Source organism: Aquila chrysaetos, chromosome 3 (genome assembly GCF_900496995.4).
Source record: "Aquila chrysaetos chrysaetos chromosome 3, bAquChr1.4, whole genome shotgun sequence".
NCBI lineage: Eukaryota > Metazoa > Chordata > Aves > Accipitriformes > Accipitridae > Aquila > Aquila chrysaetos.
The window spans coordinates 61,893,726-61,954,673 of record NC_044006.1 but is presented as its reverse complement, the minus strand read 5'-3'; the positions used below and the strand labels follow the sequence as shown (position 1 = coordinate 61,954,673).

Below are 60,948 nucleotides of genomic sequence, written 5' to 3'. Positions count from 1 at the left end.
TGTTGCTTCCACACCTGCCCGAGTGTCTCTACATGGTGTTATGTGCTTCTCTGCAGAAGCACCAGCACAGCTAAAGCTAGCTCAGATATTTCCACCATGCTCCCCTGCAGCAGTGCAAATGTATTTTCTGCTGCTTTTCTGCGATGCCGATCTGGTACTGATGATCTTATTTTGCTGCAGATCCTTTTAGAAATTAATTTTTAAGCAGGATTTTAATGTCATGGGGACTTTGTAAGCTGGATAAGAGCAGTGGCCGTATCAAGGGTTTCAGCTAGGAACAATAAGGGAGGACAATTATAACCCACAGTTAAGTGAGGCAGCAGTGGACATGGATTGAGAGCAAAGGATACAGGGTGATGGGAACAAGAGGGACCTACAGAAAAATAAAAAAGGATGAACAGGTACCCACCCCAAATGTACAGATACAAATGTGTGGCAGTTTGGAGAACAAGCAGGAGGAACTAAAGCCCCTCATGCTGTTGGTACAGCACTGTTGGAATAACAGATATGGTGGAAATGCTCACATGTGGTGGAAGCACTGTGAAGGATGGATACAAGCTCCTAGGGGAAGACAGGGAAGAAAGAAGGGAAGTCTTGGGGGGGGCTCTTTACATGAAGGACCAGCCTGAACATTTGTGATGGATGGTAGTCTGATTGGATTGTGCATCAGGATCAGAAAAGAAGCCATTAAGACTGACAAGGATGTGGCAATGTATTACAGACCAGCCCATCAGGGTGATGAGGACAGTCAAGCATCGGAACAGGTTGTCCGGAGAGGTTGTGCAGTCTCCATCCTTTGAGTTTTTCAAGACCTGACTAGATAAAGCCCTGAGAAACCTGGTCTGATCTCACAGCTGATACTGCTTGAGGAGGCAGCTGGACTAGGTCCAGAGGTCTCTCCCAACCTAAATTATGCTGTGATTCAAAGCGTAAAGAACAGAATCCCAGGCAGGAACTGTAATTTTGAAATTGAGGCAGAGGAACAGAGCATCTGCTACCAGCCAAGAAGTCTCAGTTTTGTGACTGTGTCTTAGCCATGAGCATCACACACAGATGCTTACCCAGCAGCCAGCTGTAGACGAAGGCTGCAGGTTCCCAGGAAGCCACAGAGGAATGATGGTGCAGTGGCAGTTGCAGCAGAACCCATTCCTGCAACTAGTGAGCATCAAACATTTAGGGGAAAAATAAAAAAAAAAAAAAAAAATCCCTGGCAACAAATGTTAACTTGAAGTTATTGTCCCAAAGAACATTTTCTCAGGGCAAGGAACTTTTAAATGTTTCAGTTTCCCTAACCAGTTAAGAGCCACAGAATGTGAGACTGCACTAAAAAGTATTCCCAGCAAGGGGAAGGGGCAGAGGGGCAAAAACGTGTTTAATTCACTGATGTTCCTTACACATGGCCTCCTCAACAGTCCTACCCTACAATGTAGCATATCAGCGCCGAGTCCAAGAAGCAACTAAAACTTACTGCCTCACTCTTGCCGAGACATTGTTTACATGTTTTTGGACCATACGAACGAGCTCTCAAATCCACTGTCACCATAGTCCTTTCTTGACAAATATCCAACCCTTGTGTTTACTGACAGAACCATACTGCTGTTTCTAACCATCTTCAATGTGATAAGGCTGCTGCCCTCAGGAAATTATAATCACACCATTTCTCTTGATTTGCTAAATACACCCCCTCAAATCTTGGTCATCCTCTTCTCTGTCTGGTTCTCTTCACACAGGTGGCTTCAGTTTCACCAGTGTCACACAGCTCTTCTCCCAGACACAGCTCATGCTCTAGGGAAGCTTACGGTCAGCTCTCAACCCCCAGCTAGCAGCCTCCTCTATGAAAGCCGCCTATCGGGCTTATTTGTATCATCAATGATAGCTGCTCCTCAAAGTGTCTAGGCTTCACTCAGCAGCTAGCCTCCAGCTCCCTGGACTTGCAGACATCTGAAACAATCACTTGTGCATTTCCATTGCTGCAACACTGCTTTTGGCTTCTTTCTTTTCAGAAATTGGCCTGCAGCCATGACAAGGGTTCAGAACTACTCCCCAAAGGGACAGGCAGTCTAAACAGAAAAGTGATGCTGAAAGATGCTGCATGTGCAGTAACCATGTTCTGCCCTGCCTTTTAAGGAATACTAAGCACCTTCAACGCCTATACACATTTACAAATAAAGCATGTGCTTCACAGTGGCTCAACAGTAGAACCAAATTACAAAGTTTATTAGTATTTGACAAGTGTCCTGTGTCTATGTGTCAAAATTCTTATAAAATCTTTCCTATCTATGTCAGAGTGAACCACTGTGAATGTAATCCAAGTAGGTCAGTTCTGCTGTGTGCTCCTGTTCCTGATAAGCCATTTTCTTACTATTGCACTGCAGTATTACCCTTTTTGTTTAGCTGGAAAAAAGAAAACTCACAAGTACTCGAGTACTGCCCTAATCTTCAAAAAGCTTCAAAGTCTATCGCTGGAGAAACAGCAGAAAATGTACCTCTAGGTTCTGTAAAGATTAAGGTAGCAATGGACTCCTTACAGCATCAGTGCCAAGCTTGCTATCAAAGGCTTTGGGTTAGCACCAATAACAAGTACAATAAACTTCATACCAGCCTCCAAAAAGAAGTTCACACACCAGCACCAGGATTTAGGTACAAAACTAAGTCTGAAATTCAAGGCTCAGTCTTGAAGAAGTTCATACAAGAATTAATTCCTGTGACCAAGGTAATGACTATGTGAGTCATTGTTCAAGAAAACATTTATAAATCAGAAATGGACACATATGAATATTATTTTAAATTCCAAATAAACTAATACAGAATTGATCTGTAAGAAGGTCTTCCTGCCACTCAAGGTCTAACCCTTTAGTCAGCCAACTGCTGGAAAGTACTTTTCCTTGCCCAGTTTTTACAAGTACTTTGGAAGTATGCATTACTGCCCACAGTATTTCCAACAAATAATATCTCAGGGAAAAGAGAAAACACACTTTTTAACTGTTCAGACTACAACATTAGAAATAAAGTCTACACAAAATCATATACCACAGCAACATTAAAGAATCTAAAAATACTGAAAATGAAACTGTAATCATAAACATCAATGTTGCATCTGTACAATAATCTCTGAGTTACAGTAATTTCTTGTACAGAATTCCTGTTAAGAATATACACAACAATCTGTAGAGTTGTTATCACTGTTGCCATTTAGTTTTCATGCACGAGTGGCTCTCAAACTGGACAGGTGGAATAGTCACAAATGTACCTGGAAAATCTAACTGACATTTACTTGCTCTCCATTTCCCTTTCTGACTTCCTTCCTTCCCTTCTCTCTTCCCCTTCCTCTGAAAACACTCTTTTGTGGCAGATGGACAGAGAACTCAATGCTTGTAAGTCCATCAGAAGCATCGATCCTCGCTGGGCCAACTGATTTGGAAAGGAGCCTGTCACCGTTCTGCTGGATATCTTAAAAACAAGGCAAGACTAGGAACAGGACTCCAGCATGATACATGATTCCCTATGGATCTCTGCAAGAGACAGATCCCTCTACAAAGGACAGTGAGAGGAAGGCTTTGGTGTTGCCTAGTAGGCAGCAACTTTGAGGAGAGTGATGAGGCAAGAAGGGCCTGCAGAAGCCCCTGCCTTAACCAGAAATACAAGTTCAAAGCGAAGTTGAAGACAAAATAAGAAACATGAGTGTACACACAAATGTGGATGGCAACCAGTCCTATGGGTACAGAAAACAAAAGAGAGTTGACTGAAGAAATTTGACAAGAGCAAACCCACTTTTCCAACACAAAACAGTTGCACTACCCTTGGAGAGCAACGCTTTATGAAACTGCAAACGCTACTATCTAATTCCATTCTCTTTATTTTGTCTTGGCACTATCTACATGAATGAAAAACAATTGCAAAAATAGATACATGCACTTTGGTTTTACTGGCTTCCAGAACATGATTGGATTGGAAGCAATGGTTCTAACGCGTTCATATTCTTTCAAACTGTGGTTTCACTGAAGGGTGGTTGTTTTTTGAGCTTTTACTTAGCAGATCATTTTTACGTTAGTCAACAGAATTCCCAAAGGCTTTTTCCCATGCTGCTCCTGTCACACTTTTTTTTTTTTTTTTAAAGACTGCCCAACTGAAGGCTACTTCCAAAATGTATCTGTAAAACTTGCATTTGAATGCTCTTCATTCATAGAACAGATAGAAAAGTGAAGAGTAAGGAGGAGAAAAACGTACAGAAGGAAAGCAGACCTGTACAAAAAGCATCACAATGGAAAACAGAGGTCATTTGACTCTCCATTTCACCATAATAGAAATATTAAAAGTAATGTTCTTCAGACTGTGTGTCACATTGAATTCCTAGAACAGAATACCAGCTACTGTGTTTCTGTGCTGAAAGTCACTTTCCCACTGCTTTTTGTAGACTATTTGCATTAGTTAACCTTAAAGAGTCCAAGAGGCTTCTGATTGTTTCACTTCCTAGTCCCTTCATCCTATTCTTCATCTTGCTGGGATTACTTTTTCCAAATGGTACCAGTAAGGCTGCCAATCCCCAAGGCTCTTTATTGCTCATTTGCTGAGTTTTATCTTCCTTCTGTAAAATCCAGGCACTTTCTCTGGCCATAGCCACAAATTTCTCCAGCTGTGGCTGATTAACATTCTTGCTGATATTAAGGTCTTGTTCAAAGGGATTCCAGATATAAAGAGGAGTCGACTCAGGTTTATTTACTTCCTTTCCCTGCAGACAGCATAAAGAAAAAGCCAAAGTTGCATATGTGCATTACAGGCTGAGCAAATAACAATCACTTGAGTTGTTACATTAGCATTAAGAGTAAAAGTATTTTGATCTAGTAGAGAACTTCTTGAAAACAAACAAACAACAACAACAAAATCATTATTAATCAAGTTAATTTTCCTGTCAACCTGACTGTAAGACTCCTGTTCTCTGAATCCTCTTAGTGGTGCTTTTCCTTGCCACATTCAGCTTAGATTTCCTTCAAGGCAAAGAACACACAACTACAGCTTAGCCTGTCCATTTGGCCATTCTCCCATTTGCTTTTCCACAAACCTCAGACCTCATTCATTGCAACCTCCTACTCCTATCTCCATTCATGTATAGGCAGCATGAGTGTGTCATATTAACCTGCATAGCCCAGTTTGATAAACTACTACAAGCACTTAAACTGTTCAAACCATTCCTCTCACAATGCTCATTAAGAGCTACTATAATAAACCAAGATTACTGCCTTGGCTTAAATTCCTCCCAGTTCAGTCTGTCTTTTAAGTACAGAGCTATTCAGGTCACGGTCCACTTCTGGGCACTTGGTGTAGTACAAGACAAGTTGTTGACAACTATGTAGTTTGCTGTTTAAATGCACTTCCATCTCAGTACATATCAGTGCTACTTAGCTGACTTGCTCTGTATTATAGAACCTCTGCAAGCCTTCCACTGCAAGCTCTAGCAGGCACCCACCAGCTACTGCTAGTCCAGGAAGTGTCCACACACATGCTGCATACTCTTGCCCCAGGGCCAAGGGGACTGACTAGTTAAACAGAAAAACATCAGCAGCGCAGACATTTCCCCTGACTAGCTCAGGCTCCAACATGTGCATGTTTTTGCTTGCCTTTTTTAAGGCTTAATGGTAAACAGAAGTTCTCCAGCTTAAGGAATCAGTTTCTAGGATCAACCTGCAGTGGCAAAAAGACTCTTAGGCCAGCAATCTGTAGTGCCCAAGTAGGAAACAGAACACAAACAAGAGCGTCCACACAGCAACATAGCACTGAAACCCCTCATCCTGTAAGCAGCGCAGGAGGAACAGGTGTGAGTTAAGGTAGTTACATTTAGATATATATTTCTATTATACTTGCATACACTCACACACATATCAATAAATAGCATGACTTAAACATATGAAGTAAACCAAAGTGATAGCACAGAAGGATCATGTTATCCATCATGCTTACTGAGTTGTAAATACGCTTACTGTAAGCTGATACAAACTGCAGTAGGAAATTCAAGTGCCAAAAGCAAGTTTCAGAACTCGGTTGTAAGTTTTAATGCAGACACTGTTTGGGTCTGGACTCCCAACTTCAAATGCAAAGCCTGTTGGCGTACAGGGTTTGTCATAGACTTTTGCTATGACATACATCGTGACATTTTAAAAAGCTTTCCTCTCACAGAAGCAAATAGCTTCTACTTTTTAAAGCTGCCACTTTTATTACATGGTTTTCAAGAAAAATCATACAGGCTTAGCATCAGAGTTTGTGCTTTCCAACATATCCAAGTAATGACACTGTAAATTTTTTTAATGGTGCTGTAAGTGATTAGGCTCCGAGAGGAAAACTCTCTTCCTTCACAGAAAGGACTCAATTTCTGGATACAACCAATTTAAATGTACTTTCTATATACAATACGACAGAAATTGTTGCTTAGCATATGTAGTCTGTCAAATGGCAGACCGAGAAATTTAATTGATAATGATGAGAGATTAAAATTAATTTACCTTTCGGAGATTTATGGAATTCTTTCTGAAATCAAAGTTTCCAAAGTATTCAAAAAAGTCACCCAACAATACATCTAAAAGAAAAAAAACAATAGCCGTCAGTAACATTAAGCAAAAGTTTACTTTCGATATGCTCATAACAATTAAAAAAAAAAGTTAATGGAGATTTACCTACCAAGTGTTTCTGTATTTTTTGTAGGTTTAATCTTGCTTAAATCACTAACAAATGAGCAATCATATCCTCCAATTACATGCTTGTCTTTTTCATCTGAAACAAAAATCACAGGCATATTTTGAAGTGATAAACAAGAAAATACCATTGTATTTAATAAAATTCAGATGACTGAATTCAATGAATGCTACCATATTAAGTAAATCAAATTAGGAGTTCACAAGTGAACTTTCAGGTTAACATTCAACTTAAGTGGTTAAAGATTTACAAGAAAATCTTTATGGAAAGATTGGACACGCAATGGAAAAGAAGCATGAGTAAATGGCATATTTTCAAAAGCCTACAAGAATAAGGTATACAACATCTTTGTATCTCTGAAGTTACTTCTTTTACATAACAAACCTGATATCTCTGCATACAGAGCTTTATTATACACTGAACAGCACAAACCTCTGAGATTAATACCTGTATGAGGGTTTCAAAAAAATCAGACCCAAAGTGTCCACCATCTTTTTCTGAAAAACTTAAGAGAATTAGGAATATTCTTGTAAAATTTCAGGACAGGTGTTTTATGTATAAAAAGTCTATAGAATTCTGATGGAAAAGTTTAAACTGATTTTAAAGCAACTAACCACAGACCTTTTTCTCCAGTCAGAGCATTAAAGCTTCCAAGGAAGCATGTCAATAAGCAGAAGGCACAAGTGAGGAATCAAGAACTTAGGGTGTCATTCTCTACGCTTTCATAAGATTTACTGAAGATAATACAGACTGAAAGCTATGTACAAAACCGCCAGAACAGCTTGTTTGCGAAGATATAAGAATTATTTGCAGATGGCCCGAACAGTCTCAAGGATATTACAAATTGTGAGGAAAAAATATAGCCTTTCTTTTAAACATTTGGTATCTATAAAACAATATACATCATATCAATCTGCACAAAATCCTTAACAACTGCAGAAACATCTGAGACCCTACAAGTCTTCTAAAAAACAAAATAAACAAAAAACAGCCATCATGAGAGAACTGAGCAAATAAATGACTTTTAATTATGTGAGGCATAGAACAAGCCTAACCCCTCTAAATAGAATTTAGAATTGTATTGAAAATGGATTTAGTTTGCCTTTAAAAATGCATTATTTTCACCAAAAAAGATACAAGTAAAGCTTGTATATTCCCTCAAACTTAAGGCACACTTGATATGCATTAGTATTTGAGAGCATAAAGAAATTGCTTGGGTTTATTCACCACTTCAGAGAAAACAAATGTGAAAGTCACTTCAATAAACACAAAAACAGCTGTCCTTACCTGCCAGTTCTTTAAGTTGGTCTAGTGTTGGAATGATAGGTGGTGATCTCTTTTGCAGAAAAAACATGACCATCATGGTCAGAGAGAAGTTTGTAATCCATGTACCAGGAACACTATTTGTAAGTCCATGAACACGGGCCCAACATCGTACACTGAACACTAGTGCTCTTACACGGGAATCAAGACAGCCATAGATATATAAGAGTTCTGAACTTCTTATAGCAATACTGAAGAAGAAATGAAAAGTAAAAGACATGTACATAATGAGAGAATTGTGAAGTACTAGATGCAGTGTTCATTGTTCATCCCTAGAACATCAGTTATAAGGGAAGAGGGTATCCATTAAAAAAAAAAAAAAAACAAAAAAACCCCAACTTTCATGCATTTAAAAAAAATAGAAGAGAATGCCTGAAATTGTCCAGGATGAAATACCTTGTAGTAATCCATAGTAAGAAGGATATAGTTATGAGTAAATAATAATACTGCATTTGCACTGTTTCCTGTTTCCTTGTTCCACAACACAGTGGGGAAAAAAAAAACCCCAAAACCACCATCAAGTACTCAAGAGTTAAACTATGCAAAATCAAGGTGGGAAAACCTAATTTATCCACAATTGCCTTTGAGGTACATCAGACAATATCTCTATCCTAATATATAATAAAATACAACTAGAACTTCTTTTACAACTTTTAACCTGAAAAGTAATAGAATAATGCACTGAAAAATACATGAAGTGCAGAGACAAAATGAAATCTGCAAAACAAGTCAATTTGGTAATTTTCAAATGACTAATGTTTGGTCCTGGTGAAAAAACAACTATTCTGGAAGGATAAAAGTTTTCAGCTGGATCAGTTTTTGATATGCTTCATCATATGGTCATACAAACATTATGTAGTGTACAAATGGGAAGGCAAGAAAAAACAGAAAAAAAAATGGAAGCATGGTATGAGAGCAAAACTTACCTTGGGGTCAGTTTTAGTTTAAATTGCTTGTTGAACTACAGTTGCAGGAGTTTTTACTCCCAATCTTGCACTGAATTCTTCTAAAAATCCACCATGGCATTTTGGGGAAATCTACTATGTCTAGGTTTTGTAACACCTGGGCTTCTAAAATTTCAACTGTGAAGTGCTTCCTTCTGTCCACAGAGGTCTGTTATTACTCCAAACGATAACAAGACAACACACACAGTCCCAACCAGCCAAACTGTCAGCAGAGAATTACAAGGAAGTTTGCACAGAACTGCACGCTGACTTTCACTGCGGCTGCATATATGAAAGTAATTTTATTGTAAGACATTTGTTCAGTACTGCCTTAACAACTCCTGCATATTCTGAAACAGAACTTTGGGTAACTTAGAAAATTCAGTCTAGGATCTGACTGTATCTGTTGTAGACAAATCACAAAATCTGCACTAAAAGTCACACCGAAAGTATTCTGAAAGATAATCACTCATATTTTACTATTCCCTAACAACAATGAAAAGGGTTAGTAACTCATTTTTTATTATGTACCCTTATGCCAGGGCTACTGATGTATACTGGATTGAGGTGGGTATTTCTTAATAAAATAAGTGACAGCAAAACAAATTATATGCTTTACTATCAACCAAATGAGAGCAAGCCGGAAGAGGAAAAATAGATGCAGAGAGAGGTATTTCTAAGAAGCCTGCTCCCTCTATTGGGCACTGCTGTGAAAGGTCCTAAATGACAGTAACACTTTAGACTCCTGTTTTCTGATGCAGTGAGTTAATTTAGCATTCAAGATACCTTGCCAGCAAACAGGTGTATGCAGGCCCTTAAAGAAGAAAAAAAGGACACCAAAATAACTAGAAGCCCCATCACTAAAAATTAACACAATGGAGCTCCTTAATCTGAAAAGCAATCAAAAAAAGGCTGTGCATATACCCATATACATGAAGGGAAGTAACCACCATCGAATGCTGCCTTCTTTCAATTCCTTGTAAGCCAACCTTATTGTATAAAGTGGTTTTCAAGTCTTCAGTTTCAGCTAGCAAGTATTTCCTATGCTGGAGAAAGATATCTTAAGCACATTAAAACCAAAGCTCCAGAAGTCAAAAATATCCTTTTTACTTTCAGAGCCTACACTCACATTTGTCAAGAACACAGCAACAGTTTTCATTACAAGTTTTTAAGAACATAAGTACATTAGTATGCTTCCTAAACTTTTTAAAACCAGGTCTCACCTGTTGCTCACTGACAGATCACACTGGAATCCTGTCGGTTGATGGGAAAATTTCACCAGCGGGCAGCGAGCATTGAGTATCTTCTGTACGTTCACACATCCAGGACCAAAATTGTCAAGGCAATCACCAATCACAGAAAGAATTTTCTGAGTTGCTAATCTTTCAGACGGTAATCTTTTCATCTGATACTCCATTTCGAAGGGACCTTTTTTCTAACACAAAATTTTAAAAGTAAACTGTTAGGTCTGGAACCAAAGATACATTTAAGAATACTTCTGAAAGACTACACCAATTTGCAAAGGAGTCTGTACAATGAGAGACTGAAAGACAAGAATTATTCAAAGCAGCCCACAGAACTTAAAAAGGTAAAAACATATTGCTTTCTCTTTTATATTCTTTTCCAGTGATTCAATTTTTCCAGGTTAATAGTGATCAACTTACTGTAAAGTTACTTGTTCAGATGAGCATATAATAATACTACATCTCACTATTGCCTAAAACAAGTAATTCTGGAATTCCCGAGAGACGATATATGCTCTGACTGAAAAGAGGAGCATATAATTAAATTAAAAAGTAAGAGGGGCAAAACACAACCAAACCACCATTAATTTCAAAGCACCAGTAATTCCATTTCAAATCCTCAAAGAACAATGTGTTATTAGTGAATCAAGTAGCAGTGTAAAGGAAAATGTCTTTTTCATTTAAAAAAACTTAAAAATTTTAGCATACAAATTACTTAATCCTTCAAAATGAAGATAAGTTTCCATAAGACTTAAAATAATCACTTCACATCAGACATGGTTTTTCTGACAAATAAAAAAAACCGTGGAGATGTATTTTGACATCAGACATGCATTTTCCTGTAGGCCTTCATATTTTAAATTGTCATATTTGTAGTTTATACCTCAATAAAATAATTTACACCTATGAAATCTCTGTTCTTTTTATAGTCTCTCTATATTTTTAAGCCTCAGCTAATTTTGCTTGTTAATCCAATACCTGACGCTGACTTACCCTCCCCCTTGGAACATGTCATGGGTGAATGCTGTCGTGGTTTAACCCCAGCCAGCAACTAAGCACCACACAGCCACTCTCACTGCCCTCCTCAGCTGGACAGGGGAGAGAAAATATAACAAAAGGCTTGTGGGTCAAGATAAGGACAGGGAGAGATCACTCAACCAATTACCATCACGGGCAAAACAGACTTGCCATGGGGAAAATTAACTTAATTTATTGCCAATCAAACCAGAGTAGGGTAATGAGAAATAAAACCAAATCTTAAAACACCTTCCCACCACCTCTCCCTTCTTCCCAGGCACAGCTTCACTCCCGAATTCTCTACCCAGCCCCTCCCAGCGGCGCAGGGGGATGGGGAATGGGGGTTACGGTCAGTTCATCACACGTTGTCTCTGCCGCTCCTCTCTCCTCAGGGGCAGGACTCGTCACTCGTCCCCTGCTCCACCGTGGGGTCCCTCCCACGGGAAACAGTCCTCCATGAACTTCTCCAATGTGGGTCCTTCCCACAGGCTGCAGTTCTTCATGAACTGCTCCAGCATGGGTCCCCCGCAGGGTCACAAATCCTGCCAGAAAACCTGCTCCAGCGTGGACTCCTCTCTCCATGGGTCCACAGGTCCTGCCAGGAGCCTGCTCCAGCACGGGCTTCCCACAGGGTCACAGCCTCCTTCGGGCATCCACCTGCTCCGGCGTGGGGTCCTCCCCGGGCTGCAGGTGGATATCTGCTCCACCGTGGACCTCCATGGGCTGCAGGGGGACAGCCTGCCTCACCATGGTCTTCCCCACCACGGGCTGCAGGGGAATCTCTGCTCCGGCACCTGGAGCACCTCCTCCCCCTCCTTCTTCACTGACCTGGGGGTCTGCAGGGTTGTTTCTCTTACATATTCTCACTCCTCTCTCTGGCTGCAGTTTCTGTGCCCCAGCAACTTTTTTTCCCTTCTTAAATATGCGATCCCAGAGGTGCTACCACTGTCGCTGATGGGCTCAGCCTTGGCCAGCAGCGGGTCCGTCTTGGAGCCAGCTGGCATTGGCTCTGTCAGACGTAGGGGAAGCTTCGAGCAGCTTCTCACAGAAGCCACCCCTGTACCTTGCCACGCAAACCCAATACAACGCATACTACACAAACAGCATTACGAAGTGACCTAACTAGTCCTCTGAGACACAGAGCAAGTTACTTTTGTCGTCACCAGGTTAGTGCAAAGAAAATTTGCACTCACGGACAGGTGAAACAATCCAGAACTTATGGACCTTGCAACCTTTCCCACAAACTCACTTTAGGTGCTGAAATTCTGAGTTGCTCTGGCAATCACTGAGGTGACTGTTCCTGCTCTCCTCTTGCCAACAATTCTCCAGGCAGCATGTGTGCTTGAACATACCAGAACAGAGGTCCCTAATCCTATATGGCTGTGTAGCTGCATGCTACAGCAGGGCTGGCTCAAAGTGAAAGGAGCCTATAACTATCAACATTGAGGTAGGTAACAGGAAAGGAAAAGACAGGGACTCGGCCAACATGTAGGTGTGCTAGTGTTTGGACCTTTATGTTTGCGACAAAAATCACAATGTGCCTTACCAGACAGCAGGTCAAGATCTCTCAAAAGCTGGATGAAGACTTTTTTGTAATGATAAAACAGACACTCTTAATAGTTGATAGGACCTTCATATCTGGCACCTTTGGTGCCAGATGCGGGGGATGAAGTACTGATCACTTGCCCCAGCCCTGTGGTTCTCCCCCTATTCTTGCCACGTTGCTCAAAACAGCAAATGTAGATAAAGTAAATTATTACTTTGGGGTAAATTGTTACAGTACCCTAAGCAAGAAGTATAACTGTTTTAATGCAAAAACTGTTACTCTAAAAATATCACAGAACTCTGTTGTAAGTCATTCACTGATCTCCCAAACTGCCTGCATGTTAAAAAATTAGTAATCAGTTTGCCATAAGACTCAAAAAATGTTATTTAATGTAAATAGGTGCTGAAATGCCTGGACCTTCTCCACTGCTGGTAGAGCCCTGAAAGGCTGCAATAGTACAGAAACCAGAAGATACCCTTTCCACTGCTACTATATGATCTGATAACTAAAGCTACCTTCCCTTGTCTTCAACTTGTTCTAAGGCGGTCAACTTATGTATACTAGTAACACAATTTGCCGGGGAGAGTATCATTATCCCTATAAATCACACTGCTAACTATATGAAACTTTTGCCTTCGTCTGAAGTACTGTCTGTTGCCTATCACAGGATATACACCCAACACCTTATTTTCCTACTGTATTGGGTTTACATGGCAAGGTTTTGGTAGTGAGGGAGCTGCAGGGATGGATTCTTTGAGAAGACACCACAAGGTCTCCTCATGTTGGACAGAAACAGTTCCAGCCAGCTCCAAGACGGACCAGCCACTGGCCAAAAGCTGAGCCCATCAGTGACGCTGGTGGCACCTCTGTGATAACATAGTTAAGAAAGGGTAAAAAATGCTGTGCTGCAGCTGGGAGAGTGAGAAAAATGTGAGAGAAACAACCCTGCAGACACCAAGGTCAGTGAAGAAGGAAGAGGAGGAGGTGCTCCAGGCACCGGAGCAGGGATTCCCTAGAAGACCATGGTGTTGCATGTTGTCCTCCTGCAGCCCATGGAGGACCACAGTGGAGCAGATACCCACCCTGCAGCCCATGGAGGACTCCATGCCAGAGCAGGTGGATATACCCTGAAGAAAGCTGCAGACTGTGGAGAGCTCACACAGGAGCAGGCTCCTGGCAGGAGCTGCAGGCCATGGAGAGGAGCAGCTTTTCTGGCAGGACCTGTTGACCCTGTGGGGAACCCACACTGGAGCAGTCCATTCCTGAAGGACTGTACCCTGTGGGAAGGACCCATGCTGGAGCAGTTCTTGAAGAGCTGCAACCCATGGCAGAGACCCCATGCTGGAGCAGTGAAACAGCATGAGGAGGAAGGAACAGCAGAGACGAAGCATTATGAACTGACCACAACCCCCATTCCCCATCCCCCTCTGCTGCTTGGGGGAAGGAGGTGGAAGCATTGGGAGTGAAGTTAAGCCTGGGAAGAAGCGGGCATGATGGGAAGGTGGTTTTAATTTTGTTTTTTTTATTTCTCACTATCCTAATCCGTTATTAGCTGGCAATAAATTAAAATAATCTTCTCCAAGTTGAGTCTGTTTTGCCTGTGATGGTAATCGGTAAGTGATCTCCCTGTCTTTATCTCGACCCATGAGCTTTTTCATCTTATTTTCTCCTCTCTCCTGCTGAGGAGAGGGGGAGTGAGAGAGCAACTGGGAGGGCAGCTGGAGGCCAGCCAAGGTTAACCCACCACACCTACAAAGCACAAAGCTCTCTATGTGGTGGCACCTTAGTCTCCCATTTTGACTATGCTTGAATCAAGACACAAGAGTTGCAATAATGATTTTTACACTTCTTTACAGGACAATGATCTAAGGTACCTTATTTTGGTACACACTTTCACATTGATGCAGCAGATGCACCTGTGTTTTAACGCTCCAAAATTTCAACAAAACCAACAAGATCATCATCTTTAGTGTGTAAAGACTGTGCTTGCAAGCAAGACAAAAGCCTCACGACACCACACAGAGTATTAAATGTGCCACGCAGCCTATTAACCTATCATGTAACCTGAAGACACACATTCACCTAGCATCCCTCCTGGCTTTTGCTGCAGCATCCCCATAGTAGTAAGTCTGTCAACCATCCACAAGTAATTACAACTGCTAGTAACCCCATCACCAAATAACTCTAAAGTTTACAACAGAACTTCTACTTCTACAGAGAATGAATACTAAAGAAAACAGCTAGTTACAAAACATGCTTTGAAAATAGACATTTTATACTTGAAAGATTTTTCCCTCAAAATTTAAGAGGCAACTTTACTGTTAAAACATAAATGGTTCCTAGATTTTAACACTTCCCACACACGCATGATGATCCTACTCTTCAGCCGACACATTTGCTTTCATTGTGTTTGATCACTGCAATAATACTAAAAACTATGTATGTTTGAAGGGATATTTCTTTAAAAGTAATGTACATGGCAATATACAAATTGTACAGAAAAGCTGAGTGAATTTTCAATCTTCAAAAGCTTAAGCCCATTGCCTTTGTTTTCCTTAAAAAAAAAAAAAAAAAGTTATTTTTTCCCAAACTATCTGTCACCATACAAATAAACAGAAAAGTTTTCAAAAAGCCAGAATCACTTACTTAATTACCCACTCAGAATCCATGAAGAATCCCAACTTCTCCACAGGGCATTTATGATCCAGCTCTCCCTTCTTCCTATCCTGATTCTCATGTCTCTCTTTCATATTTTGTTCTCTAATCTGAAAGGATATTTACACTGCCCACAGCCAAAAAACAGCAGCAAGAGATAAGATCCTTCCAAAAAAGCCTTGTCTAGTCCTTTCCCATTCTTAATGCCTACACGCACAAGGACTGGGACACAACCTACTCTAAATACCAGCTAAAATTTGAAGCTGCCCAAATACCAACACTAAACATGTGAACTTGGTTATATAGTGAAGATTTCTGATTCATAGTATGGGTAAAGACATGATTAACATGAAATTTAATAAGTGCATTGAAAAAGGCAATATTGTTGAGCAAATACTGCTTACTGGCAGTCTTGTAACCCTCCAGCTTCTCGAGGTAGTGATGCAAATTCTGTACTTTGGTCAGCAAATTCAAGTGAGTGTATTTCAATTTTGAGCGTCTACACTTGCTTAGTAATCACCACTTGTCTTGGTGCTTACTATTGTATTATCAAGGAGGCATTCAAATAATTATGAAGTATCTTATGGAAAGTCTGACAACTGAAAGTATCTGCATTATTGATATGGCTCAGTTCCTGTTTTGCTCCTGTGTCCTGGTCCCCAAAATGTCTACAGTTGACTTATCCTCAGGTTCCTTTCAGGAGTAAGTTAATTAATTCCCTTCAGCTCTTGAAACTAAGGAAAAGAACCTGACAACCCTCCCAAAATGCACGTGCACACACACACACACACACACAAAATTACTATGCTTTAGAACATGGAAGACCCTAACAAAGCCAAGCTTTAAAACACCAGGGATGAAGCCCAGCAGCTCGAGAGAAGAAAACACAACAGGAGGATGGGAAGGTCTGACATTGCTGAATCAATTTCGGAGGATGAAGGGTTTTTTTCACAGTGAAATTCACCCTAACAGTATGAAGTCTACGTAAACACCAAATCATTTTCTTCCTATTGCAAGGAAGATCTCTTTCATGTCACATCAAGCTTTTAAAAGTCTTCAAATACAAACATTCAAATAAACTCATTCACAGTCTGCTGTATGAACTCATGTAAAACCTAAGTATAAATACACTGATTCCTGTGTGTGAAACAGCAAATGAGCTGCCCTGTTGAAGGAAATCCAACAGACTGAAGATGCACAGCGTAATCTTACCATTTTTGTAGCATGCTTTTGTGTATCATGGAAGTCCAGAAACATGTCCACATCACATCCCAATTTGCCAAAGGTGTTGACTGAAGAGCCAAATGGCTTTACCGTGCTGTCTGGAAAATACGCACGTGTGAAATCCCGAACCAGAGAACAGGCCAGAAATCGGAGCTTGATATTTTCTTCTGTAAGCTGATACTCATTCAGTAGAATGTACATCTGACTGCTTATCTAGTTAAGAAAATAAACATTGTAAAAATACAATGACACACCTTCTATCTATTAACATGTATTTTCAAGTAGTAAATATCACTGCAATTAGAAGATTTTTTTTTTATTCTCAAACAGGTTTATTTCACACACAAAAAATTATTTTGACCACTAAAGTTAGTAATTTCATCTATTTGTTTCAATGTAGGAGAACAATTCACACAAAATTCTAACAGGGGTTACTTTTTTTTTTTAATAGAAATAAATTGCTTTATAAGTTGCACATGACCACTTGCGAATCTGAAACGGACATTGTTCATTTTTAATTGAGAGAGATCTAGAAACCTCTACTTACACTGTCTGCATGACAAAGCTTTTCAGTAAGCTCTTTCACTGGAATGTGAGACTGAGGAGAGAGGTGAACTGGTGTCTCTTCAGCAGCTTGACTCACTGGGTTTTTCAGCGTGAAAGTAAAAAGTCTAGATTTAAATGGGACAACATGACGCTGTGCAGCACTTGGGATTCCAATAGCGTCCTGCAATGAGGCTATACTGTTTTTTTCCGAAAATTCTATTAAAGCATGGATACCCTAAAACATTAAGAATGGAAATAGACAGGGTTAGATAAATGCATACAAGCCTTGAACTGATGGTACTGCTATTATTCAGATGTTCCTGAGAGTATTGAGACAGTTTAATATGACAGTCCTGAAGCTGAATGCTAGGTTCTGTACCTCAACACTCTTCAGACACTTTTTCACAAGAGATCAAAAATATTTAAGGTATGCTATTCTTGGCAGTAAGCACTCAACATAAAAGTTCTAAAAGCTATTTATCTTCACAACCGTAATGCTCAAGAAACACATAAAAAAGAGTTAGCTCTATTGTTAGAATAATAAACAGTGCTATGTAAAAGTTTCAAAGATTTAGTGCAAAACAGGTTGCTAACTATCCCTTAGAGGTGTTGCTTAGCTGACTTATGAATAAAAATCTGTTGCTCAGCAACTTGTAAACATTAACAAAGATAAAAATGAATTTAATATACTAATTATATATAATTTGTTTAACTTGCATGTATGAGGCCTTGACCAAATGCTGGTATTTCTTTTTGTCTAAGTCTAGATTTTAGTTTACATTGTTAATTACTTACACGGTTTTCAAAAAAGAAATGACTCTTAATATTTCCATGACTAGATAAATACTGCAATAACTTTTTTTCGTTAAGTTTTGGTGGGCACTTAATTAAAACAGTCCGTTCTGCTTGCTCCGATCGTTCTGTTTGGACCTCAGCAAATGTCTTCTTTCTGGTATTGACTTCAGCATCTGTGAGAAGAAATGAGCATCAAGGCTTTTCTATATAAACAGAAGGATTTAAAACTGACTTTAGTACACTTAATCTCTTCCTCTGGATTGAACAAAGGTTTGTCCTGGCTCTCTAAGAGGGTTACAGCAAAAGAGAAAACAATCAAGAATGAATGAAAGACACAAACCTAAGTGTATTTCTCTCACAAATGCATACATTTGTAAGGAATAGGAAATGTAGGAAGAAAACAATACTGACTCCCCTTGATGCCACAGGAAGCTTAATGATACAAGGAATCTTGGCTCTTCTTTGATTTGCTGTTCACCATCAAAAAACTCAGCACACACAGACTCATACATATGAGTCTGGAAATACCAGTGAGGGTGTGAGGCAGAGCTAGCTGCACTGAAAAGATAATCTCTCTCAGTTACCACAAAACCAGCACTTTCACCTTCGGAACAATTCAACACTTGCTTATTTTTACAACTCATCGCCTTCTTTTACAGTAAACTCCTACTCAAAATTTTCATTTAATACTATACTTTCATCTAATCTACTACAATAAACCCACAGATCAGTCATATCTCACCATACTACTGGCAATCTATATTGTTGGTGACAGCCTACAGAATTAACATGGAAATGAGACATGCTGGAACATCCAGAAACACAGAAGCTTTTTTCTTGATTGCACACAGGCAAAGGGGCCATGTCCCAAATTTGAAATCATAATCACTTCCTTGCATAAGTCTCAAACTATTCCATTGACCACATCACATTACCAGAGCCTGTGAAGCTGCTACTTGTTAATACTGCCATTTGTAATTCAGTTTGGGAAGCTGGAGAACATGCAGTTATTTCTCTGCAGCTACTATCTGCTACAGAAAGGTTCAACAGAGCTCTTTATTCTATGTTTTTATTTTGAGGAACCCACGAGATATTACGGTCTCAAGAAAATCTTAACTATCATCTAATGACACTTGTTAGTATTTATTATTATTTTTAAGCAATCTTTTGTTTTACAAAGTTTACTGAGCTCTCACACAGGCTTGTAAATAATAACCAAAGTAGTTGTTTCAATAGCTTAGTTTTATATAGCATTTTTCATCAGAAGACCAAAGAAGCCCTTTATGAAGATGATAAACATCCTACTTTCCATAGGGGCAGAGAAGTGTGAAGTGACTGAGATGCAGAAAGGACAAGTCCCATGGACAAGTGACACAATCAGGAGATGAATCCAGATTTTCTCACTCCCACAGCTCTCTGCATTAAGCCAGAGTGGCTATGTAATTCTTGCCCGATTTCCTACCTGTACATGCTTAGTTACTCTACCAAAAGATGTGCTCTAACATCTCTTCCCAGCTCTGCTGTCATTTGCACAGTCTGAGCATAGCACAGATGCAGATGATCGCATCCAAATGGTGGTTGTAAGCATTTTTAAATGCATGAGAGGCTGTACACTTTGCTTTCTTCCCCTGTTCCATTCAACATTTCCAGTTAGTGATAGAGTTTCACAGTTATTTTAAACAGGTATACACCAGCACTGCTGCTGGAAGAAACATCCCCATCTTCCGCACAGTGCTCGTACATATTCTAATACTGCTCTCTGCATGCTGATGCTAATGTGACCATTCACATAGTCATGTAGCAAACCAGGTAAGACTAATGATCAAATTTATACAACAAAACAAGAATGATTAACTGAAATCTGGAATTGTTCCTTAATCGAATTTGCTGCATGTTTGTTAGTACAAGGATGTGAACAGCAAAAGGTTTTGTGAAACTGTGATAATATGGCCTGATCTTCTCCTCTCTTTTAAAAAAGGTTGCTATCTAATGTTTTCCAAGCGCTGAAACATGAGCGTAAGTAGAAGCACAGGCCTCAGGCTCACAAACGCATGAACTGCAAGTTACACGCTACATCCAAGTTACAGCGCATCAACAGCGGACAGTCCTCGCTAGTTCTTGGCTTCTACTAAAGACGCGACATCAAACGTTCCCTATGCCTTTTCAAGGGCGTCTCTCGGGAATAACCACCGTCGCTTCATCCGCCTCCACCTGACACCGGCGTTTAATAAACCAAGTCCTAGACAACGACAGCGGATTCCGGCCTCCTGGACCGCTCCCTGGCGCTACGGCCGGGAGAGGACAGGCCGACCCCGCTGCCGCCAGGAGGACCCCGGCGGCGGCTCCCCGGGCCCTGAGGAGCTCCTCACGCCCGGGACGCCGGTAATGCCCCGGCGCTGCTCCCGGAGCCGAACCGCCGGCCGCAAACACGGCAGGCGGCCACTCCACAGCCCAGGCCCTCGCCTGACCTCGTCGCCCCCCCCCCCCGGGAGAAACAGCCAGGCCGCCCCAGCCCCACACGGCAGCCAGGCCCCGAGGGGAACGCGGCGCGGCCCGGCGACCCCTACCTTCGCCCGCCTCCTCGGCGCCGGCTGCCTGCGGCGCCCGCTGCACCGCGGCGCCGGAGGAGCCGAGGCGGGCCTGCCCGCGGGCCGCGCAGCCGCCGGCCGCCGCCGCCGGGCCGGGGAGGCGGAGGCGGCCCCGCAGCAGGGACAGCGCCCGCCCGCCCGCGCGGTGCGCCATTACCGGGCAGAGCCGCGCCGGCAGCAGCCTCTGCGCAGGCGCCGGCCGCCGCGCTCGACGGCGGCCGGCGCGGCTCAGCCTTCCTCCGTCTGGCGCGGAGCGGCTCCCGGCGTAGCGGGCCGCCCCGGGTTGCCGGCGCGACGTTTCCCGCGCCGGGAAGGGCTGTTGCTGTTGCTGCCGCCGAGGCGTGCGAGAGCAGGCAGCTGCCTGGTCCTGCGTGAGGGAGCAAACCTAACTGGCCAGGCCCGGCCCACGGCGTGTGGGTGCGGGCAGCTGCCTGTTGCAGGCAGAGGGAACAAACTGAGCTTGCCGGGCCGGGTCCGAGGCGTGTGGGTGCAGGCAGCTGCCTCCCCGGTGTGAGGAAGCACACGGCGGCCTAGGCCTCCTGCGTGCCCAGCTGCCGGGGGCTGCGGTCACCCCCGGCATGAGCCCCCCCAGCCGGGGCGGGAGGGTGAAGGTGGGCGTGGAGGTGAACCTGAAGGGGCCGATGGCCAAGATGGCCGGGGCCGAATGCGGATTTTGGCAGACTGGCTAGTTAAGAAGGGGAAGTAAAACGTTTGGCTGGTCCCATGCCAGGGACCTGAACGCAGAGTTACTGTAGCGAAGGCAGCCAGGTCAGGAAGGCAGCGGCTGGGGCACAGAGCTGCAGGGTGACCGGGAAGTAGTCGTTGGCCTACAGCACGGTTCCCCAGGTATGGACTGAAGAAGACGTCTTTCTCTTTAGTATTTAAAACCAAGTCATTTGTGTAAAACTTGTGGGTGCATCTGTAGTGTGTGTTAGGACCCGTGTGGCTACTTTGTGCATTAGCAGGTCTTCACTACAGAGCTATACTCTTGGTAGCCTAGTAAGTCAGGGTCTATAAGTAGTTGCTGTGACCTAATTATCTTGGGTTTGTATCCCAGGATGATCCTAAAGACAGAGAGTAGATTGCTTTTAAAATACTGCATTTCAGTCTATATCCTACGTACACATGCCATGGAGCAGAAACTCGTGTTTCCTCCATCTCTCCATGGCGACTTTCTGCTGGAATCCTATGACTTGTCCTTACTAAATTCATTGATGTGGATAGAGAGAAACTCCTCCTCTTTTCCCCTTTGAAGCTGCTCTAAAAGAGGAAAATGGTTTCATTAAAATTAATTGTGGGTTTAGGAAAACTAATAACCCAAGCAAGTTCCTGAAAGAGGATACTTAAGGTATCCTAGCATGAGAGCTGCTACATGTTAAGGATGTGTTGTTACTCAGCCTTAACCTCCCACTGTCAAGGTGTTGCCAATTCCGCCCTCCCCTAGCCCCGGCCTCTCTCCTTTTTACCTACCTGTCCCGTGGCCTACCTTCCTCCTCAATCCCCCTCATTTCCTTCCTCTGTTTTTTCTTCCTTTAATCATCTTCGACTTTCTTGCATTTTTTTCACAGATGCTTCTTAGCAAATGCTAGTGCAGTTGTAGCAGTGCAATTGAACAAGGTCAGACTCAAAAAAGAAGACACTTCTTTATGGAGGTTTGGCAATGTATTTACCATCTGTATATTTTGGAGAAGAAACAATGTGCAAACAGGTTAATCCTGCTAGCAGTGTTCCACATACTAAGTTATGGTGCTAAGGAAAACAAAATCAGGTAGTGAGTCTGTCTGAGTCCCCGCACATTTCAGAACGTTGTTTGTGCAATGCTTTGGACAATTGTGAACAACGTGGTAGAGGTAGCAGACATATAACCTTTAAACAAGGGAGTCAGTATGTCTGGATAATATAAACAGAAAAGGAGTTGTATGTACTGATAACAAACACTGAGGCCTAAGGTGGGTGTTTTGTCCTGAAACTTTATAGTGAAAGTTTTGCCATTGACTTCAGTAAGCAAATAGTCATTATAGTGCAGATAATAAACAGAAAATACAGCTCGTGTCTCGTGAGACCTTGAGACAGGTTCAACTCCTCAGCTCCTAGTGCTGCAGCAACTGGTTTTGGTGATCAAGAGGTGCCGCATCTCTCCTTAAAATCTCATTCACTGAAGAGGAGCTATTGGGCAGCACGGCCCCGCAAGAGTTCCTGCCTTTTGGGTGAGAAATAAAACGTAGTCCTGCCCAATTTTAGCAATTGCCAAACTCGCGCTACTGTCTCCCGGAGTACTTTAGTCCTACTGCCACTAACAAATCCTTAACGTTGTTGCCCTAAATTCCACCGGAGTTTCAGCTTAAGGTTTTTTTTTCAGACCACGCTTAAACTAAGCGTGTGTTGGAAGCTGCCGGCAGCCCCCCTAGAAGCGCCTGGGAACACGAGGGGCTGTGGGAAAGGGGTTCGCCGATGCCGCCAGCCGGTGACACGCAGTGACCGCCGGGGACGTGCCGGGGCACGACGAGAGCGCTCGCCGGCATCAGGGCAGAGCCGGGGCCGCGCTTCCCCCCGCCCGCCCCGCTCTGCGCCCGGGGCCGGGCGGCGCTCGCTCCCGCCTTCCAGGAAACCGAAATAGAAACCCCGGCCGGAGCCGCCCCGGTCCCCCGCCCCCGGGCAGCAGCGGGCGGCGCTACCTGCGCCCTTCCCCGCCCCCGGGAGTTTCCCGCGGGACCCGGCCGAGCGGCCCCGGCGCTGGCTGCGGGCGGGCGGCGCGGCCTCTCCCGGAGCCCCGCGGGTAAGTGGGGCCGGGCGGAGCGGGGCGGGGGGCTGCGCTGGGGAGAGACGGGACAGAACGGGACGGGGCTGCCTCGCCGCTCGCCCTCCAGCCCGGCCGGCTGGCAGCAGGGCATGGGCATGGGGATGGGGATGCAGGGGGTTATAGCTGGGCAGGTTCCTGGCTGCCCCCAGCCTTCTCGACAGCCCCCGTTTGATCTCCAGCACCTGTGCTGTCCGCCGGGGGGGGCTGCACGGCGGGAGGGGGGGCACTGCAACACCTCCCTGCTGGAGGTGAACTTTCTGCCACTGTCAGCGATAGGAGGTTTGGTTTTTTCGTGGTTTTTGTTGCTGGTGGTTTTTTTAATTTTTCCCAAGTAAAAATCCGAAATGACATAGAAGTTGAAATTGTCGATATTTCTTGTCCCTTAACAGCAGAACTGTATTTCTAAGGGATTGCGTTTTTCAAGGTCTGTCGATAACCTTTCTTAAAAGCAAACAAGGACTTTTTTTCATCACTGGTGGACAATTAATTGCCGCTTAGACCAAAAAATTATTCCCTAAAAGCAGCACAAGAAATCTTTATTATGTGTGTGTGATTGTGTTAAGCCAGTCTGTGCGGTTTTTGGTTAGGTTTTTTTTTATTATTATTATTTATTTTTATTGTAGGTTTTGTTTGGTTTTTTGTTTTGTTGATCCTTGACACAGAAAAGCCCCACAGGAGCTCAGAAGTCTGGTGTCCAGTTGCTTGTATTTTAATATGGTGGATATAAGGATGCTCTCAAGCAGCATACGTCTCAGAAAAAGGGGTTTAAGGAAAAGCTACTCGTGATAAATAGAGAAGTAAACTCTTGGCTTGCAGATTACTCATGTGATGATGTTGAAATAATGGCAGAACTGGATAAAGAGTCTTGTGCTTTAGCAACTGACTTAAGTGCTTACGTTTAGTTTTATTTTCCCACTGTAGGCAAAAACAGTTTTTTAACTGAGAGCCTCAGTAAAGCATACTTAGTGATGTAATTTCTTCATGTACCTGCATTGTGCAGAATGATTTAGAACATTAATTGACTGCCCACCACACATACTAGTACAGGATTTTAGGGATAAAAAGGAAGAATGAATTCCCTGTTGGCAAATGGACACCTTTTTAGTGGTGGAAATATAATAACATAAATTGCTGCATAATTTTAAAAAATCAGCTTTGCGTAGTCTGGACACTGCTTTCCTTATGTAAACAGTGTTTAGAATTTGCTAGATAGAGGGGAAAAATGCAGCTTTTCTCAAGCACTAAAAGCACAGAACCAAGAACACACAGGTTATAGTCACTTTTTCTTGTTATTCAGAGCTTTTTGGGTAGTAGTGAAACTGTCAAGAATATTATTAGTATTGTGCTGTAGTTTGGGAACATTATGAGGAACGGAGCAGAGCTGGCACTTTTGGAAAGCTGCATTTGGTCTAAACTGTACAGATGCCTTACGCATGAAAATGTTATCAGAGAGTGAATTAGTTAAATCATGGTACGTACTTGTCTTTATCCACAAAAGACTAGAGCATCTAGAGGCTCATGTTTTTCTTCAGAAAGTCCCTCAGGACTAGTTTCTAACTTTACCTGACTTTACACATGCAGTCTCTCAGTTCCTTTTATGACTGGACTGTTTCTTTTCTCTCCACCCCCACTAAATCAGCACCAAAAAAAAAAAAAAAAAAAAAAAAAGCAATGAATAAAAGTCCTGCTGTGGGGAAAAATAGAAATCTCCTTTATAATAAAGAGTAAACACTTTCAGGCTTTGTTAACGGCCTTTAGCTTGGGCATAGAGCAGGAAGATGGGATGCTAGGGGTTAGAAAACACTCCTAGCGTCTTTTATTTCTTTGTGTAGGTTGGAAAAAACTGACCTCTGTCAGCACCCCGGATACAAAGCCTGGCTGCTCCCCGCTTGAGTAGTGCTAGTGACCGCAAGGTTTCCTACCCAGCTGCCCTAATGCTAGAGGTGCTGTCAGGTTGACTTGAGGCTGGGTGAACTGGTGTAGAGTGCTGGTGAAAGTCACTCTGTCCGTCTTGGGGGGACAGGGGGGCGGGGTGCTGCTCTGCCACCGTCACCCCAAAGGTTTGAAAAGGAGCACGTTGCACTGCAGGCACTCTCCTTGCCTTTTCCTATGTTGCATCTGCTGAGCTGTCCTGTCCTGCCTTTCGAACTCGCAGCATGTGGTCTCAGTTTCTTTGCCAAATCAGCTGCGTCATTTTACTCCGTTTTCTTCAACGTTAGAGCTGACGTAAATTCTCTAACCCATGAGAAATATGTGCCACAAAGCTTCCACGTCCTTGCGGGGAGGGTAAGAAAGATAATGATCATAACCAGAAACTGTACCTGGGTAAATGGCATTGCTTCATGGCCTCAGGGGACCGAGTCTGCTTCTTGTCCTTGAGATAAATAAGTTGTGCTTGCTGCTTTTCTTTTTTCCTTTTTTTAAAGTATCTTTTTGTCTGGTTGTTATCTTTTGCCCAGAATAGATGGTTGCAGTGGATTATGAGAAAAGGAAGTGAGACCTCTCTAAATAGGGCATGGTCTACTCAGTTCTGCTAGAGGAAAAGGAGATCCTTCTCTTCTTTGCTACGAGCAAGTATGAGGCAGGGAGAATAAAACTGAGGACCTAATAATGGAAAAAACTATTTTTCACTACTACTTGGAAATCTGGATGATCATACAGTAGCTTGATTCTTTTTTGAGCTGTCATCGTTTTCTGCAGAAAAATCCCCTGTTATCTCAGCCTTGTGATTACTAGTTTTTCTTTCCGTGAAGCCTGTAAAGCAAATGATCATATGAGTATAAACCAGTCTTTCTGCCTGAGCTGGTATGCCATGGCTTTATTTGTTTTGTTTTTTTTAATAGACTGCTACAGAACGCTGTGAAATTATCATCGGTGGTAAATACAGGTTCAAGAAACATGACGACTTTAGGGATTATATTGAGACGTTTTTGATGGTTTTGTGTGATGTAACCAGGATAAATACAAGGTAAGTGCTGTAGACATTTACGTGTTGAAAACTATTTGTATAAGTATTTTAATGACTGACGATGCATATGTTTTTAACTTGAACAAAGTAACTCTCTCTGGCTTAAAGTAGGAACCTGGGATGGGAAGGGACTTCTTGGGATATTGAACCCAGTTTCTTGTAGTGAAAGTCCGCTTCAGCAAAATGGTCAAGATTTACCTTGAAAAGTTATTGTTAGGACTAGCGAGGGCAGAACAAACTGCTGGAAACTGCTTCAAAAGGTCTTTGCTTTTGTGATATCTCCATTTCTGACTTTATTCTGAAACTGGTGAAAATTTCAGTTCAAGTCTAGTTCTGATCAGTTATTTTCAAAAAAGGTGGATTGTGTATATCAGGTGGTGACTTGTGCTTTACGCAATGATACTAACATGCTTATTGCTAGTGAAATGATGTTGCTCCATGACCTTCTCATCCTTCTAGACATATCACATAAATTGCTCATAAAAACTTGGGGATAAGCTAATTGAGTACATTTATAGCCCTCTTTGTCATTAATTTCCAAATAATAAATTCCTTCATTTGTATTGAGGGTGCTCCTTCATTTTTGCGTATCCAGCAAAATAGAGCTAGTATGTGCTTCCTTACTGTGCCAGTTCCTCTAATGAAAAGCTTTATCAAAGTAAATTCCAGGAATGAATGACAGGGGAGGTTCACTAATAACTTCTAAATAAAATTTCACTAGCAGAGAGTTTTTCTCCATTTCCTCTTCACCCAGTCTACTAATTATGATTTTCTTCATAATACAAATTAATAATTTTAAATCTAACTGTATAATGATGAGCTGTCTATCACCCTGATCACTTCTTTTCATTCTTACTTTGCTGAAACAAATTTAGGTGAAAAATGTTTTCAGGTTTGTTTCTTTCTTTTTTTTTCAGGAGTGGTTTTGCAAAGTGGACAGTAATGGAGTATATGAGCACGGGTAGTGATAGCAAAGAGGAGATTGACTTGTTGCTAACTAATTTAAATATGTCTGAGGTGATAGACATCATGGAAAACCTTTATCCAGGTGGAGACCTTGCAGTCTATGAAGACAGCTTGATTACAATGTGTGAAGAGGCAAATCAAAATGAAGAACGTGCAGAATCCTTACTGTTTTGTGAAAGGGAGGTTTCTTTGATGTCCTCTGTCAAATATGGGACTGTGGAAGACCTGCTTGCTTTTGCAAATCAGGTGTCTAACACTTCAAAACAATTTAAAGGATGCAGACAGCAAGAATCTGGAATCCTTTTGAATATGGTATGTCTCTTTTCTTTTTACTTGAAAATTAGTAGACCTTAGGAGTTAGAAGTTTTTAGCGAATCTAAACAAAGATCACCCCCAGTCCCAGGAGTAACAGTCAGGCTGTTGTTCTCTGTGCAAATCTGGGACTGGGGGGATCTCTGAGGTCATCAAGTCTAGCCCCTGCAGTCTCAGGCAGCTATGGAGAAAGGTCTGTTGTTCAGGAAGATCCACTCTATGTTGCCTCTTGGGATCCCTGGAGATTAGAAAACATTTCCCAACATTGAATACAAACTTGAGATGCGCAGTAAAAAAGCAAAAGCCACAACTATGATGGTTTACAGGTTTGGGAAATGGTAAGGGTTTTCTAGTGCCTTGTGTTCATGCAGTAAAAAGAGTTCATTGTGCAAAACTCCCAATAAAAGTCTAGCATCTATTTTGGTATATTTACTGAATTCACTCTCTATGCACAAAATGTAAAAAGTAGTAATGTAAGGAGAAAAAGCATATAGTATCAACTGTGACTTTCAGAATTAACAGTATTATGTAATATCACACACTGCTAAACTCAAGTATAGATGTGTTGCTTTGAGATATGTTCATTTTTTCCCTAAAATGGCTGGTGTTCTACAAGCATCTGTAGATGTTAGTGTCATTGAACTTCTGTTTAAAATCAGTTGCTCTGGAAACAAATCAGTTATAAAATGGAAGTTTATTCATATATGTTTGTGCTGCTGCTTTATTTTCTTAAGATGTTTTCTACATCTATCATCTAAAATATCTTACATGTAATGTTTCATATGTGAACATTGGTTGCTTGAGGCTTACTGGTTACTGAGTTGTGAAATAGCACAGGGTATTGCTTTATTTTGATTTGGAGGGAATATTGCAGTATTGCTAAACAGTCACTTTTAAACTCTGTAACACTGAAATGACACTTACTAATATTAAATGTTTCCTATACTTAGGATAGACACTGTTCTACATGCTCGTGGTTATTTTGCTTGCATATTGTTTCTACAGATGCATACAATTGGTATGAACCAAGTACTATGAGGTGCATGTGATCCCATTAAGCAACTGAGGGTTGGAGACAGGGCATTACCTGTACATGCATTTCAGCAGGTGCATCTACACTGTAAATATCTACAGCATTTTAGTTAGGATCAGGAGTGTTTCTGATTGCCTGGTCACCCCCACTGACTGCACCATGGCTCGCGTCACGAAGGGTCTTGGAGCGCACAAGCTGGACTTCTTTCAGTTGAAACTAAACTGCAGGATGTGTTACAGCCACAGATGAGCATTCACTGCATAGGACCAGGCTAGGAACTAGTCCTGAAAGCCTCCTGAAAATGTGAATAGTGTGGTGGTTGTTACTCTCTTGCTCTGCAAATCCACTCCGCTCGGTCTCTGTTACTTTCCAGGATAGGTGTAACCTATGTGGATTATCTAGCCTCAATGCCTTGAAATGCAGAAGTGAGCAGGCGAGATGTACAGATTGCTAGAGTCTTTACTTTGGTTCTGATAAGTAGAGGGGAGGCTCATTCTGCATACCCTAAGCAAAATACTTTTAATAAAAAGACACGCACCCCCCAACAGTTCAGAACTTATCCTCCGGAAAATTAAGAACTTCAAAGAATTAACTTATTTCATGTAAATACTAGTCACAAATTACAGTTTTAGCAGTCAAGAAGATACTATCCTAATTAAAAAACATGAAGGTAGTTAAAGCACAGAAAGATTATGTGCATTACCTCTTAAAAAGAAATCTAAACCAAATAATTTTCCTAATATGCTGTTATCTTAAAAAGGGTAGCTGAAGAGCTGAGTACGTGAGGCCATGTGACAGACATGAAGTGATAATATCCTTGATCTGCCTTTACATATCTTCAAGAATCTCGATAAAGGAGCAGTAAACAGGTTAATGATATTCAAGATACGGACAATACTGTATATCCCTGAATTAATTAGAAGCATATTCTCAGGAAACATTACTTATTCTTTAGCTGAGAGAATACTAAGAGACTGAAGAAATAACATCAACCTCAAGCAGTACTCACATGGCTGTACTTAGGATTTTGGTCTTTCTCTGTCATGTGCAGAGGGAGGGAGCTGTTTCGGAGGAAGATTTAGAGCAAGATACTGACTTAGATGCTCTGAATCGCTTCCTGGAGTAACCCTCTTCGCCTTGTTGATGGTATAGAGAGCCAAAGCTCCCAACATTACCCACCTAAAGCAGATGATGTGCTTTTTTTTTTTTTTTTTTTTTTTTTAACTACAGTATAAAACTAGAAGGTGGCTGGTAAAATCGCAGCAGACTTCTTCAACCTTTTACTAAGCAGCAGAAACTCTGATACAGGATGGAAAATTAAAATGTGTTCCCCTAGCAGTACATGTGATATTAGGAAATGCTGAAACTCTTGCTCACATTGTATAAGATAGCCTGTGAGTAACAGGTATGTGGCATAACAAGTTAGCAGATTACAGGAAGGACAAACATGTGCAGGTAAACCTAATAACAAGAGGTGGGTAATTTCATTAATCCAGCTGCTGTTGTTGTTGTTTCAAGACAATTAATTGCAACTTACACTTTGTAAATTAGTCACTGGAGAGAAACGTGGATGCCTGGGCTGTGAATGAATGCCACACCTCACATGCTGTTCCCATTTGGCGTTTCTAAATAAAGACTGCTGAACAGATCGCATGCATCATGCACATATACAAGTGATTTTTTTTTCCCCACCACATGTATAAAATTAATCAGGCTTAAAGTAGTTCTAACTTCATTGCGATTTTTTTTTATTATTATTTTTTTATTTAACTCCACAGATCACACCCAAGAATGGGCGCTATCAAATTGACTCAGATGTGCTCCTGTTTCCGTGGAAGCTGACTTACAGGAACATTGGCTCTGATTTTATTCCTCGGGGAGCTTTTGGGAAGGTGTACTTAGCCCAAGATAGAGAAACCAAGAAACGAATGGCATGCAAACTGGTATGTTAGTTCAGTAGTTTTATCTCTGAGCAAATATTGTACGACACAGTACATGCAGTATATTTTCAAATATGTCTGCATCAAATTCCACTGTTAGGCTGGTGATCATCTTGGTTTTATTTAACTGTTAACTTGTTTTAATTTTTTGTCTCTGAGACTGCAAAAGTTTCAGCATTTTGAGAGTATCTGGAAGTATGTGTAACTGCCATGTGGGCAGGCCTGCTGTGCTGTGGGGGTAGAAGTATTTCTACTTGTCCTGCTGTACTCACGGTGGTAAAATATATCAGCATGAGGTCACGTCCCTGCTGAAGGTGATAGCAAAACCCTGTTGCTGCAGATGGTTTTAGGATCTTGTGCTTTCACTGGGGTCTTCAGACATAAGTTTTCTTTACTCCAGTGCCATTAATGTCCCTGATAGCTCAGCTTAAGTGCAACTTTTATTGTGTTTTGGGCACTGACTGAGCATAAGGTTGTGAGACATTTCAAGAAAACTGCTGAGCACTTCCCTGTTTTTATACATGCCAACATTTTCTTTCAACTTTACCTTTCAACATACTATTCTGAACTGAACAGTAAATACTTAGGGCCAGTAAAAGCTCAGCTGGGACACTGCTCTATATCCCCCCGCTCATGAGTAAAGCACGTGCATTACTTCTGTATGGGAAAGAGTTGGGAAGGCTGTTGTATGTCCTTCCATTGCAGCCGGTGTATCCACATGGGGACAGATTTAGTTTGCCACTCCTGCATAACTCATTGCAGAATTAAAGCTTCCTAATGTTTCTGAAGTTACAAAGAGTATTTCTCATTGCAGTAAAAATGTTAGCCTCTTATTTGGTTCACAGCCACTAATCTGAGGGAAGGAGAATAAAAAGAGCGGTAGTAGCCTTTCCATGTCTAAGCAAACACTGCTTTTTATTGTCTTAGCAATCTGCTATCAGGACTTTTTAAAGAAATATAGTGCTGCCAGTTGCTCGCTTTAAAGCAGGTTTCATTTCTTGTAAGCCATAAAACAGTGCTAAGAAGGATTGAATTGAGGTCAGTAGTGGTCCTGACCATGATTAGTCTGTAGACTTTGCTGAGTACTGCAAGCACTGATACACGTGTCAGACGGGTGTATAGTTCTGGTAGAGCAGATGAGACTGCACAAAGCTAATGGAAAAAGCAGCGGGATTTTTATCTCTTTCACCAGGAAGTTTGCATAGAGCTTTTGTGTAACCACTGGATTTTGACAGGAATAACTCTTGCTAAATCGCTTTTTCTGGAAGATTGCACTTTTTATTTGGGCATGATTCCAAAAACCCTCTCAACTTTAAACTGGAAAGGAAGAACAAGTCACAGGATCAAAATAAAGCTCTGTATTTTAACAAGTGCATAGGAATGCTTTGCTTCCTTCTTACATTTTAATCTACAGGATGGATAACTAGTGTTAGTACAGATAACTTGTTTTTTGAGCTGCTTTTCTGTGGTTTTGTTTCAATATCCTAGGTCCCAGTGGAACAGTTCAAACCATCGGATGTTGAAATACAGGCATGTTTCCGTCACGAAAACATTGCTGAATTATACGGTGCTATTTTGTGGGATGAGACGATCCATCTCTTTATGGAAGCCGGAGAGGGAGGATCTGTCATGGAAAAGCTGGAGAGTTGTGGTCCTATGAGAGAATTTGAAATCATTTGGGTGACAAAGCATATTCTGAAAGGACTTGACTTTCTCCACTCCAAGAGGATTATCCACCACGATATCAAACGTACGTGTGTGGGATTCTTTGAGGTGCTTTCTGGTCCAAGCTGGGCTGGGGCTCTGGTGGAGAGCCTGGGACTGAGCTGGGGTGCATATCTTCGCATCTCTGGGAGGGAGGGATGGATAATGCTCAACAAATGACAAGGTCGGGTTCTGGAGATAATCGTTATTTACACTATATTAATTCACTGCAGTGGAGAGGGTGATTCGAAAATCATAGTTCCTTTGCCTTTCTTGAGCAACTCAATTTGAAATAAAAACCTAAAGAAAATGAGCAAAATTATCAGTCTGTGTTAAACCAGAAGTTTCCCTCTTTCCATGTAAATTCATCCTGAGTGCTTCCGTGCCCACCTTCCGCTTGCACCTTCTTTTAGGTTTTATGTTTCTGCGTGGCTGTTTCTCAGTTTGAGATGCTTTGGAACTAAATACCTAATTTGTACTGTTTTTTTTCTTTCAACAATTACTGCAAATTTTACTATATATTTGCTTTTAAAAAGCTCTGAGTATTAACATGTATAAATAATTGAAACATATTGATACTAAACCTAAATTAAATACATTAGTATTAAATTGCTTTAAAATTTAATTTTAATGCATTACATTTAATTTAATATTAAATACTGTTTCTCCCAGCACCACCTACCCCCGCAGACAGGTAAATTCTGCCTTTCTGGTAACAGTGCTTCTAATGAAGACTTACCTCTTCTGAGAGTTAATTTTTTGCTGAACTTGAGGGCTTAAAACAGAAATATTCAAAAGGAAGTGTTACAATAAATAGTTGACAGAAGACAGTTATCAAGAATTGCTAAATTTTTATCTCAGTTTTGCATTACTTTTAGTTAATGTGGGTCAGTACTTTAGATGTAAGCCTTTGAGATTCTGACAACTATAAAACTGCTTAATTTTTCCCTTAGTTGTGCTTTCTCACTTGTAGTAACAGTCTTTCCTAGGGGTTCACTGTAATTGACAGTAACAATGACATTAATTAAAAGGTTTAAAAACCAAACCAGCCAAAACCCAACCTACAACATCTACATAGTGGATAGGAGAACCATCCCATTGTGAATGTGGTGGATGTGAGCGCATTTTGCTTTTTCCAGCCTTTTTCTGCATTACTGGATGCAGGGCAGCAGCTGAGGCGGAGGTGCTTGGGTGCAAACCCCAGCCACGCTCCTGCCTGCAGGGAGCTGTTTTGTTCGAGGGGGTGAGCTGGGTAACCCTGGCCCTTAATGGCAGTTGTACCCACCACACCTGGCGAGGTGGCCTCTGCTTGAGGGAGATGAGGAGTGTGCTTTCGCCCATCAGGTGGAATCGATAGAAGAAGCTGTTTCCCAAACATCTCTGATTTCATCCTTACTGCATTTTGAGTCTGTCCTGCTGACGCAGGAGGTGATGGGGATTTTACCAGGAAGAAGACTGCCCTGAGCCAGGAAGGGGAGGAGGACTTTCTGTTGGTCCTTAGGAGCAGCTCAGTGCTGCCACTCACTTTAACCCTTGGTTGGAAAGCGGTTAAATTGAAGGTTATTTGGTGGGGGAAACTTTAGCCCAAAACCAGCTGAAGCTGGGGCTGGGTGCAGTCCCAAACAGCCAGCAGAGCTTGCTGCACTGTGGCAGAGTGGCCCTCTGCTCTGTCCTTTATGTGGTGTTTAAAATCCATATCTTAAAAGGTATCCCTAAAATTGCACCTTTATTTCTGTAGTTTTGTAGCACTGGTTAGGAGGCAGGTATGTGAAGGATTGCTTCAGGAACCAGTACTGCTGAAATCAAGTCTGTGTCTTCTCACTGGGTGGGCATGGTGGGCACTGTCAAGATGGAAAATGACCCACAGTTTCCTCTGGGAGAAGATGTGTTTCTGTTGTGTAACTTGGAGACTTCATTTGTTCTTGTCTTCTGAAACGGCAAACAAGAATTTCTCGAGGTTTACACGCAGTACTACCTTCATAAATATTTGATCAGAAATACAACTGCAAAGAAAGCCCTCTGAGCACAAAGTTGTGCCTTAGGCAGAGTTTTATGAAGGAAAGTGAATTAAGCTCCTAGATATTGCAGCAATTTGGTGGGAGTTTGGAAATCCCTGTCTTGTATTACTTTTGCAGCCGTAGTCTTGTCCTCTGTCATCACGCTGAGCTGCTGTTGCTGACTGCTGCAGGAGACTGGTGTGGCTGCTGTGGAGGGGCCTCGGTTCCCCTCTACTTCTGTCTTCATTTAAATTGTTAGTGTAGAGAAACCGCTTGGTGACCAACAGTTATGTTGTTTATAGCCAGACCCGCACAGCATGCTCTCCACCTTGGAGACCATTAAACGTCTTCAGAGCAAGCCTCACTGCACTGAGGTGCCTACCAATCTTCCACCTTCCTCCCTTACCCTCAGCCATTTTTTCTCTCTCTCTCTCTCTTTTTTTTTAAGCTAGGAAATTCTCCAAATGTTGATTCTTCTTTTACGTAAACCAGTCTAGGTTGATTTTTAAGATATGATTTAAAATTGGACCCAGTTGCTAACAGATCCGTTTTCGCTAGGAGAAGTACTGTGTTGTCTATAGAAACTGGTTGTGCTAATCTCCCTTTTCAGGCTTACATCCAAATGAAACTGGCATGTTGTAAAATAAATGCCTAACATGCTAGAAACTTAAATGTTGCCATTTTTATTTTTCTTTTAGCAAGCAACATTGTCTTTATGTCAACTAAGGCTGTTTTGGTGGATTTTGGCCTAAGTGTTCAAATGACTGAAGACATTTACTATCCCAAAGACCTTAGAGGAACAGAGGTAAGAAGCTGGAGGGACAAAAGTTCTTATATTACTCCTATGGTTGTGATGCTTAGGCTCAAATTTGGAGCTTGAGGGTAGAAGCTTGGGGAAAAGATTTTTATAATAACATCAAAAAGTTACAAACAAACATTAATGTAATCTCAATTATATTTTCATTTTCAACTTGCTGAATGGAGAATCAGGTGTTAGACTTTGAAAGCCATGTCACCTTCTCTGTAGTCCCATTTCTTAGCAATTTCTAAATCTGAAGTCAAAGAGAAATCAGGGTTCACTGAAGTCAAACAAAGGAACAGTACTCTGAGGAGGGTTGTTTGCAGTGGATCAGCTGCTGGTCAGAGACACTTCAGACAGGAATTTGTTCTTTGCTCTACCAAAGATTTCTTCTGAGATACCAGCTATGGACTGGGGTGACCTGCTCAACACAGTAGTTTGACTCCTCCTTTGAAACTGCAGAAATTACAGACCTCTGGGTTTCGCTGTCTTTCTAGTCAGGGGAGTAAAGAGCTTACAATGCTTACTATACTGGAAGCAACATGCTCTCTGGCATTTGATGTACGTGCTTTGTGGGGTTTTTTATTTTGGTTTGGTTTGGGTTTTTTTATTTGTTTGTTTAAGGGGGTTTTGTGTGCTGTTAATGAGAATAAGAAAAATGGTGGGAATGAGTTGGAAGCCCTGGTAGGGTATTTCCCAAGGATGGAGGTGTGTGTAAAAAGGAAATTTCCAAGTTTGTGGAGTGGACTGCTGATGATCCACTCCTGGCTGTTGGAGGACAGGCCAAGTTCGTGTTGGTAAGAACAACTGTGAAGAACACTTAATTCTTCATTTAGTAGGAAGAAAATTATTCCGCACTGTTGAGCACCTGCAGTCATGTTCTCAGAAAGCGGATAGTCCCCACAACCCTGAAACATGGTGGTGCTTGGTGTTGACTGTCTTGGGGGAGAGGTAGGCAGTCCTCAGAACCAGCAGTCCTGCCGTTCTGCCACAGCATTGCAGGCCAGAAGTAAAGTCACAGAGAGAGCGCTGGGAAAGGAGATATTCAAATACCAGTCAAAGACTTAAAGGAACATCATGAATGCTAGTCTATAGGTTTTTCTGCTCTCAGTCTTCCTCCCAGGCATCTTCCTCTCCACAGTGCCTGTGTTCAGCCTTGTGGGTTGCCTAATCCAGTCACCCACAAATGCCCTCTGTAGTCTTTGATAGCGCTGGCTTTCTTGATTTTTTTTCAAAGTAAGATCTGGACTCCAAAGTCCTCCTAAGTTTTGCACCCTCTATTATGCAACCTTAAGAAGTGGTGCAGTTGCCCAGGAGTGCTGTTTCTTCACATGGTTGTGCAACCCCTTGTTTGGGCTCTATCACTGCCATGCAGCATTGTGCCTGTGAACTGGATGGTTTCTTATGTCTGGTATTGGTAGGGACTCGTGTCCACGAAGAAAGTGGCAGTTGGAGTTATCTTTCTCCTGTGCTTTTATTAGGTTTTTTATTTGCTTCTATAGCACAGAAAGTCTGAATGTAGTGAATCTGCTTTGTGTTTTTGAAAATGAATAGTTGCAATTCTGGGCAGAATGATTGAAAGATTGTTAAATTTTGTTTAGTTGGTGTAGCATGAAAAACCTGTGTTTCTGAATAGTGTGTACAAGGCATGCAGCACAATATACCCTGGTTGTGATGAAACCGCTCTGCGGGAAATACTTTTTCTAGGCATTTGCTACACTTTCTCTTACGCTTCTGTCACTTTGTTAAAATATGTAAGCTTCAGTTACAACCATTTGAGGGGAGGAAAAATTTGTCTGGTGAGGTTTATTGAATGTGGAAGGTGTGATTCATTTGCACAAATGCTAAAGTATAACTAGCACAGCATGAAGAAAAGGACTGGTTTTTAGTTGGGTTGTGTCTCTGGTCTGACCGGTAGACGCGTGCCAGCCCAGCAGTAGGAAGGATTGAGAATGGGAAGGTATCCGGGGCTTGGGCTGCCTACTTTGGTGACAAGAGTCTTAGGCCAGTCTAAATCAGTCTGAAATCACAGCTTTGGTGCACATCTCGTTTTTGCTTTTTGTCCCTGTGCAATCAAGGTGCCTCTTGACCATTTTCACACTTGGACTATAACTGCAGACAGGTTCTTGTTCCAGCATCTTTTTTCCTCAGGAAGGCAGCTGCTTTTTGTTTATATAGATTTCACACAAGTCACACTGTATTTGCTAATCACTTTTTTTTTACAAAAGTAGAAATTCTGTTCTTTGGTCCTTATGAGACTTAAAGGCAGCAGGTGTGGATGCACTTACTCTGTCGTAGCCCAGAGGAAAGCAACAGATAGGAGTAAGTAGCAGCTGTAGATGCCTGCTGAACCTTTGCACATGCTTCCGATCTGAAGCTCTGTTTGCAGATGTGGTATGTGATTTACTGGGAAATATTCCTCGGAATTTGCGTGAGCCCTGCAGCCTTTCTCAATCTGTGGTAGTAAGTAGTCAAACCATGTGGTGATGACTTAACTTCCTGCTCTTGTGTCAGTTAATGGCTTTTAATGTGATTCTTTGTGGCAGGATGACTTGAACTAATTAAAGTTCTGTTTGGTTCCTTTTGAGGGAAATTGGGTGAGGGAAAAGTAGAAACCAGAAGCAAATAGGGCGGCTTGCTAACCTAGTGTGTTGTGGGCTCTGCCCACATTGTGTTGAAACCTACTCCCTCGGCCGGTGGTGGTGGCACAGCCGTGCAGGCAGCTCCTGCCAGCTGCAGGGTGTGCCTCCTGCATCCTGTCCATCTCGTTCTCCTCCAGCTGTGCTCCCAGCTGCCTGGAGCTGGCAGGAGCTTCCCACTAGATCCTTCTTCAGGGTCTTGACAAATCCAAACTTTTCAGTGAAATGTTTGGATGGAAACTGTATTTTGGTTTAGACAAGATTAGAATTTTTGGTTTAAAAAAAGGATGGAAGAGGGATGCTTGCCTTAATAGCTGTCCTGGGGATAACCTGGTGGAAAGGTCACGCAGCAGGACGTGAGAGACCTGGCTTTTAATTTATGCATTGCCTTAGACTTGGTTTGTTCCTCACCATCCCATTTCTTAGGATAATACCCCAACATGCAGGTTATTGGATAAGGGGTGGAGAGGAAAAGAGTAAGGAAGGCGGGAAGGTGTATAGCTGTCAGTTCTGCCCAGAAGAGTTGTATAGTATCCAATGTAACAGGGATTTGAAGAGTGGACTCCTACCCCCAGCTGGGTGGCTAGCGGTGAGGGTCACCCTCTCTCTTTAGCCTAGTGCATGCCCATGTTGTTCAAGCAGAATGGAGCAGTCCTGGCAATACAAACTGGCAATTCAGGCACCTCCTTTTGCTATGGAGGGATTAGGTTCCTGCTGCCCAGCTGAACGAAGCAGAGCCACGGCTTGAACCTCAGCCTCTCACAGCTCAGCTAAGTCCCATAGCCACTGAGCTGTGGCCTGTTTGGGGAGGGCAAACCTGGAATATGACTTTGTCCAGGTGCCAGACCAGAAAATCCCTGTGATTGTGGTAATGTACAGAGCAGAAAAATCTTATTCCCCAGACGGTGCTTGGTCTTTAGGCTGCAGGTACTAGTGGAGTGCATCCCTTCAGAGGGGAGTTTTCCAGATCACAAAATGTAACGATTCATCTTTGCTTCTTGTTTTCCCCTATTGATTAATCTTTTTTTGTCTATTCTTCACAGATTTACATGAGCCCTGAAGTTATCCTCTGCAGAGGCCACACAACAAAAGCGGACATCTACAGCATGGGAGCTACTATTATTCATATGCAAACTGGCATCCCGCCCTGGGTGAACAGATATCCACGTTCTGCATATCCATCCTACCTCTATATTGTAAGTGTCCGTAGCAAAGCTATAGCTGAGTTTCAAGCTGAAGGCTTTCCTGTACTTTTGTTGGGAAAGCTCCAGTCATATAAAAACTATCAAAATATTTGTCAGAGAGATGATATCATCCTTTTTGCTTCGGGGGAGGGAGGGAAGAAGTGGGTTTTGATCATTTAGGGGAAGACAGAGACTGAGGTGGAGTCATCTCTGTGGTTTGTGTTACAATTTGTAGGCCTTGAGTTTACTGCAAGGACAGGGTTAGAACAGCGTGAAACTTGATTGAAACAAGCCCATCTGTGTTCTACTTGTCTGTTTTGCTTCAAAGTTGCAGATAAAAACTGGAGCCTGGCAAATATGATTCTCTGGTTCTTCCAGTGTGGTACAGAAATCTGGTGAATTTGCATTGCACCAGATTTTAGGCTTGCTTGGGCTTGCTTTGAGTTTTTAAATTTATGTTTTTAAAATCTGATTTTAAAAAGGTGGATTTTGCTACATGTTCTGTTCTCATTGATCAGCCCAGCTTAAGGAGGTGATGAGTTTTAAGTGGGGAATTCCCAGACCACTCGTGGTTATCTGTGACTTCCTCTTCCATTGTTTTTGGAATAACTGTTTCAATGGTCTTTTTTTATTCCAACAGATACACAAACAAGCTCCCCCCTTAGAAGACATTGCTGAAGACTGCAGCACTTCCATGAGAGAGTTGCTAGAAGCAGCTCTAGAAAGGAATCCTAATCATAGGCTGTCTGCAGCAGACTTACTGAAGCATGAAGCCTTACACCCACCCCCAGAAGAGCAGCCGCGGTGCCAGAGTCTGGATTCGGCATTGTTTGAAAGGAAAAGACTGCTTGCAAGGAAGGAGCTGCAGTTGCCAGAAAACATTACAGGTAATGACATCAGGCTTACTTATCTTGCACTCTGTAGATTTTACTTTGTGTCAAAACTTGATTTGAGTGAGTGTTTAGAAACAAACAAAACTCAAAAAGCTTCTGGAAAGACACCAGTAAAACTCCCAATCAGATGAGATCACACCCAGAGCTCATTAAGTGTTATGTAAAACGCCCATTGACTTCAACAGGGGAAGAACTTAGCCTGAATTCTGCAGCTCCGGAAGGGCTGGCTCATGAAAAATCCCTGGTAGTCAGTCATGGCACTTCATGAAGTATAGGTTGCTGTCCCAAATTGCCTTAATTTGCCACAGTGCTACAGATGTTTTATTGATACTAGCGATTTGTTAACAACAACAACAAAAAGGGTCCAACAACTACCACCATCACCAAATCCAACACTTTTTGCTTCCTTAAAGGAAAAGACAGATACAAAACCATGACTGTAATGTCGCTGAGTGTCAGCAGTACAAGCCCTTTATTTTAAAAACAAAAAAGACTGTAGGATAGAACACAGTTTCTCTTGTGCATTAGTAAGTGCTTTATGAAGGATAACACATGAACCAGATAGGAAGCTCAGTGGGTCCTCAGATAATATCAAGCCCAAGAGAGATTTAGTGCCAGCAACTTGCTAACAGGCTTCAAAATGCTTTTCTTCTAAAATATGTTAGGAGGGTCCTGACAAAAGGCATTTAAGAACTGACCCCGGACAAGTGGTTTATTTGATTGTGATAAGTATTTGAAAAGATATCTATGCGAAGTTTTGGGTGCTGTAATTGTTGCAACAAATCCGCTTAACATTTAAATCTATCACAGCCTTTGCATCTATTGATCCTTCGGGGTTTGCCTTGTGGGTGCATAATCCCTTAACTGGCTCAGGCCATCTGAATTAATTCTTTTGAAGATGAAAACATATTTGATCATTAAACTGGAAATTTAGTTTAGGAGCATGAGGTTCCATGACACTCATTATACGAGTATTCAGGGAAGTTCTGCCATTGCAAACCAGGTCTGGTTTCTTCAGACCTTGATTTAAAGGAAAAAAAAAATCTGAGACTGATGGTCCCATATTTGTTCTGCGTTGTCACACCCAGCAACACAAAGAGGATGTCATCTGTTTAGATGAAAATTCCCCTGTAATGAAGGGGAATTCTCAGCTGGCAGAAAGTTAGCAGGTTTTTTTTCTTGCACCAAACTCTCCTTTAGCATTATGGCTCAGAGGATGAGGAAGCTCTGCCTAGCTGTCCCAGCTGATGGAGGTCTTTTTTGAAACAGTTGAACACACTTGCTGTTTTCAGTAGCAAACTGCTTACCTTTCTTTTCCCTAGAGTTGTGGGTTGATTTGTTACCTTTTGTTTTATTTTATATGAGGTTTATGTTATATTGTCCTTAAAAATGAAGCTTTCTAAACCACAGATAAATAAAAGCAAATATTAGGCCAATTATTCCAGTAACATCTACAACCATGAAACTGAACTAGTGTAGCTATTTGTGCAATAATGACATGCTTTGCCTCTTTCCTTTTTAGATTCCTCATTGTGTACCGGGAGCATGGACGAGTCGGACCTGCTAAAGAGGCAAAGATCACTCTATATAGATCTTGGAGCTCTAGCTGGTTACTTCAATATTGTTAGGGGACCACCAGCCTTAGAATATGACTGACTCAGTAACATTTTATGTTGGCAGGTCAGAAGTGGACCTCTACCTCTTAAAACTTGATTTTAAGACTTGATTTTCAAATTTGTACATAAAAATATTGCCATTGTAGGCTGTAAAATGTGAATAGTGTTTAATTGCACAGATGATTAAGCTAAACCCTTAGGGGCTCTGATAAGCTGATCCCAAGCAACGATATTTGTGCGTCTGCTGGTTGACCAACAAGAAGATGGCAAAAAGAACACTGCTGGGAATGTCTTAATCCGGGATATCTTCCTGTGCTGGGCCTTGCACTTTCATAAAACTTGTAATATATGCTTGAAAATACTGCCATGAAAAAAAAAAAAAATTGAGCATGTGGGCTGTAAGATTCAGTCTCTCTGAGTTGTCCTTAGAGAAAACCTTCCAAAAAAAAAAAGTTCTTGATTTAACTCATCAAAGACTTGTTCAGTCTTGTTCTGTCTTTGAGACTTGGCCAGTCTCTGGTCATTCTTAATGGAAATCAGGGCCTCCCTTAAGCTGAGCTAATTTCTATCAGTTATCTCTGTAGCCAAAGCATCACTTGGTTACAGATGTGTTTTAACTCTGCATCTTCCCTGGGCTGTCAGAGCTAAGCAGGGCGCTGTCCCCCTTCTCCGTGGGTGGAGGGAATCCTTCACTGGCTATATCGGTTAGCTTTGGTAATAGCACAGCAAGCTGGCCCTGACAAAGCATGACAGTGATTCCACCTGCTTCCTATGTTACAGCTACTGCAAGGATATATTGGGTAGTTTTCAAGGGTAGATCAAATGTTATTCCCTATTGGTAACAGTGGGCAGGCTCCAGACTCTTGCTTTTTAATACTTTAAAATTGTACATGCGTATAATTGCCGTGAGTGCTATGGTTTGGAAAGCATGTCATTAGTGACAAGCTGTGTTTATGTTCCTATGGAAATGGAATTATATTGTTCTTGCTGTGCCTCATACATTTGAAACATGATGTTTTGGATGATAGTAAAACTATGTAAACTGCATAGTTCTGTACATCCCATGGGATGAGAACGTAAACTTTTATAAAACTCTCTTTGATGCTTAGGATGACTCTTTATAAGCATTTGTGTTAAAATGGCATACTATGTATGTTGTATACTGAATCTTTTCTGAAGCACAGTCTCTTTTTCATATGTCTATTATTTAATGCTGTTCCTGTCTAACACATAACCTTAAACAGATGATTTCTAGTTTGATACTGATATGGTCAAATGAATAAATCCAGCTCAGTGCCTTGAGATGTGGTCACTGTTATTTCATCTTTGCAAATGGCATGGGGCTGTGACTGTATTTGGGCCAACCTCCCCTACCATGGCCCAGGTACACCACATGCATTGGTCCACTGATTGGGGAGTTGCTTGAAGGTCCTTGTTGATGGATTTTGGACTCTGGTAACAGACAATGAGTGTTTCTGACAAAATCTTATTCTCAAACCCCAACGCTCCTTCTGGACTGCCTGGATGTTGCCCAGTGGTTGTGTACAACATGCAGCACTTCAGTCCTGATGTTAATTGCTGCAAAAATCCTGCTGCGAATAACACACCTGTTCCAGTACTCTGTGCAAAATCTCTAGATGACTAGTCGCTTTGAGGAGAGCTGTGTAGGGGAACCCTCTTCATATCCATACTGGCTGTAGTGACCAGGATATTTGGGTATCAGAGTTTCAGTGTAGCTGACTTAAAGAAAACATGACCTAATGGTTTGGATGCTCACCTTTGCCTTGAGAGACCTGGGTTCAATTTTCTGATCTTTTGCTGATGGCTTTTGATCTTTAATGAGATTCATAGAATTAGTAGGAAGCAGCTTTTCAGGTAACTGGAGGTGGTTTTAAAATCTCTTTCCCAGTTTCCCCTTTATCAAATAAAGGTGTTTATCCCCACCAGATAGTGGCTAGATGTTATGCGAATGCTTATCAAGTGCCTAGATACTTCAACAATGATATCCATGTCAGAATTACAGGCTGCTAGGGGGCTTTTACCATTGCTTGAAAAGTGTTACACTGATTTTTCTTCTTTTATTTTTTTCTTTAATGCCATCCTCCTCTTCCCCACCCAGTTAAATGGTTTAACATGGAAATCTGCATATGGGGACAGGCTCACAATTTAAGACTCGTTCCTAGTATATGGTTTTTATATATCTTCACACTATGCAGGTAATAAGTGACCAGGTTATCCAAAGTAATTACACTTTATGTATTGCCAGGTATAGGTGATAAGGTTTGGCTGAGTGAACCAATAGCTCTGTATAGGCACATCCACAGGTCTAAACAGTATGAGGCTTCATGACAAATACCACTTCAGAGGACTGATACACAGCCAACAAACAGCTGTTCACAGGTACACCGAACACCAAGCATTGCTACCAGCTCTGTGAGCTTTCGAATAGCTTAGGATTTTTGCAGGTGAGCCTCAAGCTGCAGTTAAGCAGGGATTTCTCTTTGGAGCAATACATCATATCCCAAGCATATCACATCCCTCGAGCATATCCCACAGCGGTTGATCCCTGTGTTGCGTAGGTTCACCGGTTTGTGCCACCGCCTGGGGCACAAGGTCAGGGAAATTAACTGGGTTGGAAATAACCTGGGAGGGGGAAGATCATTTCTCTAATCTGGTTGCTTGAGCAGCTGTGTACTTGGAGCAATCAAGGCTGGAGGTGAGGAGGAGGGAATGAAAAGGCACGGTGGGAAAACCCTGCCAGCACAAGCCCCAAGGGGATGGCTGGTCTGCACTGAGCTGTGGGATTTTGCAAATGGTTTGCCTCAGTTTGTGTTGATTTCTGGTGTGTAGTTTCATTTTCTCTTGGGGGAATATTGAGACTCATGCTAACTGCAATGGAAAATACAAGCGGAGAAACCCACTGCTCACAGTGACTGGTGAAATTAAGTAGCCAGAGGTGCCTTTTCTCCTCCTGGGCTTAGCAGGTTTCTTGTCCTCAGATTGGCCTCTGACCCAGAGACTGAGCCCACCACTGTGCTCCTCCGCAGGGCTTCCTGGTGTGAGCAGCCTACAGCAGGTGTGGAGCTCCTTTGAGGATGTGCTGAGCTCCCCACTCTCTTCATGAAGGGAGATCAGGTTCAGGTTATGCCTTTGAAACAACATGGGGAGAGACAGAGAATTCAAATTCCCCTTTTTCCCATTTTCTTGTAGCTGCTGCTGCTTTGCAACCCTGCTCCCCCTCTTGTCTCCCATGCCTCCTGCAAGTGAGAGGGTTTTGCTTGCTGCCTGGTTTCTGGAGGTTTCTTAACTCCTCCTAAATTCAGGCCCTTGTTTTTCTAATCCTGCAAAAATGTCAGTGGGCAGAAGAGACTGGGAGGAGCAATTGGAAGAAGTAGAAATAAGGGGTTTCTTGCCTGAAGGTTAAATGAGTTTCCCTGTTAACCCAAATGGAAGTTTGAGAAGCTGCAGTAGAAGTACAGAGCAGTTTGCCAGGCCCTCCCTGCGTGTGGTGCTGGTGGGCATGAGCAGGGAGGCCCTTGGCCAAGCGTTAGTCCTTTTGTTGGGACCTTGGGGAAGACAGTGTGTTGCTCTTCTGGCTAAATGGCAGAAGCGAAGCAGCAGCTGGGGAAGGGGCACCGGAGGTGTGACCCCTGCAGCAGCTGGGAGGACCAAACGGGTCTGTTGGGAAGGGCTGGGGCGTAGGGAGCGGCACGGTGCTGTGCGTGGCCAAAACTGGGAAGGTTTCTATGGCTGGAAACAGCTTCCCTTGGGGCTGTACTAGCTGCTTCCAAGGCAGGCTCAGCCACTGTGAGGGAGGACTTTGCTTCCTACGCTTTGCTTTGCATCCCATGCCCAGGGAGGAAGGAGTTTGCAAATTCCCAGTAAAAGAGCACCAAAGCACTATTTGGACCCCAAGCATCATTTTCTTTTCCTTACAGGAAAGGCCCAGCAAGGTCCATTTCTAAAACTGTCACCATCCAAAGCTAATCATTTGGGCAAAGGGAAAACAAGTCCTTTATATATGGTGCGTGCTGTGCTGGCCAAACTCAGCAACACCCCAAAAAATCCAGTCAAACCTTGGGAGTGGCTCATTACAGTCCCATGGGCACACTCGTGCTGCTTCAGGCTGGCCACCAGAAATAGCCCTGCCAACTGATACTGGGGCACAGTGACTCACTGGGGAGGAGGCGAGCTGCTGCGACAGCCACGAGCCTTTGCTCACCTGTGTCCCACACCTCCCGTGCGAGGCAGCACCACGTGCCACCTGAGCAGCGGGTTAGCATGGCTGTGCTGTCGGTCTGAGCATGTCCAGGAGAAGGTGGGTTTGTCTGGAGATTGGCTGTCAGAAGGAGGAAAGCCAGGGATGCTCCAGAGTCGGGTGTGCAAGACAAAAAGGCTGCGTGTAGCTGATCCTCATCAAAGCTACGCACAATAGCACCATCACTCTCACCCTTAAATCTGGTCTCAAGTGTGAACCTTGTTCCAGTAGGAGCCAGTTTCAGAGGAAGGATGCTACCATAGTGTCCATGCACAGAGGGACAACGCCCCACTTGCAGGCTATGACACTAAGCATAGCTTTGCCAATATGAAAAAGTCAAATAAACGGTGATGTCTGAAAAGTTTAAAATCCCTCCTGGTGCTGATAGCAAGTCACCTGCTGAAGCGGCACGCAGCTGAGGAAGGACGAGGGATGGAAATGAGAGACAGGCAGGGAAGGACTTGGTGAGGTGTATGCGTAGCCCGAGAAGAGGGGGTGGCGGGAAGGCATCCGTCAAACCTCCAGAGTGGAAGTGGCACAGAGCCAGTGAGCAGCCTGGGGGCTTGTTGAGGCTGCTGGCAGTGCAAAGGGTTGCCTTCTCCTGTAGCTCTCACTTACAGTAAGCCAAGGTCAACTTTTATTCTCCCCCTGCCCCCTCCAAAAAAAGAAAAGAAAAACCAGTTTGCCCAAAGAGGAAGTCTTCAAAACCGGTGTGTGAATTCCCAGCGTAGGTCTTTTCCCTTTGTCATCTCCTCTCTCGCCTGTCTAAACTGCAAGTAAGCAGGAGCTGCTGCGTGTGGTCCTGATACATGTAAGCCCCTGGCAGAGCTGACCCTGAGCTGAGTCTGTGCCTGTATCACACTGTCACTACAGATGCTGCTTCAGGAGCCTTTATCCACTGGTGGTATAAAGATCACCTCCAACCACCGAGCTGTTGTGCCTTATTTTTGTGCATAATGATAGTGGTTTCCAAGCCAAACTTGGTGACCCTATCACCCGTGCCAGCTTCCCTCCCATCCCCCAGCATTGGCTCTCCCACTGCAATGCCCTCTGGTCCCCGCGAGTCACCGTCTGCACAGCACACTCCGCCGTGCCAGCCAGCCTGGGGATGCTGGGGGAGGCTGGCACCCTGGCTCTGCCTCTGCGCTGGGTCACCAGCCTCTTGGAGGTGACTTGACTGTCACTACTGGCACAGGTGGAGCTGTTTGGGGATGCCTTGCTCTGCCCACTAAGCTCCCACCACAGTGCCTGAAGGTGGTAGGTTTCAGCTGCTGCCCTGGGCAGGGCCAGGAGCACGGCCATGCCCCGGGGATGACAGCAGCCCAGTAGCACCCTGCTCCCATCCCCCTGATGGGGGGGATGCCCCAGGGGCAACCCGGACCGCTGGGAGCATCCACCAGGTGAGCCCCTGCCAGGGCACCGGGGCCGGCACTGCGAGGACCATGGCTGCGCTTTCTGGCATACAGAGGTGGCAACGCCAGGGCGCCAGGGATGCCAGCAAAGGCTCCCACTAAGGGATGTGTTTGAAAAATGGTCCAAAAACGCCGTGCAATGGTGTCTGGTCTAACTGGCTCCCTGCTCGCCCTGCAGACCTGCTGCGGAGGCACATGTATGCTGCGTACATGTGGGTTTGAGTGTAGGTGGTTTTGAAAGAAAAGAAAACCAGGTTTCACTGTCTCAGGCAGAGTTAGCCACATGCCATTTTCAGGTACACGCTGGGTTATTTTCAGGGAAAACTGAACCATTTTCTGCGTAATGAAAGATCTTTCCAAGAAATAAGGAGTACTCTTTGAAGCTGAGTTGGCTTTTCCCCAGAAATATGAAAACATCTTTGGCTGCAACACATCAATAACTCATCTTGCCAAAAGAGCAACATTTCAGGGAAGGGAAATGACCCAAATAATGTTAAAAATGTTCAGGAAGTTCTGGCTCCCTTTCTGCACTGTTTTATGCAACTACTACCCCAGTTAGGTTGTATTTTCCAGCCTTGCAGCAAGATTCCAGTATTAACTGTGACATCTTCTTTTAACCTTCTCTGTAGTGTGCGTGAATAAGTGCAGATTTGGTAAGACGTCAGAAATTACATGGAAGGAGGAGGCCTCAAGGTGTGTCTCTGAGCATGCATATCTTAAAGAGAGGTGTGGTATTTCCTCCTGCACCCCATGAAATTTGTAAACGGAGCCAGAAGCATTCCTTCTTCCATGATGAAGGGGGGTGACTTCCAGCACTAATTTATCAGGCGGACGCTTGGGCAGCATTGCACATTCAGACACCTGAAGCCAGAATTAGTGCACGTGCCCGTCAGTGGGTGTCCCTGCACACCTCATGTTCTGGCACGCCAGAGGACAGGAGGGACAACCGAGCAAACCCCTCCATAAGCAGGTCTTGGGCAAGAGAGTCTTCTTATGCACACCTCCAGACCTCTTATTAGGACACATGGGAGATGAAACCAGCATGGTAGGAAGGCCTGCTGGAGATGGTCAGAAATAAAGACCTTTCATCCCTCAGCTGCCTGGGAGAAGGAGAAAAATTCTGGATTTAGGCAAGGAAATGTGATGCGCCTTGCAAACTTCAGCTAACTCCAGCTGTTGTAAGCTGGAATTTGCCTTCTCTTAGACTTTGACGTTTTGCATGCCCAGCCTTCATATTTCAGTAGATATTATTCTTCTAAATTTTGCAATAGTGATGATTACAGTACTTCATTGTGCTTTTTTGATCAGAAAAGGTCTTATTTATATTTAGGATGTGGTTTTAGTGAACTGGATAGTGGTGCTATATGGAAAGTCATCACGGCAGAGCTTCTTGCAGGAGCAATTAGTACCAGAAGCCATGAAGACGGATCATCTTCTCCAAAATGATATTGTCGGTGTTGTATTTGCAAACGTTGTCTCAGGCAACATCACCTCTGCCCCTGAAAGATTATGAAATGAGGCAGAGGTTAGACACCAGGGAAACATGTCCAGCTATTAAATATCGGCCTGTTGAGCATGACTCATCTTTGTAACACTCCCTGCTGGGTGCTCTTCTCCCAGGTCCCGTGAGGCTGTGATTATTCAGCTGAAGTCATGCACTCACAGCGACATAACAGTTTCAGACCAGAGTTTTGAAAATACTAGCAACCAACTGGGTGCATAACATTGCATGCACAGTTTCAAGCCTAATTTATAAGGTCAGTTGCCTTAAATTGGTATTTTTACAGATACAGGGACATATTTTCAAAGCTTGAATGGGACAACCCAAATAACCAAGTGTGACTTTGCAGTCTGCCCTGTGTGGAGCAGGGATTGGACTAGAGATGCCTCCTGCTCCATGTGGACCTGAACGTGGAGGGGCGGCAGGAGACAGCTGAGCCACCCTGCATCCTATTGCTTGCTGTCCCATGTTTTGGATGGAGAGCAGAGGCTGGTGCATGAAAAGGCAGTCACGAAAAGGCAAACTTTATCTCCCTTCAGCGTCTGCCTGCATCCTCACCTCCGTCTGGTGTCCCAGAGCAATGGGACCCTTCCTCTTCCTCTGCTTGCTTACCTCCCCTCCCCTCCCCTCCCAGTCTTGCAAGGTCTCAGGAATGGCTTTTATAATTTCCACCTCCTCATGACTTTTACACCCTGTCCCTGCAGCTCACCTAGGTTATTCCTTGTGCCTGGGAGAAACTACAGAAGGAAGCCTTGTTTCCCCCATCCAGGCAACTTTCGATGTGCTGCGGGGCACTGTCCCCCCATCCTTCCCCCCTGCCTGACTCAGCCATCTTCTGTCCCCTCTCCTCTAAGGTCGCTGGGAGAGGGACTACCAGTCCACCTAAGCACTAGCACGGTGATATGTGGTGCTTCTCTCCCTCCTGCCAGCCCCTGCAAGGGAAGGTTTTACTGGGAGAGGAGCCAGGCAGAAAGCCTGGAAGGGTAACAAGCCTTTAGCAGAGGACAATACTTGACATATAGCTGCACTGTCACCAAAACGTGCTGAAGAGCAGGGGTGGCCTGTACATCATGCTTGCCCTGAGCCAGCGCGCTGGCAGTGCTGGGCTGGCTCAGGTGTCAGGTACTTTGGGAAGCCGACTGCTGTGGGAAGGGGTCCTGCGCTACCCACCAGCTGGTGCTGAGCACAGCACCCAGCGCGTCTCCTGCAGGAACACTGGCATATTGCTGTAATACAGAGCGGAAAGATTAAAGATTATTTCCACTTTCCCAGTGACGTCAGTGCCTCCACCTCGTCTCCTCTCAGGACACGAGACAGTAAAGCCATAGCTGTTCCACTGCCAACTTGTGAGTCAAAGCCATAGGGTGATGCGTGCACCAAAAGGGCACCGGGGATGCAGAAGCTGACCAGACATGGGATGTAGTCCGACCCTATTAATTTGCCTAGTGCATTTATCCATAACATGCACACAGGTTTCTCTTTTCTTTGAAATAAGTCTCTTCCAGGCCTTTATCTACCACACGCCTGCCTGTTTTGCAGGACACTAGCCAGCAGCTCGCTCTCTGCACCTTGCTGAGCAGACTGGTGTTTCTGAGTTTAAATCCCTCCTCTCCTCTAAGTAAAGGAACAGTCTGGTTTGTGCCACGCTGCTCTCAGGTACCCTAAGACACTCACAGCTTTGCTAGACTGTTGCTTTCACGCCCCTTGCCTTGTGTCTGCCCAAGTCCCATGCAGGCTATATGGAGCTATCTGCCAGCAAAACAGGAAAGCTGCCTGCATTCAGCGAGCCTGCTCCTGCCTCAGCCCCAGCCATAGCAGCTGAGCTGCCTCCTGTCACTCAGACACTGGAGCTCTGAGCTACTCATTTACAGCAGGGTCCTTAAAATTATCTCCTCCTCAGCAGCTGGTAGCGTAGTCCCAGACATGCACTTCAGAAACCCCATACAGAGCACGTCTGTACCGCATCTGCTGGGACAACAGGCAGTCACATATATTTAAGGAGCTATGTTGCTGCTAGTGATGAGCTTCACATAGCTTTCCATCCCAGGGTGGTGCATGCAGGATTATTCACAACCTCCACAACTCCCACGGACTCACTCCTGGCACGTAGCTGACTCCTGGTGTAACACCGCTGACTTATGGGCTTGCTGCCAAGGACAGAATATCTTCCTGCATTTGTCCTGGTTGGTAAATGGTTTCTTAGCCATGTGCACTGGAGCCCTCAGCTTATTTCCTTGCTGTTGAGAGCCAAGCACGGTATAATGTTTATTTATTTGTGCCTGGAGCCTGTCTCGCCTTTCACAGGGTGTGGGAAGGAAAAGTTCATGTCCAGAGAGCAGCGTGTCCTCACGCCCCATGTGAGGCAGTGCTTGCATCCTGCCTCACTCCCAGAGAGGAAAGCTGTGGCCCTCGGGACCACAGGAGGGAATGTGGCTCCCGGGTTCAGGCTGGGCATTTTGGCAACAGCATGCTCTCTGTCTTGTGCCTTCCTCCACCTTGGTTCCCGGGCCTTTGAGGTGCTTTCCACAGTGAGGTTTTGTGGAGTTCCTGCGGGGTTGGTGGAGATGCCCCAGGGATCAGACCTTGCTGCAGACCGGCTCGGGTGGAGGGGAAAGCTCTATTGTAGGGCAAAATGAACAGAGCAGACGCGTGAGACAGAGAAAGGAAATGGTTCAGAAACCATAAAACTGAAAGTGATGATTATCATCTTGTCTAACTTTTTGCATTACACAAGGACTCCTTGCAGAAACTCCCCCAGCTCCTCCGCCCTGCTCCCTGGAGCAGGAGGGATGACTAGCAGTGGATGAAGTACTTCAGAAATACGAGAAGACCTGAATGCCATGGCTGAGTGATACCAGCTGTGAAAACTGGCCTCGCGGACACGAGCTATGTGGATTTCTGCTGCAAACGGAGTGCAGCAGGAGTGCTGAGCCGGGCCGGGCAGCGTGGGCACTGTGAGCACCCCTGGGCCGCGGCACCTGCAGGACAGGGTCCTCTCCCGTCTATGCTGGTGGCAGTGGGAAGTGGTACATCGCAAGGGCACAGGAGCTGGCTACTGTCTCTCATCTACCCTATGTCTCCAGCGTGGTGGTAGCCACCCTAGGAGCCACATCCCTGCCTATGCCTTCATCTGCCTCATCCAGTGTCTTCACACCTTTGCAGTCCCAGACCCGCTCCTCCCTCTTCCTTCTCCTGCACAGACCAACGAGCCCCAGGCTTTGCCCTCTTCCCTCCCAGGCTGCCGCTTGGTGCCCCGATGGTTTTTGGTGCCTCCTAGCAGCCGGAGGGTGCTGTGTGTGCTCGCTGCCGGGTGAGTCACCCCCGGAGCACCCGTGGGCACCCAGGCATTGGTATTCCGCTGCCCACCTTCCCCGTGACTCACCTGGGCCTCCAACCCTCCTCGGGCACTGCGAGCCTGCATGATGGCAGGGAAAGGGAGGTGACCCCCCCCAGCGGGGGGCTGCTTCCATTTTGTACCCCCTTGACAACTTTCTTGGAAAAGTCTGTCTCAGGCTGATGTTTCCTTATGCACAAGATCAATGCAGAAATGAGCTGGCAGTGGGGAAAGTTTACTTTAAAAACCACTTTCAGACCTTACCTGAATGCAGAGAAGAGGTCTTTTTCTGTTACGTTTTCAGGTGCCTTTCTGTACTCTGGTAAGTCTAGGCTAGTTTTATTTTCAGACCTCCTAGCTTGGGGATTTCCTGAGAGGTTAAAGGAGGAAGGTGTCTAGAGCCAGATCCTAAAAAGGACATTGGAATTGAAGTCCAGCACCTGATCAGCTGATGCCAGCCCTTGATCATGTGTAAAGGCTCTGTATTTATTTTTTCTTTATGCCCAGACTTCCCTAGAAACTGGAGGAAAACTAGAACTAGAGGAGAAACTAAGAGGATGTAATAAAAATACTGTCAGGGAAAATGTCGTGCTGATTTTCACAACACCCCTGAGCTCTGCTACATCATGCAGCAGACCTTGCACAAAAGAGGAAGAGTTCCTGTGGTGAGTTCTTTCTCCACTTCATTTAACCCCTACTTTGCTGTTGGTTTTGATGTCCTTTGATGGATTCAGCTTGCCTCATTACAGCTCTCACTTTCCCCTTGCACTCTGAGACGTCCAAGGCATGACCTCAGCCGCTCAGTCCCTTTTCCCAGCCTTTGTAGGCTCCTGCTTACACCTGAAACCCTTACTCAGCTATTAACTCATCCCATTAGGGATGGAGCCTTTCTACACCTTCTTTCTCTTGAGGCGTGTTTCTCTAAACAGCTTCTGCATCTTCTGCTTGGTGGAGGTTTGGGTAATGTATAGCCCATAAGCTTGTCAACACTTACACCTGGACAGGGAATTGCCCTGCCAGCCCATGGCCCATTCCCTACTGCTCTGGCTATTAAGGGCTCTGTGGTTTTTTCTCTCTTATGTGACCCGTTTGCATCTGTCATGCAACCAAATAGAGGCATACGACAGCTGCCCGCCCGTACACCTGGAAGATGAGGGCAAGTGTGCCACGGTCGTGTGGCAGGCACATGTCTGGTTCTGCAGTGGGGAGGGATGTCACACACTGGGCCTGCACCTTGGTGCATCAAGTCCATGAGAAAAAAACCTGCTAGCTTCCAAAACTGTCATTGTTGATCTCTCTCTGGAGAGTGCTATCACAATGCAAATTTGACCTTGAGGAATTTGTAGCAGATTCCTAACACTGCCCTGCTAGCACTTCTTTATGACTGGTTCACAAATTAATTTTTACACAGATCAAAATTGGTTTCTTTCCCATTCCCAAAGTGAGGAAAGCTTTCCATCTCCTTCCCTGGTACTATTCTCCTTCCTGCTCGTTATCGACTCTACAAATCTGGGTGACATTCCTGCTGCTGTTATCTCTGTACTAGCTGATTTCCTGTCTTTCACTGGAAGATCAAGATACTCCTCCATCTTATTACCTGAGCTGCCTGCATTTATGTACGATCCTCTCAATTTCCTGGGTCTTTTTTGTCCTTTCTTTCTGACATCACCATATTTCTTAGTGGAAACAGGCACAGTTCTCTCATTTACTGTAATGTTTCCTTAATAACTGTCCTTATCAGCACAACTACTTCCTTTCTCCCTGATGCACATTCTCCTGCCCTCTAGACTTCCTGTATCTCCTATTCTTACTTTTCTCTTCCTGTCTAGTAAGACTAGCCACAGCAAACAAAGTTTTTTCAATAGTTGAAACTTGGAGCTGAATGGGAAGTTGCACTGACAACATGTCATATGCTGCAAGAACAATTCCCTGCCTAGATCTAAGATTTTTTTTTTTTTCCAAAGATTTCAAAGATTTATTTTTTTAATTTTGTTTTATTTTTAAACTTGAAGTATTGACTAGGATCAGCTGGGCCAGATCCAGACCCCAAAGGTTAGTCTTTCAGCTACATAGATTTCATGCTGTGAATTTCTCCCTAAGGTCTCACATCCCCAAATTGTCCTTATAGCACAAAGTGTTGAAACATCTCTTTGTTTTCACTGCGCAGTCACAACTTTGCACTCCTTTTCTGTGGCCAGAAAACTCCACTGGACATCACCTAAAACTTTAAGCACCTTCCATCACTTGCTGTAGCTGTGCTGACCTATTCCAGTATGAATTGCTCACAGTCATTTGGTGTAACAAATTAAAACCCATAGGTTTTCTCTGCTCTAAGTTGATCTTTGCAGTTTCAAATCTTCACTTGGTGTCATTGCTCTAGGCAAATACGTTTGCTCTCCAGAGAAACTTGTCATCCTTCCTTGTAAGAAGTGTACAAATAGATAAACAGATCTGGATCTCATCTTTCCGTCCTCACCAGATATTTTTGTCTGAGACCTCTTCATTCTTCTTTGGTTTCTGGGTCCAGGCCATCTTCATTATACGGCAGCATTGTACACAGTACTCATTAAAAGCAACAACAAAAATCAGATCCTTTCTCTTGGCTTTTATTCCAACGCTTTTCATGATATCTGAGTGACTGAAGAAATCAGTGCCCGTAGCAAGACCTGGTCCTCCCCATGCATCCGTGGTCCATAGCAGGAGGACAGCTGGGGAAGGTGGGTGAACTGCTGAAGCATGGCTGCACCTCGGGTTAAGGAAATCCAGCATCGTTCTCAGCTCTGCTGCTACCTCTCTGGGTGGCTAACACCAAACCTGTACAAAAGAGTGACTACAAAAAAGAGACAGTTACTACCTATATCAAAATATGGCCACTTGCTGAAGGAAAATGTGAAGAAATATTACCTACTTGAAGAAACAAGATAGTTGGGTTCCAGCCCAGGAACAGAGTATAAGCATGGGTAAGTGAGACATGGCCTGTGTTCAGAAAGTCTGTTGTTTCTCAGCTCTTACTTTGGAAAAATTAAAATTTTGCAGTTATTTTGAGACTTTCAGACAGGAATTCCGACTGAGCAGCAAAACATTATTACTCATAAACATTTTCTGCTAGGCAAAACTGGAACTGAGCTGTGGATGCTGATACCAAGTGGGTATTTCAAAGGGAGGAGAAAGTATGTGGCTGGTTCACAGGGATAGGCGAGTGTCAAGATTTGGTTTTCCTTTAGCTAAGCACAAACCAAATTATCTCATAATGCCCCTGTTTTGTTTCCAAAACCTCCTGACTTTGCTTGAACCTAAAATACCCTGAGAACGACTGTTCTTGCTGCTTTTCGCTTCTGCTTTCGGTGGTAACTGGAAACCAGAAGCTTCAGCACACACGAAAACAGTGGTGACGGGAGAAAGAGAATTACAAATACTTCTCTGAACTACCAATGGAAAAAAAAAGTTAAAACTTCCCAGATTGGTCCGAGCTTTCGGTGGAGCCTGAAGGGAAGAGGCTGGTGCGACTGCAGTTATTTCTGCCAGGGCATGGGGTGAAGGCCAGGTTATTTGCCTCCAGCCTGGCTGGGGGCTGCCCATCCAGGTGCAGGGATTAAATACAAATCACTGACATTGACTACAAATGGCCAAAACACAGCTTTGGAGCTTCTGGGAATTTCTTTTTCCCTTTTTTCCAGGTACACATGTCCCTCAGGGAGGAATTCCCAGGGAAATCCCCCCACCAGTACCTTGCCTTTGAACAGAGAGGAGAGCATTTGATCCCAAACCCCTTGCTTTAGAAAAAAACTGCTTGCTAGCTCAGCCTGAGTCCTGTCAGGATAAGCAGGGGTTTGTGAGAGGCTTCCACTGGTAGGAGAAGCAGGTGGTGCAATCCTGACCTTCCCTCAGACAGCCCTCTAGAACCATGGGGGGTGCCTGGCCACATCCTTGGCCCTGACAGGAACCCATCCCAGCCGGTGCGTGAATTTTTGCTGCACCAGTCCCTGCCTTTTGAGGTAGCCCTCTGCCCTTGCAGTTGCACCAGATGTGCCCCAAGGCCTTTGCCCTCCATCTCCTCCATGCTTCCCCCACCAAGGGCTCCCCTCCCACACCCAGACCTCATGCCACGGGGCTGTGCCTCTTCCTCCTCCCCTCTCAGGATGCTCCTGCCTTTCGGCTCCCGTTACCAGTTTAAGCAGTGTATCAGGAAGGATGGAATGTGGTTTCATTCTCTTTCCACAACACCACCTTAAAAACACAGAAATGTGCTTTAAATGGCTTCTGTGATATTCCAGGACTGCTAACACTTAACCATGTCACAGTTAGATGCTTCGTGGGTGCTAACACACTTGGATTGCCAAGAGAAATGAGAAATGATACCAGAAAAACCCATAAAATTCTCTCAAACAGTCCAACAGCATGTTTTCTGAAAGACACCTGGCTTATGAACAGCAACAGAGTGTAGAGAGGGTATGTGGTTTGGGTTTCCATTTCTGGGGAAAAACAGAGCAACTATTGGGTCTGTCACCTGTGAGCACCAGCCTTACCCAAAGCCATGCTGATACCAACCTGGTAATAACAGCACCCAGGTTTTCTTCCACCGCACAGCAGATGCTTACCAATGCATCTCCCCAGGGTGCTGCAGGGCAGCGTCCTGCCTACTGAGCCTTGCGGTGGTTGAGCAGTGTTTGCAGGGGGCAATGAATCTTCTCTGGCAATGAAGCTTTTCTGCTCTCAGCTTCATCAAGATACTCTTTTTCCTGAAAATGACCCAACCCCAACTGAAAGGAAAGGGTGGTTCAGTGGCTGGGGTTGGGGTACAGCCCTGGTGCAACTCCCTCCTCTGCTGCAGGCTCTCAGGACACTGGCCCTGCTCCTGCTCCTGATACCTCAGTGCCCATCTGTGCTTTCCTGCTCACAAAGCCATTGAGAAGATGAAAACTTGGAAGGTTGTGCAGATAGACCCTCTGGCTGAGAGTTAGCAGTTAGAAACCAAAAGACTGTCATCTAGACCATGGCATCTTCTATCTATCTTACAGCGTCCAACTTCATCCAGACCCTCACCGTGTGATGTGGGGCTGCAGGGTATACAAAAAAGACATGGCATTTAGAGGGTGGTACGAGAATGTGAAGCCCATGGCAAAGTGCTTTTGCCCTTGGTTTCACTCTGGCACTGGGAGGACTCATTTCCATGCTGCAGAGAGGCCACCAGACTCTGCCTGTGCCTGCCTTCATCCTTGACTCTCAGGAGGAGACAACCTGCCCTTAGCGAGGTGTGTCGTTTCCTGAGTCATTGGGGAAATCTGGGGCACCGGCACATGTAAAGGCCGTCAAATTGTGTCCCTGCAAGTCCATGAAGATGATGTTGAAAATGATGTGCTATGGGGACTGGAGGAGGAGGAGACGAGTTTCTGTGTCCCAACAGTCCTGCTGTCTCTGCTGTGAGGCAGAGGGATGCAATCACTTTTGGGATGCCATCTCTGCTCCCCTAGCAGAGCACAGCACAGAGCAGCAGAGCAGAGGGCAAATAGGAACATGTGAGAAACAGCCATTCTTGGACTTGGAAACTTCAGTAATACTCCAAAGTAGTTTTGATAATTAACCCTTTTGTGACTACAATTTTGCATCATGGGCCAGAAAACACCAACAATTTGTTCAACCCCTTTCTAAAATTCAGCTGGAACTGAAACTCTGTGCAGATTGCCTGACAACAATGAATCATAGGGGTCATTTATACAGAAAAACAAGTCAATCATGTTTGCAGCATATAATAAGGAGATATGCCACCCACATCTTCCCCAGGGATTAGTTTAACACCCAGAACGGCAAGCGACTTCCTTGCAGAAGATTTTTATTCTATATAAAGTTAAATTTAATTTTTCTTGGCCTCTCCTCTTTTGACCTCCCCCCCTTTTTTTTTTTGCTCCCCTTTTTTGCATATAGTTAAGTTAAACCTAAGCTTGCCTGCAGGCTCGAGATGTGCTGGGGCAGTGTTGTGGGGATGGCTGACTGGTGAGAAGCCAGCATGCTGCAGCCTGGGAGTGAGCCCAAACACTTTTATTCCCAAATGATGGGGTAAAACCCACTCTAGACACCTCAGTGTTATTATTCTGGGCCATTGACCAAGCTCAGGTTACTTGGCCGTGCTCAGGAGCTGCAGCGGGTGCAATGGGATGCGATTATTTGCATTGCCCCACTGGCAGACAGAGGCCCTCCAGCTGAGCAACTGCCTCTCTATTTCCAGCCCAGCATGCCAGATTTTTCCCTTGAAACAAACTTAAGTATAGCATAAGGTGGCTTGTTGCCCCTCCAGGAGGGAAAGGGGGGTGATGGCTGGAGCTGAAGAGACCCATCAGCAGCTCAAGCTATGGTTTCTGCCCCATAGGGTTGTGCATAGGCAGGGGAAGTTGGACTACCATTCTGGCACTGTGCAGGGAAGTACTAACACGATGTTCACGCTCTCTCTGACTGACGTTTTTGCAGATCAAGTGGACTCCAGGAGCAGTGCTACCAAAGGGGTTTTGGGGAGTTAAAGCCTGAACCACATCCCTTAGCCTTGTGCAAATCCTAAGGAGACTCCAGCTCGGTTTGAAAACTTCGATCGCCATCTAGTGATGTCCCTGCGAGAGGAAAATACTCCGGAGCTGCACTGCTGGGACCAGAGAGTCTCATCCCCTGGAGCCCAGAAGGGGATAAGGGAAAAAAGAAAGACTAGCTGAAAGCAGGGCTATTGCAACCGCTTTCCCCTAGGGCTGTTTTTGCATCGCACCAGCTCCCTGCTTTCCTCCGGGGATGCCGTGTGTCCAAAATGTGGCTGAGCCTGCACAGCTGGCTGGAAGGGCACAGGGGTTACGTGCTTCCAGCGGGTGCAGTGCCTGGGCCCTGCAGACAGTGCCTGCCACCTTGTCACTCCTTGCTCTGCTGGCAGCCATCAGCTGCCCTATGGCCTCAGCAGACAGGGAACATTAGCCAGTGTTCACCTACTAAAGCATAGGATTTCAGCAATGCTCAGTTTAAATCTCCAAGCGCAGTGTGATCTACCTTGTGTTTCACAGGTTAAATTAGGACTATAAGTGTCCTGGTAATTTGATGTTACAAGCACCAAATTACAATTTACAAATTACAAATACAATTTTATGGGCAGTCCATCTTTACTGTCACAAAATATACGACAAACCTTTAAAGCCAACAGATGCAAGAATTGATGTGACTCAGAGAAGAACCATGAACCATAGAGCACGTAAGTGTTCTCTATGCAAAAATGAACTCATTAAGCTGTTCATTAGAAAATGGCAAGCACTTGTCAGTTCACCAGTGATGTAAATTTAATTCACTATAGCTGAATTTTCTTAAACAAAAAACTTTTAAGAGGCGACCCAGGATATTTGTGCGGTAGGAGCAGGAGAATCCAGATTCACAGGATGAAAAATAAAATACATATGCAAAAAAAGTTAAATAACAGCATTGCTAGCTCATTGGCTCTCTCCTTCTGTGCAGCAGCCAGAGGTTGCCACCTCGCCTGGTGCGGGTCACCCAGGTGGAGTCATGCAAACACGTCCTTGCTGCAAAGCTGGAACAGGGAGCTCTTTGCCCTGCCCCAGGCTCTTGCTCCCACCCCCACGCAGAGTATGTCTCCCTCTCACTCCTGCCTGTGACTAGATCTGGCTTAAAAATGATCTTACAATAAAACTGAAAAGAATCTGGGAGCGAGCAGGCAGGGATGGGGAGCTGGAGAGCTTTCTGCTGCACTGCTTCTGAGCCTCTGATCCCAGCCCTGCAGATTCAGTGTGCTGTGGAAGGACACCCTGATGACTGTGGCTTGCTTTCCTTTCCATTTTAGAGCCCAATTCCATTTTCTTTTAATTCCAGCCTTCTTCCATTCCAGTGTCTTCCTTCTTCTACTTCCCTATGGGGTACCCAAGTGCAACTGTGGGCACTCGCTCATGCTGGTGGCCGGGTGGCACTGAGAGGTATCCAGGCACTCCGGGCACATCCATGCTGGGCACATCCATGCCACTGATTCAGCATGCTGCTGTGCAAATGCCACTCTGTGCCTCTGCTGATACACAACATTTCTACTTCTCCCTTTGGTTCTTGGTCTCACTTTCATCCAAATTACTTTTCCCCTTTAATAACAGCACCCAGAATTTCACCACGCGTGACTCAGCCCCGGTTGGTTCCCTCCCTGCGCAGCACAGGAGGAAGCAGGTATTTGCTCTTGCAGGCTGAGATCAGACCGGCCGCAGCACGTTCTTGGCGCCTGGGGTCCCTCAGGACTGCACAGGCTTCACCTGGTGGCCTTGGCGATCTGGCTGGAGAGCTCCAGGCTGGCCTTTCTGCTGTGCATTGGGCTGACCTGCTTTTGCCCAATTTCCAGCTCGCCAGACTGCATCCAGCCTGTTTGCCCGTGCCTCTGCCCTCTCCCTTGCCCACCTCACCTCGGGGGCATGCCCACCTCCTCCGACCTTACACCGTGTGGACGGGGGCGGTTTCTCCTCTGCAGCGGTGGCCTGGCTTTCTCCTCCGCAGTCACCGTGCCAGGCACAGCTCTTGTAATATGCTTTGCTTTGAGCAGGCTTCTCATATTATTACCCAAGGATTTTGTGATTTTACCGAGGTTATTTCCCTGACACCTGACTGCTTCACAGTTTCAGGTGCACAGAGACAGACCTAATCAGTATACAGCCCTAAAACCACCCAAGGAAGAAAGGTTTTACATTCATCAGGTTTGTTTAATGACTTTTTTAAAGAAAAGTGTGTGTGTTTTTCTGAGAGGACAAGGTTGGTAAAGCAATGCAAAGAATGACGCACATAAAACTCTGGGAGGGGGGAAATATAAAATGCAATCAACATTTTGTTTAATGGCTGAGGCTTGGAGGATTTTTACTGGTACTTCACGCCAGAGCTGGAGCTGTTGCTCTTTCCTAATAGTATCAGCACTGGAAAGAACATTTATGGAACCTCATGTCGTGGTTTAACCCCAGCCAGCAACTAAGCACCACGCAGCCGCTCGCTCACTCCTCCCCCCTCCCAATGGGATGGGGAGG

General features: G+C 44.1%; 2 protein-coding genes across 3 annotated transcripts; one reads left to right on the top strand and one right to left on the bottom strand.

Annotated features, from left to right (window-relative positions):
- Window positions 1-3,838: 3,838 nt before the first annotated feature.
- LOC115339241 (mitochondrial poly(A) polymerase) lies at window positions 3,839-20,720 on the bottom strand. The gene is given in 10 exon segments (XM_030008926.2): window positions 3,839-4,414; window positions 4,417-4,729; window positions 6,495-6,568; window positions 6,670-6,762; window positions 7,972-8,198; window positions 10,175-10,386; window positions 16,626-16,850; window positions 17,185-17,418; window positions 17,979-18,151; window positions 20,546-20,720. Coding segments are annotated over 10 exon segments (1,773 nt in total). The 3' UTR covers window positions 3,839-4,367.
- Window positions 20,721-20,786: 66 nt separating this feature from the next.
- MAP3K8 (mitogen-activated protein kinase kinase kinase 8) lies at window positions 20,787-42,719 on the top strand. Of its 2 annotated transcripts, none has more exons than XM_030010453.2 (9): window positions 20,787-21,412; window positions 26,210-26,334; window positions 27,252-27,612; window positions 30,424-30,588; window positions 32,074-32,335; window positions 34,985-35,091; window positions 38,768-38,920; window positions 39,549-39,795; window positions 41,324-42,719. In XM_030010453.2, exons 2-9 carry the CDS (start codon window positions 26,300-26,302, stop codon window positions 41,455-41,457), a joined length of 1,464 nt encoding a protein of 487 aa, XP_029866313.1. In that variant the 5' UTR covers window positions 20,787-21,412; window positions 26,210-26,299; the 3' UTR covers window positions 41,458-42,719. The 2 variants fall into 2 exon arrangements, with proteins under 2 accessions (XP_029866313.1, XP_029866314.1); XM_030010454.2 differs by lacking the exon at window positions 20,787-21,412 and adding an exon at window positions 23,250-23,342.
- The last annotated feature ends 18,229 nt before the right edge of the window (window positions 42,720-60,948 follow it).

What these genes read in the sequence shown, in the direction of transcription:
- MAP3K8 (XM_030010453.2), top strand. Translation starts at nt 26,300, where the DNA reads ATGGTTTTGTGTGATGTAACCAGGATAAATACAAG. An exon ending in GTAACCAGGATAAATACAAG is followed by an intron (nt 26,335 to 27,251) that starts GTAAGTGCTGTA and finishes TTTTTTTTTCAG; the next exon opens with GAGTGGTTTTGCAAAGTGGA. An exon ending in GTTGCCAGAAAACATTACAG is followed by an intron (nt 39,796 to 41,323) that starts GTAATGACATCA and finishes TTTCCTTTTTAG; the next exon opens with ATTCCTCATTGTGTACCGGG.